Source organism: Sander lucioperca, chromosome 8 (genome assembly GCF_008315115.2).
Source record: "Sander lucioperca isolate FBNREF2018 chromosome 8, SLUC_FBN_1.2, whole genome shotgun sequence".
Classification (NCBI taxonomy): domain Eukaryota; kingdom Metazoa; phylum Chordata; class Actinopteri; order Perciformes; family Percidae; genus Sander; species Sander lucioperca.
In genome coordinates, this window is record NC_050180.1 from 39816219 (window position 1) to 39888307 (window position 72089).

Genomic DNA, 72089 nt, shown 5'->3' on the forward strand with positions numbered 1-72089 from the left:
GTCTGGTGACTCTCAATGTTTCTATTTGAACAAGTTTTCACATTTAAGATATAAAACACTGATTTCAGCACCTTTTGAAATCGACAGCAGCTTCAAGGTTAAAAAAATAATAATCAGCTTGAGAGCGTAGGATGGTGGGTGAATAAAGAAGCAGCACTATCTCTTCTCTGAGAGATAGATTTGCCCTTCAGCGAGGCGTTTAACACATTTGATTCAGGAGCAGACACGTGCTGCTGTAAGTGGTGCTTTTCATTTTCTTTCTCCTCTATCTTGTCATAGGCAGCCAGAGCTTAAGACACAAAAGGTACTTTTGCCACATAGATTCAGAGCCTTTAACCCACACTTTGGTGTTTGTCTGTAATGGTGAGCTGGCTACCGTTCCACAAACAGGCCAACGTTTGGCAGAGGTGATCACTCTCAAGACACAGCCACTTTGATGTCTTGCATCAGTCACTGTGTCTTTAGGGCTTTCCTTGTCTGACCTTTTCGAGATTTACGCCAACAACAAGCATAAGCGTATTCCCCCCTCCGCTCTGACCTTTTGGTTGCCGCCGCCCTTTATTACCTTCCATCATCTGGGACAGGTCTCGTCTCTGCGTCACCTCAGAGCTCCACAGTCCGCAGGTGGCCGCGGGGGGAAACTGCAGCCAACACGCTCTGAGGCAAACACTCGGACTGCTCCGCGGTGCTGCCGCAACAAGACCAGTGGGGCTTCCCGGGGTGTCCTTTATGACCGTGACCGCAACCTTTAAATCCTCCTGCAGTCAGACAGACAGACAGACAGACAGACAGACAGACAGACAGACAGACAGACACGTGATCAAGAACAACTTTGGGGTTTGTAAGTCCTTCCAGGGAAGCAGATTTGTTTTATATCAGACTGTCCTGTTTATACGCAGTCAGAAAGTAGCAGTGGTGGAATATACTAAGTACATTTACTCAAGTACAATTTTGCAGTACTTGTCCTTGAGTATTTCCATTTCATGCCACTTTACACTTCCACTCCACTACATTTTTGAGGCAAATATTGTACTTTTACTCCACTCCACGACTACTACTTATTTGACAGCATTACTTACTAGTTTCCTTGCAGATTCTGCATAATGAGTATTTTTACTTTTGGTATTTTAAGTACATTTCGATGCTGATACTTTTGCACTCTTACTTAAGATTTTAAATGCAGGACATTTACTTGTAACAATATGTTTACTGTAGTATTGCTACTTTGACCTAAGTAAAGGATCTGATTACTTCTTCCACCGCTGGAACACAAGAGCCAGTAAAAAATATCTTTAAATCACACAAGGAAACACACAAAGAAAGTGTATAATCTTAATATGCTTAACTCTCCAAGATGTACACCTCATACTCGCTATATATTAACAAAGCTATATATGACTGCATGTGCAGGACACAGCAAAATAGATGCAGATGTAAACAAGGTGACTCCTACGGTTGAATGATTACACCTGAAGGGAAAAATGTCCTTCACATATTCTTACAATGTTGTATATCATCATCAATCTTTGAAGTGGTGCAACTAATGGCGTTTTTCCATTACATGGTACCTGCTCGACTCGCATCGACTCTACTCGCCTTTTTTGGTTTTCCATTATGAAAAAAAGACTTTTTTCACCTCCGTCGAGGTTCCAAGTGAGCTGAGGCGATACCAAAAGGTGATGTGAAAACCTGCAGACTACTGATTAGTTGGGGAGAACCGTCACTAATCACTGCGTCATCATTGCCAGCGACAGACGGGGGTGTCCTGAACAAACCCGCCACTTTTAAATAGTTTAGCCAGCGGTGTTTTTTTTTTTGCTGCCTCCAGCTTCTTTTGAAACAAAATGTGTCTTCTGGCTGTGGCAACAACAACACACCTTCGACGTTCTGTGTGTGTGTTGCGTTAGCTCACGGAAGTTTTCTGCGGCGTCGCTATGATGACCAGCCACGCTCGCCTCACGCATGAGGCGGTACTTAATCTGCAATGGAAAAAGGACAGGGCACTGCGGTCGAGCCGAGTAGAGCTGGTACTAGCAGTGGGTAGGCGCCATTATATTGCCATTTCACATTCACCCTGCCATTTCTACTCATCCCTCTGTTTGTGGACATGCTGAGTTAAGATGGAGAGAGAAATGATGTTTGTGATAAAGACAGTAGGAGCTTCTTAGTGAGAATATTTGTCTCTCTTTTCTCAAAACACAGCAAGTCTTGTGGCTGCATGATTCCTAAAAAATAGACAAATGTGTATGACAGTTTTCTTTTGAAGAAGTGTAACGGTTTCTTAAGCATTTCTAAAAAAAAGACTGCACATGGAGAGTAAAGATATCAGATATGTGCAATAACATAATCTGTTTCTCCCCAAAACAGAAGCCATCACATTAAAAAAGGCACAGATGATAGCAATAAAGCTTTTCTCTCTCTATGTCCTACCTGAGAACAAAGTGTACCATTTTTGTTGTGATTGATCATTGTGAAAAACTGAATAGAAACTGTCTTTCTGACCAGACGTTTTAGAAGATCTCTTCTGTGTACCTGGCATGGTTCCTGCGCAGCCACAGCGAGCCTCTTTGGCTCCTCCACTGGAGCAGAAAGAGCAGCAGTGAAACATCCCGCTGTGACGCCTCAACTTCCTCTTCACATTCAGAAGAAACGGAGAACCCTGCAGGACGAGAAGGGAAAAAGTCAGTGAGCCATTGTCCGTCTGAGTCGACACTACACAAGCCGACATTAAGGTGCTCATATTATGCTCATTTTCAGGTTCATAGTTGTATTTAGAGGTTGTACCAGAATAGGTTTACATGGTTTAATTTTCAAAAAACATATTTATGTCATACTGCACATTGCTGCAGCTCCTCTTTTCACCCTGTGTGTTGAGCTCTCTGTTTTAGCTACAGAGTAAGGCATCTCACTTCTGTTCCATCTTTGTTGGGAGTCGCACATACGCAGTAGCTAGATAAGGACTACTAGCCAGTCAGAAGCAGAGTATGAGGGAGTGCCATGCTAGCAGCAAGGCGAGCATTATAACGTGTATTGTCACGTTTGACGCACGTTTGTCAGGGAAGTAAAGGCTGGACTACAATAGAGCTGTTTGGAGCAGTTTGTGAACAGTGTTTTCTGTTGGAGATGGTAAGTCCCTTTGGGGTGGACTTTGGGCTTTTTCACGTTGTAAACCTATAACATGCACAAAAAAAGATATATAACACAATAAAAGAAAGGGAAAAAGCCAAAAAGAATAATATGAGCACTTTAAACAAAAAAAAAAACAGAAAAGTGGCCGCTGTCTGATAACTCAAACAGTTATCAAGCATCACAAAAGGCAAATTTCACAGCCTGTTTAATTATTCATTTTTGCCTGAAGAGAATTTTGCCCATGTTGATTTAATTTGTCAGGATGATGTTAACAGCCCTGAGGTGGTACGCTGTGAACTGCTGGCAGCACCACAGCTCAGTCCAACTTCACATTCAGCTATTCTTACATGCCATTCTCAGCTGCCAACACACAATTAACAACAATTGTTTTCAAATATATAATACCAAATAAATGCATTCCCTGCATTATTATATTTTGGTGTGACGTTCTCCTGGAGTCGGCTTTTGTACCTTGACATGTTGCGCTTTGACACAAACCCACACTGAGTAGGTTCCTGGCTCTTTAGGCGTGTATGAAACTCCATAGGATCCATCGCTGTTGTCAACCACAGTCGTCTCCACTGTGCTAATGGAAAAGAAAAGAAAATCATCTTGTCAATAATACTGTAGAATATCACGGAGAAAATGCAACGGATAATCAATTATTTTGGAAATGAATGTAAAGGGTTTGTTGCATTTTATCATCACCTCCTTTTCACAATTCACTGTGTAACGATAACAACCCTCAGAAGAGCATGTAACAAACTTCTTTAACTTGCAAAGTTAGCTTTGTAATGTAAATCATCGCCAATATCTGATTCTGAATCAGCAACTTCTTAGACCGAGGGTGATTTCTGCACCAAGCTTTAGCTAAATTCTTCTCAGACAACCAGAGATCAAAACATAAATTTGTACCTATTGAGAACCTCTTGATCTCTGCACGACAATTCAAGTACATAATGGTGTTGATACGTTAGAGGCCGGCCTCTAATATATATACATACATACATACATACATACATATATACATACACACACATACATATATATATACATATTTATACACATATATATATATATATATATATATACATATTTATACACACATATATATATATATATATACATATTTATACATACATATATATATATATATATATATATATATATATATATATATATATATATATATATATATATATATATATATATACACACACACACACACACAAAAAATATATATATATATATATATATATATATATATATAAATAAATAAAGGTTTACTCCTCGACACAGCAGCTGCAGGTTCAACTCCGACCTGCGGCCCTTTGCTGCATGTCGTTCCCCCTCTCTCTCCCCTTTCATGTCTTCATCTGTCCTGTGGAAATAAAGGCCTAAAAATGCCCTAAAAAATAATCTTAAAAAAAATAAATAAAAAATTGTTAGGTTACATTTTGGAGAGGTCTATAAGGGTGCAGCTCCTCCAACCAAAGTGACAGAAATATCACAGTACACAGGTGGGGAGTGCTCTGTTGACCCGCTCCGAGCAGCTGGGTGGCAGCTGGTGAAACACTTGATCAACCTCGACAGTAGCGTGCTGCTGGATTGTCAATGACACTCCCCTCACTGAGGGAATAAAACCTCACCGTGCGCCATGAAAAAGCTACTTCACCAGTGCAAATATAATAGTGCTGCTACTAAGGATTATTTTCATTGTCGATTGATCTGTTGATTATTTTCTCAATGAATCGATTAGTTGTTTGGTGTAAAAAATGTCAGGAAAATGGTTCAAAAAAATGTCAATGTGTGTTTTCCAAAGCCCAATATGCCGTCCTCAAATGTCTTCTTTTTTTTAACAATGTTTTTATTAATTTGTCATTGCAAGTACAATTTTCAACCTGTCCCAACCCACAACTAAATGTCTCTTCCAGTGGCTGGGTTGGCTTAGTGGGTAGAGCAGGCGCACATATCCTGAAAGGCTTATGCCTTGACGTAGAGGTCCAGGGTTCGAGTCCGACCTGAGACGATTTCCTGCATGTCTTCCCCCCCTTTCTCACCTAGCTGTCCTATCGATTAAAGGTGGAAAAGCCCAAAAAATAATCTTGGAAAAAAAGGAAGAAATGTCTCTTTCAACCTCTACCGTACTACAACACAACTCAAAGATATTTAGTTTACTGTCACAGAGGAGTGACAAAACTAGAAAATATTTACATTTAAAAAGCTGGAAACTGAGAACTTTTACTTTGTTTTCATAAAGAATGACTCAAACGGATTAATCGATTATCAAAATAGTTTACAACTAAGCGATTAATCATTGCAGCTCTAGAATATAAAGCCATCACTACCTTGCTCCAGGACTCTTCTTGTCTGGCTGAAGTAAAGTTGTATCACCTACCTGGCTTGTTCCCTCTTACCTTGTGTCTCAGAAAGGTCCCGGAAAGCTAAAATGTTGACACAGCAGGCCAGAGTCTCTGACACTCACCAGTTTTTCTTCTCCTTGTGAACGATGCTGACCAGGACATGCTCTCCACCTCGTGCCACCTGCTCCCCAGCTGAGTCTCGGCACACCAGGGTGAAGTGGCCCTGCTGCCCCTCCACGCCCCTCTGTAGACCTGTGGCCAAGGGGTTAGAGGTTAGGGTTGTGAATCTTCACTGATGTCACGACTCCATTACGATTATCCTGTCAACGATTCTAATCGATATCACGATGCATCATGATGCGTCACCTCCTCAATATTATTATATATTGCTACACATGGGTTTCATAGATAGATAGATAGATACTTTATTGATCCCCAAGGGGAAATTCAAGGTCCCAGTAGCTTAAAGACATCACACACAACATACACATACATCATAAACAGGATGATAAAATAACAAATCCACATGAATAATATGGACAATAAAAGAAAAGACTAAATAAAAAAATCCACAAAAAAATACAATCCACATGAATGTACTATAAAAGAAAAGATACTAAATAAAAAATCCACATGGATGTACTAATCCACATGAATGTACTAATCCACATGAACAAATCAAATTCAACAATTCCAAGCACTCAGATATATCTGAACTCCCGTTTTTATTGGATCTGCTCTTTAAAAAAGACACTTCCTGAATGAAGTGGAGTCTGAACACAGCAGACAACAGACAAAAGGCAAAAACTAAAAAAAAGCAGTGGCCAGAAAATCAGCAAGCAATATCAGTAGGCAATAATCGATTACGGTCTGTCACTGAATCGATGCAGAATCGTCCAGGTCTGCAATGCGATGCATCGATGCAATGATTTATTTCAACCCCACTTATTAGAGGTTAGAGGCCATAAGGATGAGCTGACAAACACACATATACAGTACATTATGTCAATGCACAATGTCCACTTATAGACAAAAAAACATAACGCACATAAGAAACACACCTACATGACATGGACAAATATTAACACACACAAAAACAATTGATGGGAGAAGCAGGAAGGTCTCTTTCACACAAACACGCACTCAACAACACTCAAATTGGCAAAACTACACACTGGGGGTGGGGGAAAAAAATAATCGAAAATCGTATGTATCATGATTATTTTTGGCGACGGTTTTTTAAATCGATTCCTTTCCCTAGAAACGATATTTTTAATTATATTTATTTTTTTTTACCAATGATTCACCTAAATATTTTCTGTTTATACAGTACCTCCGACAGCGATTCTCATACTATCATATCCGTTTCTAGCCAAAAAGACGGAAAGCAGAAAATGCAGAAAATCCATGTTATGTACATCTTAAAAAATCAGTCAGACTGACTGACATGTGATGTGCATTTTTTTTTTTTTTTTTTTAAGAAAACAATTAGTTTTTAGAAATGCCCCATGGTATATTGCTTCTAGAAGGGTATTATTCAATTTTTGGTTTTGTTAAAGAAGGAAAAGAAAATCGCAACACTCAATACTAATGGCGATACAAATCAAATCGGCACCCATGTACTGTATGTCGTGAAATAAAATAAAATCGGGACAAAAGCATATCGTCCCAGCCCTACTTCTCACACAAACTTTGAAGGTTTACATGTGATCCCACACATGCACATCACTTTAAAATAGGCTCTTCATCGTTCAGACACACCACAAAATGGAGAAACTTAGACCTCTGTCTTTTGTCCCTTAAGACTACAGTGACAACACCTCACCCTCAAAACAACCTCCTACTGAGTGCTTACGTGAGCCACTTTCGCCCCAAACATATGGTGACTGCTGCCAGTGTAAGTGTGACTCCAGGCACTGCTGGGCATCAGTGGTGCTGACCACAGTTTTCCAGAACCTCACATCATTATTTAGTGTTTCATTAACTTGTTCCGCTTTGCTCGGGGGGACACAATCGCTGAAGATATTCATCAGCTGCTGTGGCGTTCTTGTCGCGTTAATGCCAACATCATTTGCGTTCATATACATGATTTATGTTGCTTTGCATTTTCTTGTCAGACTCTGTTAGCCGCGCAATAACTAATGATCCAACACATTATATTCATTTTTTATTATTCAGCATTCTCCAGTAGCTGCAGGGGCATCTGTTTGGAAGCTGTTGAAGCTGCTACTGTTGCTAATGAACTATATAAATATATACATACTGACGGACATACTTATTCTGCAAATTCTGTTCTTCTAATTTATGTGATCTCAATACAATTGAGAATAAGGTTCATTTAGCTTTGTATTGTCCATATTATCATGATTTAAGATTGCAATTATTTAACAAAGTTAAAGTAAAAGAGATGAGGCAGGAGATAGATCTGTTAGTTTGGTTGTTTGAACATAAAACATTTTTATTTGCAGACATTTTTCAATCATGGGCTAAAAGAAAGGCGGCTTGCTATTGATGGTTCTCTGTCTGGAAGTGACATTCTCTGTTTATTTATTTATTTCTTTTTTATTCTGTGGCTGTAGTTTTTTTTTTTTTATGTATGAAAAGTTTAGTTCTAGTTGGAAAATCTATGGGTTACACTATTGTGTTATGGCTGTTGTAATATGTTTTCTTTATTTTTTATTTTGTACAAAGTAGAGTATGTTGTGTGTGGACATTGGACCGGAAGCTGTGGATAAAATATTTTTTGTATTGATGTAATGTAATTCTGTGTGGGATGGGCCACTTAGTGGCATGACATGTAAATAAAATAGCATTCATTCTGTTTCTACTCCGTCTTTTACTACAGCAATAGTTGTATTATTACCATTACTTTTGCTCAGTCTTGTATAAAGTACTTGAAAGCAAGTATTTTACCAGAAAATTACTTTGGTAGAAGTTAAAGTCACCTTTTAGAATATTACTTGAGTAAAAGTCTTCAAGCATCTGATATTTACTGTAAGTATCAAAAGTCATTTTCTGATATTACATGTACTTTATTAGAAGTGAAAGTAAAAAAAAAAACTTTGATTATGAACTTTATGGCCAAAGGTGTGTAACATTATCTTCACCACTGTCGTTAGGGTGTTCGTCGTCTGTTACGTTTGTGGCAGAGCATGCACCAGGTGATTCCATGACTATTAGTTATTATGCTTCCTCCTCTTCTTCGGTCGTTTTGGCCTATGGTTTTTTGTTTTTTTTTTGCAGCTTGGCAACAAACAGGCATTAGGTCACCAACCGGAATAAAGCGTGCATTAACTTGCAATCTAGGAGCAATGACTCACCAAACCTGCGTTTTTCCAGTGTGAGAAATTTCTTTTGATTTTATTTTGTAGTAACGAATAACTAAGATGCTTAGGGGAAATGTAGTGGAGTAGAAGTATACATTTGAATTAGCAATGTAGTGGAGTAAAAGTAAAAGTTTCCGGGAAATATAAATAATGAAGGAAAGTACAGATACAGGAAAATTCTACTTAAGTACAGTAACAAAGTATTTGTACTTGGTTACATTATAACACTGCTCTTGCTGTTACTGAAGCTATTGCTGCTACTATCATGCCATTACTGTAGCTACTACTGCTAGCATTACTGTTATATTAAAATACTAAAAGGTGGCTGACATTATGCATCAATATTTTAACACTTGGGAGTGGGCCTTTCTTTTATTAGTACAGAATGTTACTACTATCTTATTTACTGATTTTTTTAAAAAGGCCCTGCACAGTCATTGTGCACCCACACAGGTGAGCTTAACTACCTAGGCTAATCAGAGCTCTTCACAGGGCTGTGAGTGTACAGGGTGTGTCTGACTGACACTTCCCAGACATTCCTGTTGCTAAGGATGGAGCAAATTACACTTCAATCATTTTAATTGGCACATGGTGCCTGCTCACATATGGTTACCTACTCTACCTGAGTGGTTGTGTTAGATTTGGAATGACTAACTTTCATATATAAAAAGGAGGGTGTTTTCTTCACATTCTAGCTATTGTTCCTCAAACATAAGACTTTGTGCAGTAATTACCACCACTGCCCTCGCTAAAACCTCCGGCTACAACTACAATTATCATTCGGACCAGTGGTCTATTGCTACTATCCATGCTGCTACTAATGGGCATGAATTATCGGTGAATTTATGTGTGTGTGCTTGCTAAGCCGAGTACCCAGCAGCTGCCCCCGCTACAGGCGCAGCTGTTCTGACCCACATTCCACCTGTGCTGTGGACCAAAATCCACCACTTCAAAACCCTCTTATCACACAGAGAGGGGATAATTGCCGGTAAGCCTTTGTGACTTCTGCTTTCTAATAGTCAACACAAAAATCTGGCCTTTATCTGGCCCCTTATGAAAGAGTTACACTGCGTAAAGATGATGTGGCTGATGAAAGTTAACTTGGAAGGGACAAACAACTTAAAGCTGGTTTAGCTGATGTAGTGACACAGTGGATTTATACAGCATCATCCTACATAAAAAAAAAAGAAGAAGAGTAAATACAAAAAGTTGGTGTGGATAAATAGAAAGTTTGCTGCTTGGCAAAGTGCTTTATATGGCCGTACAAACAGTGTAATACATACACGAGCAAACACCCAAACAAACGATTGACATGGACTGACCTCCTGGCAAACATTAAACAACATGCTTTGACACCCAGAGGACGCCGCGTCAAAGTCCTTATTTGCTGAGGTTTTCCATTTCCCACAGAGGTAAACACGACTTAAAGCCTTTTATTGAGGCAAGCTGCTACAAATCCTGGCTGGCTGGCTGGCTGGCTGGCGTGTGTGTATGTGTGTGTGTGTGTGTGTGTGTGTGTGTGTGTGTGTGTGTGTGTGCATGCGTGCATGTGTGCATGCGTGCGCAGAGAGAGGCAGAAAACTGCACTTTAAAATGCAATTATCATTCTATTTTTTATTGTCCTTTTTGTTTTCAATTTAATGTTCAATTGGTTCAATAAAAGAATGTTGGAAATGACCTTTTTGTTCTTTTAATTCAACAAACAATTTGTTGTATTTTAGCAGTATATATATATATATATATATATATATATATCGCACATTTTCCTCATATCATGCAGCCCTGGGTTCAGGGGCGAATCTAGGATCAGACCTTTAGGGGGGCTCAGCCCCTAATGAGAATGTGACACAGATACAGTGCCTTGCAAAAGTGTTGATCAGTGTTGCTTAATCAGTAATTTCACTGGATAACAATGAATATATGTATTCATTATTATAACAGAGGATAAATGCAAAATATTGAACATATGAAAAAACTACGAAAGTCTCTTTATGGACTACCAGAATCAAATGAAATGATAATGAGGTGTAAACAATAAATAAATAAAATATCAAACTTTCCTTGACTGGGTTACAGGTGCATAACATTGGCAAGAGCGACACAGGATATTAAATAAAGTTTAAAGTTAAAGTGCGCATATTATGCTTTTTGGCTTTTTCCCTTTCCTTTATTGTGTTATATATCTTTTTTTGTGCACGTTATAGGTTTACAAAGTGAAAAAGCCCAAAGTCCACCCCAAAGGGACTTACCATCTCCAACAGAAAACACTGCTCACAAACTGCTCCAAACAGCTCTATTGTAGTCCAGCCTTTACTTCAGAGACAAACGTGGTCACTTTGTAACACATGTTATAATGCTCGCCTAGCTGCTAGCATGGCACACCCTCATACTCTGTCTCTGTCTCATACTCTGTGACTGGCTAGTAGTCCTTATCTAGCTACTGCGCATGTGTGACTCCCAACAAAGATGGAACAGAAGTGAGATGTCTCACTCTGTAGCTAAAACAGAGAGCTGAACACACAGGGTGAAAAGAGGAGCTGCAGCAATGTGCAACACAACAAATATATGGTGTTTTTTGAAAATTAAACACATAAACCTTTTCTGGTACAACCTCTAAATACAATTATGAACCTGAAAATGAGCATAATATGAGCACTTTAAAGTTTCTTTGAACCTGTAATTGTTTGCCCTCTGTCACTAAACGACAAGTTCGCAAACTCTAACTTGAAGCACTTAAATTGATTAAAAAAAAAAAAAAAATACTTGTTTTTTATGATTATAATTTTTAGGGGGCTGAGATGAAATTTAGGGGGGGCTTGAGCCCCCCTAAAAAGGGTCTCAAATCGCCACTGCCTGGGTTAACAGAGGATGACTTACACCAATTAAATGTGACAACGTGTGTGTGTGTGTGTGTGTGTGTGTGTGTGTGTGTGTGTGTGTGTTTCTTCCATTATGAATCCCTGGAGGTTGAAATACATGTCTTTTATCTTTAAGAGAAGTCATTCCTGTTGTTAGAACATGTCCTGGAGCCACTTGCAATGCAATTGCAACCTACAAATTGCAATTTGTAGGTTTTTCCTTCCCTTCTCTCTTTTACAGTGTGTGTGTGTGTGTGTGTGTGTGTGTGTGTGTGTGTGCATGTAATGTTTGTGTGTAAACATCCCCTCACTGCACTACCTTCAGGCCTGTTGAGTCAACTCAACATTCCTTCGGTCCCACAGGAATTCTTTGAGTCTTTGAGCCAAAGCACCCAGGAAGGCAACAGTAGTCTTTAACTGCTCCAGAAGAACTCTGTCTTCGCTGACCTCACCCCCTCCACCTCCCCACCAGCCTGCCTACAACTACTCCCACGGGTGGTGTGATGGTCCCTAGGAATAGTTTTGGCAATCTTGCCGGGCTAAATAGCACTTTGGAAAATAAATATCGAACATAATAGGTGCTCTGAATAACTAATGCATTCACAGCTTTTAAAATGAAAACATAACTGAATCGAGACACCTATTGAAAACATGGATACTGTAATGACGAGGGAAAGGGAGCAGTTTAGCAATTCTATGGATAAGAAAAGGTGATATTCTATATTTTTCTTACAGCCAACAAATCTTCAACACAACAATGTGTTAGTCTGTCTATTCAATGCTTTTCAACTTCTCAGTCTGTGGCGTTCAGCTGAAGCCAAATGGTTCCTACCGAAAATGTAGATCTCTAAAACTACAGTTGGAACTAATTTCAGTAATGATTTAATACAGATTTATTGCACTAGTACAGCACCAGTATTTTGTAAGTAGGATCGACTTAAGATAAACTACGGTGGCCATGTTCACGGTAATAAAAAAAACATTCATGTGTTTGTAATAGCTTTTGGACAAGAGCGGAGCTCTAAAGCACAGGGCAAGATCAATTCATTTTTGGTTTTCCTTTTTTGTATGGGATTCACCAACAATAAAAAAAATATTAAATAACAAACCTTTACTTTAAATAGGCAGAAAATGGAAAGAGATTAAAAAGCTGCAACGTTATTCAAGAGCACCTGATCCTTGAAAATACTTCATTTTGCAATTTACTCTGGGATATTAACTTTTGTATTAGCCTAATGAAGATAAAATAGCTTTGTACGTACTTACTGAAAATCTCTGGAATACATGAGTTACATTTTAAGAAAACGCTAGTAGTGTAGTAGTAGTGTTGAAAAAAGTAAAACATTAGAACGAGCTGAAAACCTACAGAGCCACATCATCCTGACATTACTCTTAAAACAGAATATATTTGCATTAGGACTGGTTTACCTTCCCCTTCGACGGTGCACTTGCTGAGGTCCACTGTTTTAGAGTTGATCACCCCGACCACTGGGTAGCCCTCCACATCCCCCGCCGGCTCCCTGGCCATGAAGCTGATGCCGCTGCTGTCGTCAGTGGCGACGGTTGCCGGGTTGGGGTCGTAGCTGTTCTTTGCCAGGCTGGTCAGTCTTCTCAGTGTCACTCCTTTGGCGCTGAGGATCTCAGCGTCTGAGCCGCAGCTCAGCAGTCTCTCTGCAAACTCCACGCCGCCACCGACGTCCAACAGAGCCTGCTGCAGTTGTGCCCTCTGCAGGTGGAGCTGGTTCCTGTTGGACAAAGAGAGTGAATAACAAGCAGCATCTCCCACGCACCCAATGAGAGGTTTTTCTGCACTGTAAACCATGGTGGCCCGTTTGTATCTATTAAAGTGAAATGTGATGGGGCGCCTGGATAGCTCACCTGGTTGAGCGTGCACCCCATGTATAAAGGCTCAGTCCTTGCAGCAGCGGCCGCAGGTTCAATTCCAACCTGTAGCCCTTGGCTGCATGTCATTGCCCCTCTCTCTCTCCCCTTTCACATATTCAGCTGTCCTATGTAATAAAGGCCTAAAATGCCCCAACAAATATTTAAAGAAAAGTAAAATGTGCAGGAGTATCTTTTTCTGTGGCAATACAGTACGCCTAATGTTCCCTGAAATAACAAATTCAGAGCAGGTGGTCTGGTTATTGTCTCACCTTGTACCTCTCACACCAGTTAGTGCTGCCGATTTTTAACATGCTGCCTACACAAGCTTTATTCTCAAAATACAATCCAAAAACAATAATTTCTTGGCTCATAGTGGCCTCATCGCGTTCTTGATAGAGTCCATGACAACTAAGTAAACTCTGTCCACTGATGAAGACCCTGAGATACATTTAAAAAGCTTCAGGAAAAGCTAGTAAGTGAACCGTGAGTTGAGATTATTTTGTCAACTCTCAAAGTGAGATCAACTTTACTGTCCCATGAGGAAAACTCAGTGCTTGTGCTGTTACAAAGAAAAATTCAAACAGGCTTGGATACATTAGACAATATGTTACAGTGTAAGACAACAAAATAGCAAAATCAATGTCAAACATGCTGAAAACTAGTGTCAGCATTCTGGCTTTAAACTGTATGTATAATGACAAATTTTCATTTTGTAGTGATTTGGCACATTTGCCAGAAGGATATAACTTATTTAATAGGTGGAGAGTATCAGATGTGTCTTTGACTTTCTGAGCTGATCCAATAGGTAACCGGAGGTAGTAAATGTGAAGACATAATTGTAATAATATGTTGAACTTTACCACAACTATTCCACAACTTTTGTAACTCTCTATCCGACCGAAGAAGAAATTGTTTCTTTTTCTTTTCTTTCTTTCACAGAGAGGTCGGAGGTCAGGAAGAGGTCCCACTTTGAAATATAATAAAATCCTAGTTTAACTTTCAGTAAGATTCCTTGGAGTGATTTTGAGATGCTTAATACTGGTCCGTGTTTACTCCTAAAAATCCATACCTGCGTTGGACACGGAGCTCCTCCAGGCGGTGCAGCAGAGACAGGCAATGGGCTTCCACAGCGCTGGCGTAGGCTCTTGCAAACACCCTCACCTCGTTCGCTGTTGCATCCACCCGTGCCTGCAAAGCCTCCTGGGATGCTTCCACCTTTAACAGAGTGGAAAGAAATCATTTAATTATGTAAAATTAAGCTGAAGTTGGGATTAAAACTTGCCACAATACTATCACCATAAAACCTAAATTTGTGCAACGTGGAGCTGAAATGTGTCAAGCAAACACACCCCGCAACATACTTGACTTGCATACAATGCTTTAAAGGCATACTACGTAACTTTTCCCTCTTCGCTCCCCCTACAGGTTGTCTCATTGGAACTACAGCTCGCGCGGCTGTAGTTCCAATGAAACAACCTGTAATGGGACTGAAGAGGGAAAAGTTACATAGTACGCCTTTAAGTCTTAATAAAACAGACTCTTTTGCACCTTCTGCAGTGAGTCCTTCAGACGCTCCATGCAAGGTCGCAGGCGCACCGTGACCAGCTCTCGGATGCGGTCTCCATGACGATCGATAACATCATGGGTGGGGCAGCAGTGGTGGTCGCGGTGCAGCGTGGCGGCACACTCAAGGCAGACGGGCAGGTCGCAGGGCTGACAGAAGAGCCGGAGCTCCTGGCCAGGGTGGAGGGAGCAGAGGACGGGGCGGCACAGACGACCACGAGACTTAAGCTCCTCCAGACACTGAACAGGGTGAGATGTTGTTCTCTTCTGCCGCCTGCAGACAGGAAAGAGAACAACATATACAGATACAGATACATAGTACATGTCTGTATGTCATGCATTAAGGTCCAGGTCAACCTCACATCTGGTAATAAAAAATTCAGCTGGAGATGTTACCTGCTACTTGCTGTAGGAGGAGAGAATACAACTTAAACATATAGAAAAAATATAGAATAGGCTGGAATGTCACACATAGGCTACTGTATCAATGTTGACACATAACTGAATAGAACTTACCTTTGAGCTTGACAGCAGACAATAGATTAGAATAGACTTGAGTAAAATAAGAATATAACCTTGTTAGTCAGTCAGTCAGTGTGCCAGTTCAAAATAGAAGAGAACCTACCATTATCCAGCAAAAAACATCTGGCGGTTCGAGCTTCTTAAAACCCTTGTGTTGTCTTCCCTTCAACTTTTTTTTTGTTTTGCTTTTTCCAACGTTTTAAATTGTTACATTTTTCTTCTACATATTTTCAGCGCTTATTTCTATGTCCCATTTTTTCTGATATAAAACAAAAATTTAAAATGGGTCAATGTGACCCGAAGTCAACACAAGGGTTAAATGTGAGGATTTTTGAAGAGTAAATAATGCCATTGGATTTTGGACTGATAGTTGGATAAAACAAGCAATTTAACACTACAAATTGTAAATAAATAGAATAGACTCTACCTGTGCTCCTGGCAGCAGAATATAGAATAGAACAGAACAGAGTGAAATCTATTAGGCTATAGCCTATATATACACTATATATATACACACACACAATATATATATATATATATATATATATATATATATATATATATATATATATATATATATATATATATATATATATATATATATATATATATATATATAAAAGACTACCTGTGCGCCTGGCAGCAGAACTCGCACAGGTTGACGCAGCAGACATCGCAGCGGCTCTTTGCGTCTCCTTCGCCGCACAGGTCGCATCCCAGCGGGCCGTCCGTCACCAGGGTCTCCAGGAATACGTCATCCAGCGCCAGGTGGTCGGTGGTCAGCCCTCCCGGTCCCGACGGAGGGATATCCACCTCGGTGTCACAATCGGGACAGAGCACCGTGACGGTGGGTCGGTCCTCCTCCAGCGCTTCTCCCCTGCTGTTTTCCGGTACGTTGCGGCGGCTTCGCGAAGACACCGAGAACGGCTCCAGCTGGCCGATACAGTCGGAGCAGAAGGTGTGCAGACATGGGAGGATTTTAGGGTCCCGGTACAAGCGTTTACACACGTTACAAACCGCTTTCGGATTCACCAAGACGCCGTTCTGTTCGTGTTCCGAGTTTAACGTTGGCTGCTCCGCGTTTTCTTTCTGTTCAGACTGAGACATTGTCTGTTTTTTGGTGACTTCTGGTGCTACCAATGGCTGTCTATGGGTGCCACCAGTGAAAAGCCTACCACCGTGAAACCCACCGAGCTCCACAAACCCGTCGGGACCGAAAGAAAACCTCTCTGGAACCTTCCTTCTGCATAATATATGAAACTAAACCACCAGCTTTCCACACCGTGATACCAAACATGCTTTGTATGTATTTCACTTAACGGATTAAAATCCCACCGGAAAGTCACACTTTTCTTTTGGGAGGAGTTGGCTGCATTCACCGCTCCCTGGGACATATGACACCTCACTCACGAACAGACCAATAGGGAGCCTCTCTATTAGACTATCAGGGGTGGTCCAAAGACTTTCCAGGACTCTGTACTACCAGTCTGGGGCTCTGACTGTCCCCATCTCCTGGCCGGACAGAACAATGTCTTTAATAGGAACGATTTTCATGTGAACACTCTATAGGTCACTTTATTTTTATTTACAATAAATAGGTACATATTTTTTTTTTTATTATGTCAGAAACAATCTCAAATTGTTATCCTAATGCTGAGTTCCAGTTTTGCTTGATTACACTGTAATGGTAATTAGTGTTACAGTAATGTAGACTGTGTATGTGTGTATGTTTGTGTGTGTGTGTGTGTGTGTGTGTGTGTGTGTGTGTGTGTGTGTGTGTGTGTGTATCTCCTTTAGTTGTTTCTGTATTTTTTCTTTATTTCATATTAATGTTCAATATGTTTGTTTATGTATGCACCAACCAAGTGTTACTTACTTGGCAATAAACCCTTTTCTGATTCTGATTCTGATTTGACATGCCAAACTTTGAAAGAAATCCTCCCATTTCAGAACAATTGAAATTTGTTGTACTTATTAACTCAGTAATACAAAAAAACAGAAGGCTACTAATTGATACGATAAACCCGTTCTATGGGTCACAGTCACATATGCTGAAACAGTTTCATTTCTTTACGGTATTCTAATTTTTCTGCAGTTTCTCCACATGGATGGCGATTCATTTAACTGTATGTTGTAGACAAATAAAAAATAATCTCAAGCTAAAAGCAATTTAGAAATGTTTAGCAGGCCTACACATAATCTAGATGGACTCTTCACTTAAAACATGACACATACATCTGAGAAAAGAAAAAGAAAATGTTGACTGAGAAAATGCACCACGAGAGGCAAATCTGTTACACAGCAACAACACCCACTGTAATACATTGAAACCAAATAACATAACCTTCAGAAATTACTAGCTTTTATGTACGTTGAATCATTACTGTCAAATCGTGTCACTGAATACAACACATGCACACACAAAGAGATTCACACCCAGGTAGAGAGAGAGAGAGAGAGAGAGAGAGAGAGAGAGAGAGAGAGAGAGAGAGAGAGAGAGAGAGAAGTGACATGCTTATTTGTATTTACTACTGCACTACTGTGAACCTCCTACTGACAATTATGCAGGTATTGTTTTCACCTTATGAGTCTGTGTGTGTGTGTGTGTGTGTGTGTGTGTGTGTGTGTGTGTGTGTGTGTGTGTGTGTGTGTTTAATTAGGTCAGATAATAGATGTGGAGGACACTGGTCGTCATGCTCAGGTAAGTTGATACCAGCAGGGATGATGCAGCACTGTAGATGAAGTATGTGTTCCCTGAAACACCAGTATCTGGAAAATATGACAGGAGATTTAAATATAATACAATCTGTTTTGCTTTATTTCTCTATTACTATTATTATTATATAGTATTAGATAGTATTATTATTATTATATATATATATATATATATAAATAAATATTATATCTTATATTATGTCTACGTTTGTTTATTGTTTGGATTTTGACCTCTGACATATTTTTATACTTTTTAAACAGAAATGTCTGCTAGATGTCAGTTAAATCAAGGGAGCATTCCACCAACTGAGTTTTGCACTTCAATAAGGTTGAGGGACATTATAAGAATTATAATTATTACAATATTTTTTAGACTTGTTACATTATACGCAGGCAAACATGCACAAACAGGACCTTAAACATGCACTAAGTAGAGAGATGTCAGAGTGAGGGGGCTGCCCAATAAAGGCACCCCAGCAGTTCAGTATCTTAGCAGCGCCCAGGAGGTAAACTGGCACCTCTCCAGCTACCAGTCCACACTCCGTACTTGGTCCGTACAGGGACTTGAACTGACGACCCTCTGGTTCCCAAGACAAGTCCCTACGGACTGAGCTACTTCTGCCCCCGTTTATTTAAAAAAAAAAAAGGTCAAAAATAAACAGTAAGATAGTGAGATATTCTGCATGAATTACACATATGATGTTTGTCAATTTTAAAGATAATTTTACCACTTAGTTTTGTGTGAAACCACTCAGTGAACTACATATCTCGTCTCACACAATATACGTCACATTGCTTGCTAGGTAACTTATGTTCCACGCACACATGTAATGTAAACTTACCTGATGTGTTTTATCCAGTGACTTTTTATCAGCCCGGGAGAGAAAGAACGAAGAAGACCTGTTGCTCGTTACATCCCATTACGAAACATAGAAATCGTAGCTTCAGCAAGATGTCACTTAGTGACTTTTGGTTGTGTAGTCTTTCCAATTACATATTTTCACAGTCTTATACTTGAACAATTTTACGGCAAGCTACAGCTTTCTAGCCTAGAAATCTAGACGCACCCTAGCGGCAGCAAATTTAATTTGCAGCCAGGGGGGTCTAGGCACTCTCCGTTGGCTTGTGAGCTGGAAAAACCAAACTCTGGTCAGGCCAATCACATCGTGTATAGAGTCGGTGGGCGGGCTTATGGCTGCTGCTGCTGGGAACAGCGGTCTTCTGGAAGACTTGGAGTTAAGCTTTTCTTTGAAAAAAAGAACAAAGAACGGCACTGAAATCATTCTTAAAAAAGGAAGATGTGTTCAGAGATTTGCCGACCGGATACGGTTAAGTTTAATCTATCAACTAGCTTCGCTACCTTCTTTGTTGCTATGCCTGGTTGTAGCCCTATTCTATTGTGTGTAGAGGGAATTTGAAAAACAAACGTTTATCCCGCCCCTAGGATTGAGCTCCGTCAATGGTGAGTTCCCAGACCTAACATCTTGATATGGGTCTGGCTTGTCAGGCTAACGACTTTCTTGACTTGCAATTTTTTTTTTAAATTGACAAACGTGTAATTTGTAGCACAATTCAAACGGAATCAAGAAATTATTTGTCTCTTGCCGTTCACTACCGTACATATTTTATTCTGAAAGGTGCCATGATGGTCCACCAGAAGGGGAGGGACTTTGCTTCTCTATACCCTCCCTGCCAGGTAAATGCCCATGTCTTTCAAACTCCACACTCCACTTTGTAGAAAAGGCTTTGTGTCAACAATTTGAAGACCCAATCTGAGATAAACTAATGACACGTCTCATCATCAGGGTTATTTTCTCAGACTTTAGAAATCTTCTTGAGAGCCACAGAAGACATCATACATGTATAAAATCTGTGGGGTGCATCTTTAAGTGTCTCTAGCATATACTGTACAGATACTCTTGTAAAAAAAAAAATGGCATGAAATACAGTAACAATACAAGATTACCTGTTACAGTTGCCTTAGAGATGCTGGTCACCAGGTAATTTTCTATCGTGCAGGTGTAGGTGTCGCTGACGTTGATTGACTGCAGCGTGCTGACCACACCGAATATCCCTGCAGAGTTTGATGTGAAGCTCGTGCTTCCACGCAGGACGACCCCGCCATAGTTCGACCATGTCACGTTTGGTTTAGGGAACCACCTGGTTGCCTCAGCAGCCAGGGTGCCATTTGTGAATTTAAATGTTGGGGCTGAAAAGGCTGAAAGTAAAAAAATCATAAGTCCATGCTGCAATGTAAATGTTTCCAAACTCAGACAATAGTGACACTGTGGATAGCAACTTTTTCAATCGGTCATAAAACAAGATTGTCAAGTCCCAAAAAATTGTTGATCTTGAAGAACGCCTGAAGGCCGAAACGACATCTAAATAAAAAAGAGAACTGCATATGGAGCCAGAGTGTGCAAGAAAAATAAATAAATTAAGTCCAAGGTGTAACAATATAAGAGAGTAGTGTGGAAAGAACTCAAACGACCACAAATGTTCTCATAAATCCCTCATTTAGCATTTATGAGCAGTACATAAACACTTGGTTAAAATAATGTAGTTGTACCAGATCTCAAGACAGTATACAGTATTTGCCAACAACTATAACTCTGCCTGTGGTCACCCATAAGTGGACACAAACACATAATTAATGACAACAATATATCTTCATAGGATAAGATATCATTGTTATGAAATACTGTGTCATTAGATCTGCTTACGCCTACATTAAAGTGTGTTATAAACCATCAAATCTATATACCGCTTATACATGCTGAATAGGTGGACTTAAAGAAAAGTTTTACCAGTGTTGTAAGAGAGATTCATTTTCAAAAGCAAACAGTGAAACTGGAAAGACTTGTCATCCCACCTGCTGTTCTGAGGTAAATGTTGACGTTCCCTCCACCGCCAGAGGAGCTGATGCTGCAGGTGTACTCCCCCTCGTCACCGAGTGTCACACCCCTCAGCAGCAGAGAGGCATTCCCCGTGGTCAAAGCATCGAGGAAGAGCTGAGTTCTCCCTTTGAACTGAGAGTTCTGGTTGGCAAGATCCGGAGCTCCATTCTGATAGAGGTAAACGGTTCCCGTCAGGCCCTTCTTCTCCCAGGTGACTGACACGTCTGTGAGTCCGGCTGGTTGACTTTTAGTGTTCAGAAAGCAGCTGAGAAGCTGATCCTCGCCGAGGTTGGCAACGGGCAACGTGTTGGTGCTTATCACCTGGGACAAGGTGCCTGTGGGAAGAAGACACAGGCATAGACTCATAATGGACACTATATTCTGATTATTAGCTTTAACATAAGGGTTATGTTATTTTAGTCCCATTTTTGGCGCAAATCTAAGAATTTTTTTTAAGGATTCCTTAACCCTCTGTTTCTTATTACAAAAGACGCACTGGCGAATCGAAGTGATGTTTGACACAACTCCTACTCAAAAAGCGATATTAAAATGTTTTATTTAAGACATTTATTTCCTATTTTATTCATATATCACGCTTCTTTTGTGAACCCGAGACTTTTGTAAACTCATTTCAAGCACCAAAACAATTGAGTGTGGGTATGTTTTCACACGAGATTTGAAAAAAATATGTCTGCTTTAGGGCCAAATTATCTCTATATACATTGCTCTGGAACAATTTTGGGCATCACTATACAGAATGCTGAGTTTGTTCTGAACATTTTGATATGAAACACATGGGGATCAGGTTATATGCAAAAACCCTTAAAAGGAGAATTCAAGAAGACATGTAAAAATGCCCTTATACCTCAGAGGGTTAAAGGATAGGTTCCCTTTTTTCAAATCTGTTTTAAAACAATACTCACTCACGAGCCCATAGAGTTATTGGTCACTCACTGTAACTGTTCCTTCTGTACAGTACCATACTGACTGTGAAGAGATCCCTTCCCAAAGTGATTCTGATGTAAAAGATGGGGCCAAAATCCATAGTCCCAGCTCAACAAAAACTAAAATGAGGATTCAACAGTCGGAGTTGATCAAATCAAGTGTCTATCTTCCAAAGTTACCTTCTTTTTGGGACAATAGTCCCTCTATTTTCATTTCTGTGCCATCTCTGTGGCCCAGCATGAAACCCTATTGAATTAGAACGCCCGAAACTTTGGAAGATACCCATTTGATTTGACCAACTGTGGCTGCTGAAGCTTCATACTGCCTTCAGGTGTTCTTTGGATATTGTGCCCCATCTCTAACAGTGCATTGGCTTCCCATTAGGAAGAGTCTCTTCATGGATAATATGGAAAAGAGGAAAAAATGATTACAATGACCAATAACTCCTTTAATGTACAGTTTGAATTGAGTATTGAACCTTTCCTTCAACATTGTAAGGGGACATTTTTGAACATTTTCACACTGATTAACTACTGCACTTACTACTTAAAGGCATACTGTAACTTTTCCCTCTTCGGTCCCATTACAGGTTGTCTCATTGGAACTACAGCTCACGCGTCCCGCCGCTTCGGTCCCCCTACAGCTTGTCTCTTTGGAACTACAGCCGTGCGAGCTGTAGTTCCAATGAGACAACCTGTAGGGGGACAGAAGAGGGAAAAGTTACATAGTATGCCTTTAAAGGCAGTTACACAATGACCAGACGGCCGACCCTCGGCAGAAAAGGCAGTTGGACTGATCAGTCTCCCCGAGTTGGTCAAAAAAGTGCCTCGGAACACACCAAAGCGACGAGATGTAATACATCTCCATAACAGCAGGCGGCGCTAATCTGTATTGTCGCCCAAAAAATTAAAACAGGCAGCTGATTGGACGAACGCGTCACATGGGTTTGTTTTCTCTGGAAATTCCAAGACTGTATGGCTGCAGCCTGGAGCGTCCCATGTCAAGCCGTCCCGTCTACGGGTAAGTTCATGGCCGTCAGTTTGGTTTGAAATGTGTTGGTGACAGAGACGCAAATTTGGAAGTACATTTCCAGAAGTGCTGGGTACAATGACGCATTCATTTTTTTTTCTCTTTCGAGCAGGTCATGTTTGAAAGACGCTGTCCTGTAGCTAATGAATAAAAACGTGGTTTAATGTACGTAAACAATGATCAATGATTACCAAATGTCTCTCTCATATTGCTCCTCATAACCACTGAAAACTGTCAAAAAATCCAACCCAAAGTGCAATTATTATGGACGTTATCTGACATCTGATGCGTTTCTGCTTCACATTTTCAGCAGGGCAGCGGAGCGGCTGTGGGTTGACTCCCCACGGTTCTCATGGGCTTTATAAGTCATAATGTGAAAAAACTTAACTTGGTTTAATGTACCTAAACAACGATCAATCATCACCACATTTCTGGTTAGATTTTTTGACAGTTTTCAGTGGTTATGAGGAGCAATATGAGAGAGACATTTGGTAATCATTGATCATTGTTTAGGTACAAGCTTTTTCCTCGCCATAGGCGCCAATGAAGAAGTTGATGTTAATGTGAGAACTTAATCGTTGGATTTCGGTTTAGTTCTTTTGACAGGCTTAAGTGTTCATTATAAGATATGGCCATGAGAAATTTGGTGATGATTGATCGTTGTTTAGGTACATTAAACCACGTTAAGCTTTTTCACGTTAAGCAGAATGTCCCGACAGGCAGCGTTGTGAACAGAGATGCTTGCAGCCAGCGCAGCAGCAGAGCGGCTGTGTGTGTGTGTGTGTGTGTGTGTGTGTGTGTGTGTGTGTGTGCCTGTGTGTGCCTGCCCTGTGGGGATAGAGATTGCTCTGGATTTTTTGGCATCTGTCGCTCAAGAATTATATGTGTTATGGACTTTTTTTTTTTAACTAAATTGAGCTTGAGGTTTTCAAAAAAAAGTGGTGGGTACAAAATGACTCATGACGAAATCTGGTAGGTACGCGTCCCCACTGTCCCCACACTGAAATCGACGCCTATGGCACGTTTGTTGCAATCAATTGAAAAACGTTTAAACTGTTAAAGTAACAATTTTAGCCATACATATAGTTTGCTGATTTCTGGATGTATTAAAGTAGTAAAGTACTTTATTCCAGACACCAGCTTTTATTTTGAAAAGTAGAAGCTCGGGGACGGCACCAGGCGGGACAGCATGAGACGGGACGGCATGAGATGGGACGCTCCAGGCTGCAGCCATACCCGCCTCGGAAATTCAGAGACAGAATGTCATGGCAGCTTGTTCAGAATACAATCTTGTCGGCCAAAATGAAGGCCGACATCCCCTCGGACGGACAACGGCACAGAACACACTGAACAGACTCGAGTCACCGACCTCACCAGACTGTCCAACGGCCGATTATTGGCCCGGTGTGTAGCTGCCTTATGTTGAAAATCTGAAACTGTGCCTGTGTGAAAATCTGTGTCCCATGACTGTCATTGATTGTATTCTGATGCAGATCTGGTTCCAGATGCAAATTAAAAAGGTCAGTTTTTTAAAAGGACTGGGTCTACGTGTTTTAACTGTTACTTTAATGTAAAAAAAATTGCCCTACCCATGAATGTATTTACAAAACCCCTTTATTTTAGATGGAAATTAGACTACACACTAAAATGCATATAGAATATCACACATACAATAGCATGTTTTTAACAGGGTTGTCAACCACAAGAAGTAGCTGCTTTTTAGTTTAGACAAACACACCCATGTATCCCCTCAGGCCTAACAGAGCCGTCACTCATAATAACAGGATCTCACAAGGATCTGTTTGTTCTTACCTGAGAGGGACAGGGCTAAGATGAGGATGATGATGGCCGAGAATAAGACGATGAGGGTAATCATGCTACACACAAAGAGACATGCAAACACAGGCAAGTGTAAGAGAAGAGACACACTGCTGGATTTGGCTAAAATCAACCTGCAGATCAACTTCACAGCAACCTAGACAAGAAGCTCCTATACTGCTGTAGAAATCTGTAGACACCCAGTGACGGAAGAAATATGGATATAATTTCTTAAGTAAAAGTAACAATCCTAAAATACCTTCAGAAGTAGATGTTTGCATTGAAATCTTGTAAAAGTACAGAAGTATTATCAGCTAAATATAGGCATACATAAAGCAGCAAAGGTTCTCCAGAAAAATCAACAATATATGAACCTATGGCTGAATATTATATAAAATTATTACTAGATTGCCATATAAAGTTTGGTAGTTCCCAACCTAGGGCAAGTGGCCCGTGCAAAGCATCACAAAATAAAACTATGGGGGATTTTATAAACTTAAATATAAAAAAGTAACCAGTAACTTTCAAATAAAGTTAAAATACGTTCCTCTGAAACATGGAGAAGTATAAAGAAGCATAAGACAGAAATACTCAGGAAAACTAAAAGAAACTCAGAATTGCACTTCAGGACAGTACTTGAGTAAATGTACTTTGTTATTTTCTACCACTGTAGACACCTTAATGTTTTCAGAAATAAATTGCCATCAGTAGAGAACACATTCAAACCTCATAGACACACCTGCCGAAGATGATCTGGCTAAAGGATGCCATGGCTGCTGATGAAACCTCTTGAGAAGAAGAAACGATTTGATCCTGTTGCTTAAGTCAATGATCCCCCATTCCTCCAAAAATAATCCCCACACATACTCTACTGCCACACAGACTTCTTCTACTTCCACAGAATGACTGTCTGCTGTTCTCCCTCACAGCACTTGAAACACAACACCATAAGTAAATATTACCTTTAAGGCGTGTGCTTCAGTCTTTTTGACATCGTCATCACAGTAGCTCATACTTTTTGACAAATGAGGGTGCATGCTACTACTGATTATCAAGATAATTGGCTCCACCTAGCAGCTTGTTTCCCAGAGTGCATCTGGCATGTGTACAGGTATGAAATGGGTTGGGTTATTTATGTGAATATAGCATATAGTATTGTGAAGATAATCAGTATACGTAATGGCAAACGAATGACAAGTACCCTGGATTTCCTCCTAAATTTACTTAAGGTGGAGTAAACTTTAACATGTCATGGTAGAAAAGCACCAGGGACAGCAGAAACAACGAGCATTTGGTACTTAAACTCTGAACTAAGGTAACCAGCTTTTTTTTCCTGTAAATGTTTCACCACATACAGTATATATCAAACAGCACAAGTAGATAAAAACACATATCTAAAATATAAAAATAAAAGGGTAGACTATGATCTCATATTTGTAAGCAAAACTGAAATCATCAAAAGTCATGTGGGCACAAAGACACAAATGTATCAGCTAGAGAGTTTTGATGTTATATTTGAATCCAAGTGCTGAACAGGGTTTATCTGGTTAGACTACAAATATGTATGGAATGTACCAGGAGGGGAACAAGACAAACACCGTCAGCATGAAAAGGGAAGTAACCCCCAATTGATTGACCATTTAAAAATTCTGGCAACCATGTCTGCATGTGACAGATGTTGTAATATATATAAAACACATATGACATACAAAACAACCAGGAGAAATAAGAAGTGCCATTTATTTCTGTTTCCTTATTTCAAACACACAAAGCTAATTTCCCATAAAGACATTGCCTGCCCTATAAAGAAATGGATTGTGACATTTAGTAGCACTTATCACTTTACATCTTCATTAACTGTTTTACGGGCATTCATCAGGAATCAATCACTTTCTGATCTTACCTCTTATGGTTTAAAAACATTCTCACTTTATATTAACCCTATATAAGAGTGCTAGAAGAACACAGATTGATTAACCAATATGACCAACAAGCTAGCAGTTAGCCATTTTGTTCTTAGAGAACTAGAGCTGCAAAGATTAATCGAGTAGTCGAGTCAACTATTAAATTAATCGGCAACTATTTTGATAATCGATTAATCAGTTTGAGTCATTTCTTTTTTATTAAAAAAAAGTAAGATTTCTCTGATTCCAACTTCTTAAATGTGAATATTTTCTAGTTTCTTCTCTCCTCTGTGACAGTAAACTGAATATCTTTGAGTTGTGGACAAAACAAGACATTTGAGGACATCATCTTGGGCTTTGGGAAACACTGATCCACATTTGTCACCATGATTTGACATTTTATAGATCAAACAACTAATTGATTAATCAAGAAAATAATCAACGGATTAATCGACTATGACATTAATCGTTAGTTTCAGCCCCATAGAGAACCACTTAATGTGAAATCGTATTATTTTAACCAGCAGTTTGGTTTATAGCAATATCCGGCTGCTGGTGGGCACCAAGAGTTTAATGTCAAGTTTTACTTTAAAAAGACAGAATTCAAATGAGTGCTGTTAAAGATAATCCACATTGTTCATGGTGACAGCAGTTAACGTTATCTTCTCTAAAAAAAATACTTTGGTCTGCCAACTACAAGACAATGATGACAACAGTAGTTGGCAAACAGCCAATAAGACTGCAGCGAGGCAACATTGACATGCACAAATTTTTATTTCCCACATTTGAGGCCCTTGAAATGGTAGAATGTATAGTCACCAAACGAAACTGGCATAGGAAAATTAACTTCGAAAATGATTATGGTTCAGATCCCTTTTTTTACACATAATAAAGCATGTCTGGGAAAATCTTCCTCAGTTTTTTGAGAAGTGAATGCATACGGTACCATCATTCTGAAAGTGCTGACGGGCTGGCACGGTTTGTCCAGATGTATTTAAATGAAGGGGACATTTAATGCAAAGCATTTTGAAGTTTTTCATCTGGTTGACACCTTTTCACTCAGCTGGAGGAAGAGAGAGCATCACCTCTTTGAACAAGATCTTCTGAGAGTAAGACAAAGAAGATAATTCAACTGGAGCAGTCTTATAACAGAATATCTTAACCCATTCTATTTCTGCCAGCATGCCTTTATCTCAAGCTTTACTTCAAAACATTTTTGATATAATAACTAAGGCTGTGAGTACGCTGCTGCTGATAGTCCTCTTCTACATCCTGCAGTACATATTTAACATGGATTTTGTATGCTCATGCAGCACAGTCCTACATATACATCGACATGGTGTTGTGTACATGCTGTTCCCTCCTATGATCCTCACCTGGGTTGTCAGCATTGTTGAGTCTTTCCATGGAAGGAAGATTTTTTTCAAATGGCAAGGACTTTGTTCCAACCATATCTGCAACTGTATTGTGAAGTTGTTAATCAGCTATGTCACTCTGACTGGTGTATGGATGGCCACTGTTCTGTTTGATGGAGATTGGTACTTTTGCCTAAAGACAAACCAAAATGCCTCTCAGACTGGAATTCCTTGCAAAAAAAAGCTGAGTGACGAGGAGAACATCATTAAAGCCCGTTATAAATCTGACTCACTTGTAAGTAACAACACACAGCACTCAAATATGGTAATAAACTAAAACTATTTGGGAAATGGAATTATTTTATATCTTTATAAAAATGTATTTTTTCAAACTCACAATACATTTGTTCATATATTATGTTTAGACGATGCAGAACACTGTATGCGTTTCCAGCCAAGAACTTCATGTGCTTGATGGCTTTTAAAGAACTTGTAATGTTAAAAGTGTTGAAAAAGGTTAAGCTTAACTGTCTGAAACCACAATGATGTTGTGATTTGTGTTCTATTAAATAGATGTTTTGTTTCTTTTTTCCAGGAATTTGGCTTGTATTTAATCACATTTCTTATTGTCATTTGGAGCATTGTTGAAAGCTTAACAGCCTGTTATAGAAGAAAGAAGAATAATTGGTCCAATTGTGACTGCGAGGGTTGTTGCCCTACTTACTACAAAGTGGTTTATGAAGATCTCCTGGCAGTGCAAGTGAGTGAGTGTTTGCAAGATGAGCTAAAAGAAATCGCAAAAGAAAGAGCTGAAGCAATCTGTCGGCCTCACCTTCAAGCTATTCGGATACATGAGCAGCCCAATACAGGTGAGGGCAACAACAGTGTCAACAATGTTGCAGAAGCCTGGCAAAAGATTTCAGCCTCAGATTTCTGCTTGATAAAACCTGAGAGACAAGAGGAGTCACATGCAGGAGCAGAGACAACGGAGCATGGATCAGGGACAATGAGCTCTGAGCAAGAAGATTCATGAAGAAGAACCCATCATTACTGTAGGTGGATTGATGATATAATTATTAATGATTTTCCTTATTATCAACTGAGCCATGACTTGCAGGTGAAGGACATTGTAGATTTGTCTGTAGCCGACAATCCGAAAACATTTAAACTCAAAACTGATTATGCACCGATGCTAAGCATTTTCTCACAGATCCATCTCAGACTGGTACTACAAAGCAAATCATTCCAGTTCTGAGAATTCTTCCCTCCAGTTATTATGATATGGGCACAGTCCTCTTTCCCGAGATGGCTATGGCCACCACCATCATCAGGCTGAGCTTTCCGCCAGTACCTAACAGGCAAACAAACGAGACAATAATGACATTGTAAATGTTTGACATGAACACAGCCTTTTCATCATGTTATTCATCAGGAAATGCTACCAAGACTTTAACAGTGTGTGCCAGCGTGCTGCTGGGATGTGTACGGAGAATGACCACCCAACTCTGCAGTTCCCCTCTGCGAGTGTTTCAACATGATTAAAGCTATAATGCGTAGTTTCTGTCGCCCCCATTAGGAATTCTAAGTAATGACAAAAAAACTGTCGCCGCACCCCTCCTCCACGCAGTTGCTAGTAGCCAAGGAGGACACGGAGGATTAAAATAACATGATGGACTCTTCAGAATAGGTAATTAACTTCACTCGAGTTTCTGCACGGGAAAGTCGCCGGACACAATATTCTGAACATAGCCATACTGAGAAATCCAGAGAGAGTTGTGTGGAGCTGATAGTCTTAATAGGCTTGATAGGCTTTGTAGCAACTCATTTGTCAATGGCTTGAATGTAACGGACGTTCATTAATATCAAAAAGTTACGCACTAAAGCTTTAGGCTTATTGTTTCTGGCCTCCAACTCCGCTATCATCCACTTCGTTTCCAGCCTTGGCAGGCATAAACCTGTAACACTTTATTATAATAACGTCATTAATATGTGGTTAATTGATAGTTAATTAAACTTAGTAACAAGCAATGAAATGATTTTTTGTTTTACTTTTGTCAGTGGTTAATAATTGTTGTGAACTATCTAATTTATAAACATTATTTGGATGGCTATTTAATGTTGCAACTACTGCTTATAATGAGTCATTGATTTCTTAACCATTTTCAAGATATTACTGTATAATTATCATCTGAAAATTTACAATAGCCATCCAAATAATGTTTATCGACGTTTTTTTCAAATGATTTTGTAAAACTTTACAAATCATTTGTTAATCATTAACAAATACTTGATATAGAAATATCAGAAATGATATAGTTACTGATGAAACATGAAACATTATTAATTATCATCACTTTGTTAACAGTAACATAACTTAACTAAAGTTTGATTAATAATCAATTTACCATTTATTAGTGATGGTTTGCCCAGCAGCAAACAGCAGACAGACAAAGTTAGCGTCTAGCTGGTGAACACAGTGGAGCATTTAGCTCAATTACACTTAAATTCATTTAAACAAACACAATTCCAATGAATGATGCTAATGTTGCTATGTGTCTGCTGGATGTTTAAATTATGGATACATGTACAAAGTATTATGGTTTAAATTGGTAACTGTGTGCTAACATGATTTCCTTACCAGCCTTCTGAGATAAAATGTCAGTGTTGTGTTTTTAGCTTGTGCTGTTGCCTCGAGTGGCCATAAATCAATCAAACAAACAAATAAATGTTCTGTGTTGATATTTCATACCATTTAAGTACATCCTCTCCATGGTATCCATTCTCTAGATGTTTTAATAGTTGTACACAACTAACATAAACTAAATCCTGTTTGTTTTTCTTTAATTTTATTATACAAAGTTTTGTAAATGAGTCTTAAATGTCACTAAACTAGTGACACTGATCTATTGGGATGTCTTGAAACTGCTGTGTATTTTAACAATGTGTCAGTCAGTGTTGAAATGTAACTAAATACATTTACTCAAGTTCTCTATACCTAAACTGTTGAGGTACTTGTACTTCACTTGAGTATAACTTTTTTTTTTAATGCAACTTTCTATTTCTTCACCAAATCTCAGAGGAAAATATTGTACTTTTTACTCCACTACATTTCTTTTAAAGCTTTAGTTACATTGCAGATTTAGCTTATTGATATACAAAATATAAATAAACTTATATCTTATATTATATGATTAAAGCTTAAGCAACAAAGCAAAGTAATTCAAAGTAGCCCCACATTAAACATTAAAGTGATGAACACATTTAGGCATCAATAATTAGAATCCAATATTGTAATATACATTATTCTGCAGAATGAGTACATTTACTTTTGGTACTTTAGGTATATTTTGAGGCTAATCTACCTGTTGTACTTTAACTTAAGTAAGATTTTGAATGCTTGTAACAGAGTATTTCTACACTGTAGTATTGCTACTTTTACTAAAGGGAAAAGACCGGAGTTCTACCGTAGGTGTCAGTCAGGGGGAAAATGCAATATTTACGCCAGCCATTCTGTTTAATGACGTCTCTAAAGCCAGTCCAAATATATTGCATGTGCTATATATTATCTGAAATAGTCAAGATCACTGCCTCCTTACTGGAGATGGCAGATAGAAGCCTGATTAAAGGAACCATTGCACCATCCGCTGGTATTACTGGGTAAAAGATATTTCACAAAGTGGTAGAGTTGTTTGATGACATAATACTGTATATATATATATATATATATATATAAAACAGTATATACATGTGGCTCCATCTAACCAAGGTGAAGCAAATTTCTTCCTTACTTTAAAGACAGCGGAGCTTCATTAATCCATTCCCAGGTTCCCTCCTTGGCTTTGTCAGTCAAACCAATCCAAGCATGCGTTTCTTTTTGGGTGAAGTTAGAGAGGAACGTCTGTTCAATAAATATAACAGAAAGTTTCATATTTATGTTTTAAAATACATGCAAATATATTGAATACCAATATGTTGAATGTGAAGAATGAAAATAAAAAAAATTCATTCATTAAAATGCAAAGTAGACCAATTGTTAGACAGGTTCAGTGCCCCCTATAGTAAGTAATAGGGATGTGCAAAAAAATCGATTCACATTCGAATCGCGATTTAAGCTCTACGGATTCAAAATCAATTCATAGAATTCCAAAAATTGATTCATATTTTTTTATAAAAATAAATTGTATGTCTACTGCAATCACCTGGGAAAAGTAACTACATTTACATACTGTGAATTGTTTTTTTAATTGAGAATTGTTTTTGAATCGAAAATCGATTTTGAATCGAATCTTGAGCCTGAAAATCAATATTGAATCGAATCGTGACATTTTCTGAATCGTGCACCCCTGTTAAGTAAGTTCTAGTAAAGAACGGCTGGTTATTGTGTTTTCCCCCCCCCCTTCTATAGTGCACCCTGAGGTTGACATTTGTAGCTTAGCATGGAATATCTTGACAACTATTAAATGGTTTTCAGTGAAATTCACCACAGATATTCAATGTCCCTAGAGCAGGGATCTTCAACAGGGGGTCCTCAGAGTCAATGCAGGGGGGCCTCCAAATTATTGTTAATTTTTGAAAGTTTCTTCAAGAATTAAAAAGTCTTAACATGAATCCAACATATTATTAGCAAATATAAATCCTCACTGCTTACTGGTCTATATGTAAGATGGTCACTAAGGCCATCCACAGATACAGTTAATCCTAAGGATTCACTGTGCCACATGTGTTTAACATTAAAACATGATTTAGAAAATCATGCCAACAATTGAATATTAAAAATATCGAATAATATAAAAAAAAAAATATATGTATAGGAGGTTTAGGCCACCCTACACATTATTGTAGGCCCAGTTTAATATGCAACTTCATTTTATACAAAACGTAAAAAACGAAGAACCCTGCCCTAAAGGATATATTCTAACGTCTTTGGTGATGATCCTCTTTCTCTAGTGCCATCAGCAGGTCAAAGTTTTCACTTATTTTGTCAAATATCTAAACGTATACAACATGGATTGGCACAACATTTAGTTTAGACATGCACAGTGCCTGGAGGATGTGTCCTGTTGACTTTGTTGATCCACTGATCTTTCCTGTGGTCACCATGAGGTTGACATCCTGCTGTGGATGACTTTGAGCTCTTGTCTTTGTGTCATTGTCAGGTCAACATTTCATTTGGTCAAATACTTTGGTTTATCACCAAATACCTGGAAAACTAACAACATTCCCATTAGCTTTGTGCTCGGTGCTAATCCGCTGTTAGCATGCTGACATACGTCAACGTGTTATAGAGCTGCAAAAATTATACGATGAGTCGATTAGTTGTCAACTAATTGAATAATCGATTAATCGGTTTTGAGTCATCTTTTATGGAAAAAAGGTAAAAATTCTCTGATTCCAGCTTCTTATATGTGAATATTTTCTAGTTTTCTTCACTTCTCTATGACTATAAACAAAATATCATCACCAGAGTTGTGGACAAAACAAGACAATTGATAGATGAATGGACAATGAAAATTATCTTTAGTTTAAGCCCTAATGTGCTAGCATTATCATTGTAAGCATCTTAGCATACTGATGTTGGCTTCGGCTCACAGAGAAAGAAGTGTGGCTACGAAGAGAAAAGTGTCTTTTTTTAGAAAACACACACACACACACACACACACACACACACACACACACACACACACACACACACACACACACACACACACAAACACACTCTCTCTACCTTTTCTTTAGGACTGCCTGCCACACAGTACCTGCTCTCCGAAGCTTTCTATCACCACCAGATGTGCTCCTCTCTCTCTGCAGTCATCGCTGCCTTTCTCCCAGGAACCAGACTCAGCGGAGAGAAGATAACAGGCACAACTGAACATCCTCCATCCTGCAGGACATGATTTATCTGTAAGGAACAATGAATCTTTAAAAATCAGACAAGAGTAAATGCCAAAGATACAGGAGGTTAAAAACACGCATATTTGGTATGCATAAAGGTGGTTTCCAATTTTGACATGCACATATCTAATTATTACTAATAGAGGCAGCTTCATGGCTTAACTTTGCTGCACACTGTACAGTAAATGTAAAAAAAAAAAAAAAAAAAAAATATATATATATATATATCTATATATATATAGATATATATATCACTCTTTCACTTCTCTCTCTTCTCTCTGTGGGATTGTTGAAGGTGTGAAACTGTTGGGGGTGTCATGTCACTCCGTTTCTCTTAATGAAGTTACAGAATACAGAATAGGTTCTAGTCTTTTTATGTTTTATTTTATGCTTGTAGTCTCGAACCTTTAGAAGCACAGGTTGGCAAGTTGTTGTTGTGTTAATTGCAATTAATCAGTGGTGAAAGAAGTATTCAGATCATTTACTTCAGTAAAACTATACCACACTTTGTAAACACTCAACTACAAGTAAAAGTCCTGCATCAAAACTTGAAGTAAAAGTATTTATCAGCAAAATGTACTAAAAGTATCTGCATTAATGTGTATGTTGCATTTTACTTCTGTAGATGTTTAAGGTTGTGCTAATTTTAACTCCTTTATATACTGTTGGGTAGTTTAATCTACAGCAATGCATCATATTCTATAAGATCATCATGTTTGTAGCGTCGCTGTCCTGTGAGAACCATCTCTAAAAAGTTGTAAAACTTTTCATGGTGTCAGAAAAATAGCCCGGTTTTCAGCTTTGTGACGAAGCACTTTTCCAGCTGATCCAAAAGCCTTTTAAAGACTTTATTTAGCTTAAGAAGGAGGAGAAATCTTTCTCAACACATAAAGGAAACATCCTTCAGTTTATCACAAACATTTGACATCAACACATCGGGACATACATGGTTTTCCCTGGACTGGAAGGGGATCTGAAAAGTAACTAAAGCTGTCAGACAATAGTAGTGGAGTAAAAAGTACAGTATTTCAATCTGAGATGTAGTTCTTCCTTTACTCAAGTAAAGTACAAGTTTAAATTTGAACTCAAGTACAGTACTTGAGTAAATGTATATTCCACCTCTGCTTTCCTGGATTGGTGATGTTGCTTTTGTTCAGCAATCATTATGTTTAATGAGAAATTTATATTTATTATCAAGATTACGAATACGAATTCATGAAAACACATTTGAGTCTTGGAAGTATACTTTAATGCAAATACAAAAACAAAAATAACCCTCATGGTCTCATGACCACAGTGTTAAAAAAAAGCTTGTCTGCAAACCTGTGCTTGCAGTTTTAAAATCTTATCCCTCTATTAATAAGCACTTCTGCAAACAGATCTTGATAAACAGAAAGTTAGCATTCCTGCCAGTTAGTATTCAAAATAGGTGGCAAACGTGTTACATTTGGACTAAATAGTAAAAGTAAAAGTAAGACCAGTCAAACTATGAACAGGGTCTATTAGGTTCCATGCATTTGACAACACATCTGAGCTTTGGAGATTCATTTTGCAGAACTGAAATTACAGATTAACACATGCCATGATGAGGTTTTTTTTTCACCATGCTGCTCCTGCAGATGAGAATGTTTGTGCCCCACACTTACTCCTGTTCAGCTCTTTAGTCATTTCAGTGAGGTTGGCATTCAGCTGGTCTCTCTCTTTAGTCAGGGAAGACAGCTTATAATCACTGGCCTGGAGGCGTTGTACAGTGTCATAGTCTAAAATAAATAAGAGACACATTCATGTTTATTACAGGATCTCAGAACCAAATGTCAATTCATTTTAGACAGCATCCAATGAGGTGCATGCATGATAGAGGTTTGGAAGACGACCAGTTTTTTTTTGTAATCATTATAGAATGACTGAAGTGCTTGTTTGTATTTACTACTACACTACTGTGAAACTCCTACTGACAATAACGCTGGTATTGTTTTTACCTTATGAGTCTGTGTGTGTGTGTGTGTGTGTGTGTGTCATCATGGCAAAATGTGGTCCTGGAGACACATACTGTAGTGGGAACTACCTATATCCTACCCTGGTTTTATACCGGCTGTGGAACTACTACAGAAGAGGATTTGAGTACTTTGCCAGGTGTTTATATTTCTGCCAGATTTTGTCTCTGCAAAGAGTGTCAAAACTGCACAAGACTTTACAGGTGTTTAGTTGAGATTAAAATGAAAGCCTAATTCAAAGATGGGTGTGGTCCGTCCAAGCGCGCTGGAAGTAGAGGGATAGGAATTTGGGAATTTCCACCCACCCCTCAATTTACGCCGCTGGCCCATTTTATTAATTATCTGGACCTTCTTCTATTGTATGTTACTTCCTCATTACACAGTAATGCGCCATGTCTGCAAGTCTCTGTTATGTTTCCCTAGTACAAATTTTTTTTGCATCGATGTCATACAGACAAAGTTACTGTATTTACACAAGTGAAATTTTTTCCTAACTCCCTGCCCAATGAACAGGGCTCAGAAATCAAGTTAAAGTTGACACCTAACCCACCTATGTAATATGTAGCAGTCAGCAGCATTATGATTGGAATTAGGGCTGCTCAGTTGTGGAAAAAAATCATAATCATAATAATAATAATAATACATTTCATTTATATAGCGCTTTTCACAAACTCAAAGTCACTTTACAGGGTATAGATAATAAAGAATTGTAAGGAGCAGCAAAAATGAAAGCTTGCTTGATGCCTGTTTTTATCCTAAGCTTCATACACATGTACCTTCTGGGTCAAATTCTCTATTTACAAACTATGAAAATGTTGTGTTTATTATGTACTGAACTTTTTATAAATTAAATTAAAAAAGCTGCTTTTTAATTTCAAACAAACACACAAACAGATGAAAATGAGCTAAAAACCAAATGAGAATACATGAAGGAGACAATGACAGCATAAAGGCAGGGCAACCCAACATAAATTAGAAAAAAACAAACTAAAATAGACATCTTAACAAAATATGAGCAGAATAATGCTCCTAAAATTCATACTCTGATATCTGAATGTGATTTTAGACTCACAGTGAACACCGAGGCCGATGAGCCCAGCCAGCAGGAAAACACTCAGCAGCCCCAGACAGAGAACAACAGCTCCATGAAATCTCCTCTTCTCTGAGCTCCTGGGACCTAAACAGAGAAACCAGGGAATACAACCAATCATACAACAGTAATATTGACAGATGATAATATATACATATGTTCACATTCTTACCCTTCTGATTTGTCGTAGATCTTGGGACAACACGTTTGGCATAATGACCATTGGCATAGATTCCCTCCATTGCTCACAAGGATGTCAACTATTTCTTAGGTCAGCTCTGCAGCACAGACTGCACTGATGAAACTCTTGTTGGTTATAATTTCTCTCCCCCCCCCCCCAGCAAAAAGAGGAAGTCACATGTTTCAGAGGTGATAATAATAACTAACTAATAAAGTTCTACATCTGTGTAATGATCGTCACATGAACACATACAGTACATACTGTGAGTACTAAAGTTATTTTCAACTGGGATTCAGAATTCTTTTTTGCAGACTTCAACAGGAGTGAATCAATGAGCAGGGAACTACCAGGACCCTTAGGAGAGGCCCTAAGAGAAATGAAAATCAAGTGTTACTTGTCATTTGATATTTGATATTCTGAAATTTAATTTAGTATTCAAGTATTTCTAACACAGATTAAACATTTCAAATACCTCTGCATCTTGCTCTGTGTTGAAAAATTCTAGGGGGATCTTACCTTGGTCAGAGAAAACTGCAAGGAGCTTTTCGGTTGGTGGTTGCTATACATGTATATTGTTTAAGCAACTAGCAAGGTCATTTTGGGAAATGCCAATTTGCTCTTAGTTAGACGAGACAACTTAAGACAATTTACAGTTTTTTCTTGATTGCTGAACGACACTGGTCACAATTGAAGCCATATGTGCAAAACTCTAACCGTGGATTTCCACAGGAAGCAGAACGTCTGCGAACTGGCTCCGCTGCGGAACGGCTGCGTGCTCCGCCGTCCGTCAATACCCACCAGGTCCGGATTTGTTGCGTAACGGCTGCGGCCAGCCAACCACGAGATCTAGCGAATTGACGTATGTTCGCGCGATATAACAGGATGTAGCTTCTATAAACAGAACCACAAAACCAACAACAGTTTGTTTCCATCCAGAGGAGTAGAGGGGAAACTACTCTGTGCTGTGTTTTCAAGGTGTAGTGCAGGGAAATATGATCTGCCGTGAGCACGGTGGATTTTACTTTGAAAAGTAACCGGATGTTTTATTTTGTTTCTGTGCTTGACTTCCTGTCCTGCACAATCTGAATTGTGCTGAATTGCTGCGGAACTCTCCGTCGTCCGTCAAAAATAGAAGCTCTGTGTATCTGCTCCAGAGGGCTGCAGACTGACGGAGCTGGGACGGAGTAGGGACGCAGATGTTCTGCAGTCAGTGGAAATACACACATTGACTTTAATGGAAAGCTAATGACTCCATTGACGTTCCGCAGACGTTCTGCAGTCAGTGGAAATACACACACTGACTTTAATGGAAACCTAATGACTCTGTCGACGTTCCGCAGACGTTCCGCATCCAGTGGAAATTGCCGGTAACTACAGTCTGCATTACACGGCACTCTGCTTCACCCTGCCTCCATCTCCACGTCCAGCCAGCCCTTCCTCGGCTCCTCTGCTTCCCTGCTCCAGTGTCTCCTCCTCGGGTCTGCGGCCCGGGTTTCCCCGCGCTCCCCCGAGCTCCCTAGCCATTCTAGTTTCTGCCCCTGAGTCCCTCGCCATCCTAGGTTTTCTCCCTTGAGTCCCTCGCCATCCTAGTTTCTGCCCCTGAGTCCCTCGCCATCCTAGGTTTTCGGCTCCGCTCGCCCCTCTCGAATCTCCGGTTCCTTCCCCTGATAAATTCTCCGGTGCGTTGGGAACGTGCGAGGGGTTCATCGTGCAGTGTACCCTGGTATTCAGGAAGCAGCCAGTAACTTACAGCTCGGACGAAGCCAAGGTGTGTTTCATCGCCGGTTTGCTCCGCGACCGGGCCCTCTCTTGGTTCACCTCGGTGAGCGTGGGTCGGCCCGATCTCCTTTACTCATACTCTGCCTTTGTGGAGGAGATGAGGAGGGTATTCGATCGTCCTGTGCGGGGGGCTGAGGCCAATTCCCGGCTCATGTCTCTCCGTCAGGGGGATCGCAGCGTTGCGGAGTATTCGGTTGATTTTCGCATCTTGGCCACTAGGTCGGGCTGGAACAGTCCGGCTCTCCGTTGCGCGTTCCTGGCGGGGCTCAGTGAGCGGATAAAGGATCTCTTGGCCGCCAGGGACGAGCCGGAGAGCCTCGATAGTCTGATTGACAACGCCGTTGATCTAGACAATCGCCTCCGGGCATGGGAGAGGGAGCGCGCCCCTCGTGGCTCTTCCTCTGCCCGATCTTGCCCTCCGCCATCTCGGGTCTCTGCTCCCTCGCCTCCCCAGCCACGCTCAATTATTCCTCCGGCACTCCCTTCCCCTCTGTCCCCTGAACCCGTGCAGTTAGGTCGTGCCCGCTTGTCCCCAGAGGAACGTGAGCGCCGCCGTTTGGCCGGCGTGTGTATTTACTGCGGTAAACCCGGTCATTACATCTCATCCTGCCCCATTCGCCCAAAAGAGTCGGCTCGCCAGTAGCAGTGGGAGCTGTGGCGGGCCGAAATTCTCCCAACCCTCGCCTCCTATTGGAGATCTCCCTGTCGTGGCAAGAGATAACACTTCCTCTGGGGGCATTGATTGACTCCGGCGCGGACGAAAACTTTTTGGACCTAGATATTGCTAAACAGCTCGCCATTACGTTCATCCCCCTGGACATGCCATCAGTCTCAACAACCAGTCACTCACCACCGTCACTCACCGCACTCCTCCGGTAATCATCATGAATCTCTCCCCTTTCACCTCATCTCCTCTCCTGCGTCCCCCGTGGTTCTTGGTCTTCCCTGACTCATCTCTCACAACCCCAATGTGGACTGGGCACGGGGGAAGATCAGAAATTGGAGCAATCATTGTCACGCGTCATGTCTGTTGTCTGCGCCTGCCCCCGGTAAGTCCATTCAATCTCTCACTCCCCCTGTTCCCCCTGATTTGATACTCGTTCCCCCCGAATACCATGACCTTGCTCAGGTGTTTAGTAAGGAGCAGGCTTTGTCTTTACCCCCCCACCGCCCTTACGACTGCTCCATAGCCCTCCTCCTGGACGCACCCCTCCCGTCCAGCTGGCTGTTTTGCCAATTTTTACCGTCGCTTTATCCATAACTACAGTTCCCTGGCCACCCTTCTTACCCGCCTCACCTCCCCTTTGATTCCCTTTATCTGGTCTCTGGAAGCCGCTGCAGCCTTCTCCCTCCTCAAAACCCGGTTCACCTCCGCCCCCATCCTCAATAACCCTGACCCCTCTCTCCAGTTCGTGGTAGAGGTGGACGCCTCGGATGTGGGCGTTGGGGCCACCCTGTCACAGCGTTCTCCCTCTGACCACAAACTCCATCCCTGTGCCTTCTTCTCCTGTCGCTTGACCCCCACTGAGCAGAACTACAGCGTGGGAGACCGGGAGCTGTTGGCCGTAAAATTGGCCCTGGAGGAGTGGAGGCACTGGCTGGAGGGCGCCGAGCACTCCTTCCTGGTCTGAACCGACCACAAAAACCTCTCCTACATACAGACTGCCCAGAGACTCAACTCCCGCCAGGCACAGTGGGCCCTGTTTTTCAACCGGTTTAATTTCATACCGCCCAGGATCCTGCAACGTCAAACCTGATGCTCTGTCCCGTCTCCACTCCTTTGAGGACCCGGTTGACCAGCCTGACCCCAGCCTGACCCCATCCTTCCCCGTTCCTGCCTCGTCGCCTCCCTGGTCTGGGATACGATCATTCTCACCGTTGTTGACCGGTTCTCCAAATCTGTCCATTTCATTCCTCTGCCCAAACTACCCTCATCCATGGAAACTGCTCGCCTGTTGGTCCACCACGTTTTCTGCCTCCACGGTATCCCCCTGGACATTGTCTCCAACCGGGGACCCCAGTTCACATCGCAGGTCTGGAAATCCTTCTGCCAAGCTCTCGGCGCCACTGTCAGCCTGTCATCTGGTTACCACCCTCAGACCAACGGGCAGACCGAGCGGGCGAATCAGGACCTGGGGGCGGCTCTTAGGTGTGTGGCGTACCGTAACCCCTCGTCATGGAGTTCTCACCTCCCGTGGGTCGAGTATGCCCATAACTCCCTCATCAGCGCTGCCACTGGGATGTCGTCCTTCATGTGTGCCATGGGGTTCCAGCCTCCACTGTTCCCTGCCCTGGAGGAATAGGTGGCAGTCCCATCTGTCCAGATCCATCTGCAGCGGTGTCGACAAGTTTGGAGGGAGGCCAGGGCTGCTCTCCAGCGCTTCCCGGATTAAGCGTCTGGCAGACTGCCACCGGACTCCTGCTCCTGTCTACCGGCCTGGCCAGAAGGTGTGGCTCTCCTCCCGGGACCTCCTCTCCAGACCTCCTCCAAGAAGCTCACCCCCCCGGTTTGTGGGACCGTACACCATCGAGGCCGTCCTGAATCCCGTCGCCGTCAAACTCAGGCTCCCGCCTCACTTCAAGATACATCCTGTCTACCACGTCTCCCAGCTCAAACCGGTCTCCACCAGCCCTCTCTCCGCCCCAGTGGCAGCGCCTCCCCCTCCCCGGATCATTGATGGCCATCCGGCCTATACGGTACGCCGCCTCCTGGACGTGCGGCGTAGGGGTCGGGGCTACCGGTACCTTGTGGACTGGGCCGGCTATGGTCCAGAGGAACAATCCTGGATTCCTGCCAGTCAGATCCTCGACGACACACTCATAGAGGACTTCTACAGGGCCCACCCGGACAAGCCTGGCGGTCCGCCTGGAGGCGTCCGTTGAGGAGGGGGTACTGTGATGGTTGGGGTCGGCTGGCTGTGAGTTTTTGTTTATTTTCTCTAGCTGTTGGTTTTCTTTCTGTCAGCTCTGTCTCTCTCCCTGTGTCTCTTTTGCTTTCCCTCTTCCCCTCCTGTCTACTGCCTGCCAGCTGACAAGACACACCTGCTGCCAATCCACCATCACCGCTCTCTCGCCACGCACACCTGCCAGCCATCTACAATCAAGCCCAGTACTTCAACCCCAGCTCAACAGACCATCCCCGCGCTCCCCCGAGCTCCCTAACCATTCTAGTTTCTGCCCCTGAGTCCCTCGCCATCCTAGGTTTTCTCCCTTGAGTCCCTCGCCATCCTAGTTTCTGCCCCTTGAGTCCCTCGCCATCCTAGGTTTTCCCCCTTCGAGTCCCTCGCCATCCTAGTTTCTGCCCCGGAGTCCCTCACCATCCTAGGTTTTCCCCCTTGAGTCCCTCGCCATCCTAGTTTCTGCTCCTGAGTTCTTCGCCAGACTTGGTTCAAGTTTTTGTTCAATAAATTTGTTAACATTTGAGCCTTGCATTTGAGTCTGCTCTGTTCATCATAACACAAACACCAATACAGAAAATACAAACTTTTCATCTTTACAGTTTGTACAATTTAAGTGACTTTACACTAATCAATATTTTCTATATGAAAAGAGTGAAATTATCATCTTTCCTTTTTTATTTGTTCTTAGGCCCCTTCTGTTCAATCTGTATATGCATCCTCTTTGTCATACTCTGCAACACCATAAGATCTCTTATCATAGCTACGCGGACGATACATAGATTTATCTTGCACTCTCACCAAATGACTATGCTATGTCTTTGTCTGGAGAAAGTAAAAAAGTGGATGCAACAAAATTTCCTCCAACTAAATGAAGATAGTTGGAAATAAAAAAAAAAGAAGACTGGCACTCAGTACGGTAACCAAGTTATCTTTCTGGCATCTCAAAAACATAGCGAGAAACTGTCTCCAAACATGATCTAGAAAAGATCATTCTCGCTTTTATTTCTTGTAGGGTAGACTACTACAATGCGCTTCTTACTAATGCTCCTAAGAAGACCATAAAACAGTTGAAACTCATCCAAAATGCTGCTGCGAGAATACTCACAAACACCAAGAGAGCACATTACCCCAATCTCAAATGCCTGCACTGGCTTCCGGTTAAATTCAGAATCGATTTCAAGGCCCTACTTATTGCCTTTAACACTTTCAATGGTCTAGGCCAGTGGTTCTCAAACTTTTTTGGTCATTCCCCACTTTGGACAAGGGGGAATTTTCAAGCCCCACCTGCCCCCATCGCCCCAACACAATGCTAATGAAATACGCAACAAGCTTAAAATGTTCCAATTTATTTAAGTAACAAGTAGTATCAGTAGCCTATAGTAACATGTTGTATCTAAATACAAACTAACTATCTAGGCTACATCAAATAACAGCAAGTTCAAAAATAAAGAAAATAAAAGTGCAGCTGTGTCAAAATTTGTATCAAGTTCAAAAATAGAAAAGAAATAAATGTGCCACTTTGCAATCCGTTAAAAAAAGAAAAGAAGAGAAATCCGAATCTCTGCCCTGAGCTCAAAGACGCGCGACAGCACTTTTCCCCGGGAGAGCCACCTTGCTTCACTGTGAAACAGCACAGATGTGTGATCAGCTCCCATTTCCTCACGAAGTGCGGAGAACAGTCGCACTTTCAGGGGTCGGGTTTTGATAAAATTTACCACGCTCACAACTTCTGTCAAAACCTCATTTAGTTCAGGGCTGAGCTGCCTTGACGCGAGCGCTTCCCTGTGAATGACAGTGCGTCCAGTGCGCATCTGGCGCAACCCTCTTTATTAGTGCCTGCAGCCCGTTTCCTGACCCTGCCATGGTCTGTGCGCCATCAGAGCAAAAGCCCACACAGTTTTCCCATTTAAGGCCGTGTTCTTTGAGGTAGGCTAACTGTCCATGATCTTAAACAGCTCATCAGCTGTGGCTCTATTTTTTATGTAGGCCTATTTGCAAAACAGCAAATCCTCGCACAGTGACTCGCCATTCACAAAGCGGACGTACGAGATGAACAAGCTGTCAGTAGCTTCGTCCACTTGTAATGCAAAACGACTGTCTTTTAATTTTTCTATGAGTTGTTCCTCAAGATCACTTGAAATGTTGCATATGTCTCGCAACTGTGTCGTTGGACAGGGGGGCAGCTTTTAATTTTGCTGCGCTTGTCTCGTCAAGCATAACTGACACCATGTCTAGAGCAGCGGGGAGAATGAGCTGCTCTGCAATTGTGTTTGTGTGTTTTTTGCATTGTGCAATTCTGTATGCCACTCTATATGAAGCCATCTGTTCTTTACTGTTTACTGATGCAGCTTTTACCATGCCAGTCTCCTGTTGACGGTATTCTGCCAGATTTCTTTGAAAGAAATCAAGTGGCTTATTGACGTGACCGGGGTGTGTGGTCTTGATAAAGGGGTGGGGGTGGGGAGGGGAATTTCTGTTACACTTGGTGTCGCCCCCGGGGGTGATCGGTCTAATAAGCGGCAACACACATCTCTAAGGACGGTTTGCTCTCACACGCGCTGCATTTATAGTCACACACACACACACACACACACACACACACACGCACACGCACACACACACACACACACACACACACACACACACACACACACACACACACACACACACACACGCAGTCACTCTCTAGTCTAGTGCGCGGTCTTGCTCGAGATTTCGGGAGATTGGTTCTCATTTGCGGGCGTCAAGGAGCCGCTATCAATATGCGGGAGACTCCCGGAACTTCCGGGACAGTTGGGATGTCTGGATAAAAATATAAAAGGCATAAAAAGGAAAATATCCTCCCGTTTGGCGCGCCCCACCTGTCACGTCTCTATTCCCCACCAGTGGGGCGCGCCCCACACTTTGAGAAGCGCTGGTCTAGGCCCTAAATATATTGCCGACATGTTTATTGACTATGAGCCTGGTAAGTCTCTCAGATAAGCAGGTACTGTTCAGTTGGTGGTGGTGGTGGAGTTCTTTCCAAGAGTAGTGAAACGGCCTTCAGCCATTATGTTGCCCACTGCTGGAATCAGCTTCCGCTGGATCTAAGGAAAGCACCAACTATAACCATTTTTAAATCTAAGTTAAAGACTTCTCCAGAGCTTTTAATTAGTCTCGTTTGATGGTATTTTTTATTACTTTATTATTTGTTCTTAAACTATGTTATGCCTTTATAAAATGTCTTTTCATGTATCTCAATTGTATATTTTTGTTGTTGTTTCTGCCTGTAAAGCACTTTGAATGACGTCTGTGTATGAGAAAGTGCTCTATAAATAAATTTGCCTTGCCTTACATGAACTGCTGCTGTGCAGACTGTAGTTAGAGTTTTGCACGTTACTCCAGTTGTGCCCTCGTCTAGCAATCGAAAAAAACTGTAAGACTGTATGAATGACTGTAATGTCATTAAAGTGAATTTTGAGAAAGGACTTGTAATAATTAGGTGCATTGGTGACTGATTAACCCAAATTAGTGAATGTAAAAGTGAATGTCTTTATCCAGCAAGTCCTCTAAATTAAAAGGCCAAATGTGGGAGAAATAGTTGGACGAAACAGCTTAAGTCAACTTTATTTCAGGATCAAACTTCATCATAGTACATATTCAGTGTAATGTGCAGGTTTGTTACATTGTAAATGGTTGGGGTTAGGGTTGCTGTAGTCTGGATTGACGACGGTTCATTGACCGGATAGTTCCGGAGCGGCCAGAAGTTCCGCCGGATGTCCCTCACCTTCTACTTTCTTTGAGTTTACACTCTGAACTCCGATCGCTTCGAGGAACAGCAACCGGATTCTCCGAGCTACCAAGCTAACGTTACATGCTGAAAATGGTTTTTAAGAAAATTTGGATCGTGCAACGTGTCAGGCCTGCTTGGTTATTTGTGGAAATGATTGTAAAGAAAGAATAGGTTTATGGCAATTACTCTTAAACTGGGATGTTTTGGGACGGACCTATTGGCGGGGATTCGCTATGGTCAAAATACACACAGCGATACAATAGTAAAAGCAAATTATGTTGAACCATGTATGTGTACTGTATTGCGTTAACAGTGTATGTGTGGAGGGGCCAGACCTTCCTCCGCAGCGCTGTGGAGATAGGTCTGGCAATGCGAGACTAGGGTTGCTGTGGCCTGTGATGAAGACATGAGATCTGTATTTTTACAGGTGGAAACATTACCAGAATATTGTATTCAAGTAAAGTAATTAGGTCAGTTAAAACGCACTCTGAGTAAATGTTACTGCTTTATTAAAGGAAGTAAAACAAACATGCAAACTTTTTGTATGATTAATATCACTCTTACTATAGAGCAGGAGTGCCCAACCAGTCGATTGCGTTCTACTGGTAGAACGCAGACTGATCCCAAGTCGACCGCGAGGGGTGTAAGAAAAAATGAAAAAAAAACCTTTTTGGGGTGTGTGTGTGTGTGTTATATTTTTTATTAAATGTACACTACAGCCTATCATGAGTCCTTGTCTGCGCACCCTATCAGTCTCTTAAACACGTCCACAAAAAAGTATTAAAAAAAAGAGAAAAAGAAAAAAGTAGGTCACGTTTAATGCACGGTCGCGCGTGACATGCATGACAGGAAGTTGACAGCTGTCAACAGTAGCTAGCTAGAAGCTAGCGAACAGAGCGGTTACACACTCCGAAACGTTAACATGGCTGAGGGGAAACGAGCCAAGACCTACCATTTTCAGTCCACCAGTGGCTTTTAGATTTATCTTTCCTCACTGATCTCACTGGCGAGCTCAATGAATTGAATTTAGAGCTGCAGGGTAAGGGTAAAGATGTAGTCAACATGATGAGTTCAGTGAACACGTTTAAAAGCAAGCTACAGCTGATGTCAAGCAGGCTGCAGAGTGGTAACCTGCGCAACTTCCCTCACATGCATGCAGAACTACAACGTCAAGGTAAAGGTGTGACACAGCTTGACAGCGCACGTTATGAGGAGCATGTGCAGAGCATCTCATCAGAGTTTGAGAGGCGTTTTACTGACTTTGCATCCATTGAGCCTGTAGCCAGCTATATGTGTTATCCATTTGGTGCAAGTATTGATGTTGGTGACATTGCCGCCAAAGTCAAATCACTTTTCGACTTGGAAAGCTCCGCTCTTGAGGATGAGATTCTGACATTGCAAAATGACATTGAGATCAAAGCCAGATCAACATCTGCTCAACCTGGAGAGCATGTAGTGTTCTGGAAACTACTAGTGGAGGAGAAGTATCCCAATCTCAGAAGATGTGCCTTGAACCTGACAGCTCTTTTTGGATCAACTTATTTGTGCGAGTCTGCTTTCTCGCACATGAAAATCATCAAGTCCAAGTACAGATCAACAGTGACTGATGACCACCTTGCAGCCTGCCTACGCCTTGCAACCAGCTCCTACACTCCTGACTACGAGAAGCTAGCCTCCTCCTCCCAGTGCCAGGTCTCCCATTAAGGTAGAAAGTGATTTCCTTTTTTCAAACTCAGAGATCTACCTGTTTTGTATCTGGTTTATGTTTCTGTTTTGTTCATATTAAGGTAAGTTATATGACTATTGCTCATCATGCAGATTGGCGTGTGTGTGTGTGTGTGTGTGAGAGAGAGAGAGGAGCAGAGAGAGCGGGTTTGTGCTACAGCGCACTATGCAAACTGGCAACTGTGTGAGAGGAATTTGTGTGTGTGCGTGTTTGAGAGAGGGAGGGTTTGTGTTGTGATGTCTAGTAGTTGTGTGACAACAAGAAAAAGTGTTGTGAGGTTAGTTACTGCAGGCTGGAAACAATGTGTGTGGGTTTGCGATGTTGACACTGGACTGGTAGATCTCGGGGGGTTGGTTACTTGGGTCAAAAAAGGTTGGGCACCCCTGCTATAGAGCCTCATGCACACCAGTCTTTGTCTCCGATTTTAAAGGATTATTTATTGATTGCAAACAACAGTCCCCATGTATGCCCGGGTGAGACACACTAGATTGAAGAGGAATTGGTTACATTGCAGCTTATATTATATATATATATATATACTGTAGATTCATCAGGCATTTTATACATACATATTAGTCCCAGTATTTTGTGTTCACTGATACCCTGTTATGGACACACAAGCACACATGCACATCATCTCATCATGACGGAGATCATAGCTTACACTGTAAAAAGCATTATCAAATAGATGATCTCAAAACATACCATGGTTAAGCTTTTTTCTCACAGATCCAGTACATAACATGTTCACATGACCGGTCATTTCACTCAGTGGTGTAAGGTCCAATATGTGCACAGTCCTCTTCGCCCCACTGTGGCTCTCCTCGGCAATTATCAGGCTGCTCTCTCCTCCAGTTCCTAACAAATTAATTAGAGAGAATTATGATACTGCAAATCTCTGACATGAACACAGTTCCTCTGTGTCACATAATGCTCTCCAGGTTGATGACTGGGGCATTAAGTGTCAGCAGTAAAAATTCAGCTTCGAGGGAATTATATAAGTTAATGTCTATATTAAATCAAAGTGAAGCCTTACTTCAGAGTCAGTGGAGTTCCATCTACCCATTTCCAGGTCCCCTCCTCATCTCTGTCAGTCAAACCAATCCAATACCAAGTATCTTTTTTGATGAATTTAGAGAGAAACGTCTGTAAAGGAAATCCACAATATGTGCACAGTTTACAAGTATTTATCTCCACACAAAACTTAACTTTAACCTAATCATCATTATTAAATATTATAAGTAAAATAAGTAAATCCTGTATACTATCATGGACTGTACCTGCTCTTCAGAGCTTTCTATCACCACCAGATCTGCTCCTCTGTCTCTGCAGTCTTGTCTGCCTTTCTCCCAGGAACCAGACTCAGCAGAGAGGAGATAACAGGAAGAACTGAACATCCTCCATTCAGCAGGGCATGTTTTCTCTGTAAGATACAAACAAGATACATTACAGATCAACAAGACTCATGTCAATGTGTTATGTAGTTCTGTAGATGTCAACTTTTTTAATGATGGTGCTCATTTGGTTAATTTAACCTCATCAGATGGTTTGAGACCTGACTGGTTTTGGACCAAATTGATTATATAGATTATCTATCTATATGCCTATTATCTACTAATGATCATCTTATACATTGTGACTCTTGTGCAACCAAGCACAGACAAGAGAGAATTGTCACTTAGGAGAATATAATGTAACAATGTAGCGACATGCAGGGAAAGAGGACACAATTTTGCCAGGGTCTATAATCATGTATTGTTTTCATAAATTTAGGTTTGGTTCATAAAATGTCTAATTTTGGACTGAAGTTGGCTACTAAATCATAAAGAAGATACTAAGAACATCTCATCACACTGCAGGGTGATTGAGTAAAAATGTTACTCTTCAGACACGGAGGACAGCTTGTTATCACTGGCCTGGAGACACTCAGTCAGGTTGGCAGCTGATCCACGTAATGAGACATGGTCAGAAATAATAAAGAGACATTTCTCAGAAACACAAAACACCTTCTGCATTCATGTCATGTCTAATTTATTTCACAAAACTTGATATCCTTTTTTTCCCCCCATGATGGTGAAAGATAATCATACTAACCAACCTATGACATGTCAAAGGGCGTGAGCCTATTTTCCTCAAATCGAGCAGCCCTACCAAAATCACAGATCTCATCACAATACAAGGTGACTGAGTAAAAATGTTACAGCAAGTAAATCTAAATACCAGACACAAGCACTCACTCTGTTGAAGCCTGTCCAGCTCTTTAGCCATTTCAGTGAGCCTGGAGTTCAGCCGGTCTCTCTCTTCAGTCAGGGAGGACAGCTTGTTATCACTGGCCTGGAGACACTCAGTCAGGTTGGCTTTGATAGTGGAGAGCTCTGCAGCTGATCCACCTAATGACACATGGTCAGAAATAATCAAGAGACATTTCTCAGAAACACAAAACACCTTCTGCATTCATATCATGTCTTATGTATTTCATGAGACTACATTTCCTTAATTTGCTATTCCTCTGACATATCAAAGGGCATAGTGAAGTCTGCAGCAGACTTTAGTAAGTCTTTTTTTCTACTGCAGTTTTATCACTAACACATGTCACTGCTGCTGTTATAGTTTTTTTCGATTGCTAAACGACACTGGTCACATCTGAAACCACATGTACAAAACTCTTACCACAGTCTGCATTGCCAACAGTCAACTGAGCTCAACAGTTCACATCAGCTGCAAAACTCATGCCAAACAACCCAACTCTTCACACACACATCTAAAAACAGGCTCAGTGCACTGAAACATTTTGAACAATCCTCATCGAGACAACACACACTGTCACTCAGAACACACAGAGAGTAAAAACACTAGCATCAAACGCAAATACAGAAATGAGAAACTTGAATAACTTCACACAAATCAATACTTTTTTTAAAGAGAAAAAAAATCCTTCACATGATTTCTTTTCATAACAAAACCTGTTTTTAGGTAAACAAGAAGAAATGAAAATAAGCAGTTTCCTTCAATAGATATATATTTTTATTTTGTCTGTGAATTGAATGTGATATTTTTATTGCTTCCACCTTAATTACTTTCTTAATGTGCACAGTTTTAAAGCTAGTGTTTTTTTTGTTTGTTTGTTTTTTCACATTTTTTACAGCTGTATATGTAACCTCAGACATCTTACCTGGACATATTGGTATCTTTGCTCTTTTACCTGTTCACTGTTTCTCTCGAACGGTACACTGTATAACTGTTCCATTCTGTTTTGCATGTGTGGTTTGACAGCGTGTGTTAGCATTTGAACAAAGAGCTGTACATTCAGTGTTGTGCAGGTTGTGGTTAAAGCCATGGGATAAGTGTGTAGACTTTTGAAAACTGTGTTCAAGCAATGAAAAACAAACTAGAGTTTGGTTCACAAGAACTGCTGCTGTGAAGACTGTGGTTAAAGGGGAACTATACCGTTTTTTTTAGCTTAATTTACCTTAACTGAACAGCCTTGGAGTCATTGGAATGGTTATATGACTTTTTTTGAGTTGAATGGTCTCGCTTCCCCCTAGTGCCTGTGAGCGGAAAAAACACCCTTGTAACTTAACTTTATAAAATATGAAGTAGTGGGTCCCTACTCCGTCTCTCTCTCAGATAAGGGATCCTTGGCTTAAAAAACGTTGAAGACCCCTGATCTAGGGAAAACGTACATTTTTCAGAGTAGAATGAGTTTGACCTAACTTTAACATCTGAATGTGATTTAGACTTACAGTGGACACCGAGGCAGATGATCCCAGCCAGCAGGAAAACATTCAGCAGCCCCAGACAGAGAACAACAGCTCCATCAAATCTCCTCTCTGAGCTCCTGGGACCTAAACACAGAGAAGACCAGGGAATACAACCAATCATACAACAGTAATTCGATGATAATATACAGATCAGTGTGTCAGTCTCTCTGTCTGACTGAACATTCTTACCTGTCTGATTTGTTGAAGGTCTTGGGTCAACAGACTTGTCACATTCAACATTGGCATAGATGTCATCCATCACTCATAAGGTGTCAGACTATTTCCTGAAGGTTCAGCGCTGCAGCACAGACTGCAACACATGTAAGGGATCTAAGTATTTATATATTGTTGGTTTCAATTTGACATATGTCTCACACTCTGAGGAAGTCACAAGTTTCAGAGGTGGTAAAGGTAAAAGTTTCTATGACAATCCTCTCCCCCTCTCATTATCTGACACACACATCCATATATCTATGTATCTATGTATCTATGTATCTATCTATCTATTAGGGCTGTCAATCGATTAAAAAATGTAATCGAATTAATTACGTACTCTGTGATTAATTAATCTAAATTAATCGCATACATAATTTTTGCCCGGTGCCTTAACGATGCCTGAAATGATAAGTGCTGAAAGTTTAAAAAAGAAAGAAAAAAAAGGGTACTAAACAACAGTCGGCTGTTGTAGTGCAGGGAATTAGTGGACCCAAATGCAGAGAGCAGGCTGACGTTTTGTTACTTGAAGGTTTATTAACAAAAAACAAAGTTAATGCAAAAGAGTCCAGAACAAAAGCAGGCAAAAAACCCACAGTACACAATCACAATAAGACAAAACATAGGACCAAAATACAAAGCAAAATACAAAGCAAAATACCGAAACCATAACATCGGCGACATTAAATAATGGCTTGTTTATTTCTCGGCCATATGGTCAAAATTAAATGATTTAATAATAATGTAATAACTATAACAATAACTTATTTCACTAGTAAATTGCTGTTGAATGACAAAAAACAACCACCAAATGTGAAAAGGACATTTAACAATAACTTTAAATGCACCATGAAGCTGTACAGTGGCGCAACTACCCAGTGTCAGAGGGGTATGCAGCGACAATTTTGGCACCCTCCCCCCCAACTCCCCCCCCCAAAAAAAAAAAAAAAAAAAAATTTAAAAAAGTGCCGGACATCATCATGTATGGGCTTTAAATAATAAAGGTTTATTTTAAAGCACGGTTGAAAATGTGACAATTGGCAACCTAATCATCACCCCTGGTTGATGTGATTTGAGTGGTGAGTGGCTTTCCATCTCTGTCTGCACTATTTCTACCCCCAAAAAGGACACAGTGAATAGATTGGTCAACAGAACTTCAAACCATACTGGACATTTAGTTTTGTGTGGTCTAACTAATAGAGCTCCTACCTGATGTCATCACTGGTCTCATTTCTACTTGATGCCATCGCCGACCTCATGTCTGTCTCATTCTCTCCTTGCCTGTGTTCTTGTCCACTAAGACATATTGTCAAACAAACATTATGTAATAGATTTTTCATTAGTTTTTCCATATCAATAATATTAAGAAATTAATCTGTTGGTATCAAGTGGCTCCCCCTACACTTCCACCTAATGTTAGACCTACCTGTTGCCTTCCCCTGTCTTTCCTGATCCACCATCCTCACACCTGAATGAAATGAACTCACTGTTAAATATAGCAGCCTAAATTCAATTCTTAAATCAGCCTAGTGATAGCATCAGATAAGACAATTATGCAGTAAGGTTGTGCTGCTATTGAAATTACATTCAAATTTTGTAATTTGTATTTTAAATATTTATATTTTTTTTTCATATTTATTTATTTTTCTTCTTGTCATTTATTGTGCATGCTACCTTATATTTACCAGTTGTTATTTTACCTTAATAAAATTGAGATATGTCATGCATGGGCTTGGTACCATAGGGTTTAACCAAAATCTAAATGTAGCTATCAGCAACATTGGTTTGCATTAAGTTAGCAAACACTAGCCAGTCTGTTAACATGAATATTTGCAAGCCTCCAAGTTTGGAAGCAAATCTATGCATGATTCCATGGTAAACCAGAGTTATAGCATTAGTTATGTTTTCCAGATTCTTGTCATTTATTGTACATGCTACCTTATATTTATCAGTTTTCAGCTCAGCAACCTCGGTTTTGCATATTGTAAGCTAGCCGTAAACCCCCATTTGGCTGCTACATTCCCAGTGTTAGCAAACGCTAGCTAATCTGTTAACATTAATATTTGCAAGCCTCCAAGCACAGATGTCACACTTTAAATCCTACCTGTTGCCTTTCACCATCCACTTATTTAACTGCTGTCGCATCCCTTAACATGTCATCTCCTTTTACCTCTTTCTTTTTCTATTTTTAGCCCCAACAGCTGTTTTGCTTTGCTCTTTTTCCATAGATGCTCGTACCTGCTCACTCAGCGCTCACAGCGCCCCCCCTCCCTCTATGTCAACATTCTATGATGGTTCTTCTATGAACCATTGTATGATTCTTATGAGACAGGGCGCCTACTCCAGCCTGTTAGTCCTCTAAAATGTTATATAATAACACTGAGAAAATGCAGAAATGATTTAGAAACGCACAACAGCAGCTACATATTGAAAATACCAAAAAAAAAGATATATATATATATATATATATATATATATATATATATATATATATATATATATTTTTTTAACCATCGCTTTGGCGCCTCCCATGGTGCTGCGCCCCTATGCGCCGCATATAGTGCATACCCACTTTTTGCGCCACTGAAGCTGTAGGTTACCAATTTCATTGAACTGTCTGTGTTGTTGTTTTCTGACAACGGCAGCTGCAGACTGTTACATCCCGGTGTTGGAATCCTCTACAGTGAAATACAGTCACACTTTACACCGTTTAGCGTTAGCTGTCAGCATTTTCCGTGTTTAATCCAGCTAGCTCCAGACTAACGGTAGACTAACGTTAGCTGCTGTCGAGTATAGTGTTAACTAGCTAGCGGTAGACTAACGTTAGCTGCTGTCGAGTATAGTGTTAACTAGCGTCATGTGCAGCTGTGTTTCTGTTGCCTGTAACATCCGTTTTCAGACTATCAGAGAGCAGCGCAGACATATCAGTGGCGCCGAAATGAGGAGCCGAAATCCGCGTTGCTATTCCAGGGCTCTCAAGTTTTGAAGACAGGCAAGAGTGACATTCTACCCCACCAATGAAGCACCCGAATGAAGCTCATGTGACGGCATCCACCAGGCTGTATCAGGCTGTAAACATGTTTCGTTCTGCTGTAAAGTTGGGCATTTTAACATGGGGGCCTATGGGGATTTACTAGTCTTTGGAGCCAGCCTCAAGTGGCCACTCGATGAATTGCACTTTTTGGCACGTGTGCGTTGGCTTTATTTTCCAGCACCAGAGGTTGCTGCTGTTCTTCTTCCTGAGGTCTCCTCCATTTTTTTCCCCATAAACATTTTTTAATTCTTAATTGAGTGTCTAAAGCCAGCGTGTGTCATGTATGCTGTACAGATTGTAAAGCCCCTTGAGGCAAATTTGTGATTTGTGTAATTGGCCTTACATTAAAGTGTGGCAAACATTAAAATTATTGTCCCTAGTAATGGTGAGATAAATAGCAATTATATACTCAAACACAATAATTGTCATTCTCTGTTTTTAAAAGATTATTTATTGCTCGTCATGCATTTAATATGCAAATTCGATACTTTTACACAGACGAACAGGAGTAGTCTAAAGGTGCTTTCCGACCGGAAAGTACACTTCTAAGCAGTTCTAAGACCTACTCTCCCCCCAAATCTTTTTTTCCGTTTGCATTCCCACTGGCCAAGTGGCCATAGGGACTGGTAGGAGGGGTAAGGGAGTGACGCAAGCATGGCAACGGTCTTTATAGCATCGTCACTAGACCTTAGCGCCACATACAACAACAACAAAGCAGCATGGAGGAGGCCGTCGGAATGTTCCTGTTGTCATCAGTTCCATCAGTCCACTTTTCCGAGTTCCGCATTCCGTCCATTCTCGTAGTAATTCACGTAATCGTTTTGCTCAACACAGACGGGGCTTTGTTATACTCAGAACAGCCCCCGCCTCAGCCTGCTGCGCTGTGGACGTGTGTGTGTGTGTGTGTGTGTGTGACGGCCGGCGAGCCGCAGGACATACTTGTGGAGTTTAACTCCGAAAAGACAGTTAACCACAGGTTCCCGTTAATCTTATGATGGACATGTGTTGTGATATGTAAACAAACGGCGAAATAAAAGCCTCTTATTTACGAGAGCGGTCTGAGAGACCTCCAGCTTACAGTGAGAAAAAAATTGTCAATTCGGCATCAATTTTTGCAAGACTGCCTATATTCGAAATCTAAACATTTAATTTCTTGCCTAAAACATTGTCAGAAGTGAATTTAATGATGAATAAGATGGTGAAAATTGTTGGTTGTTGCTCTGTCTGCAAGTTCCGAGTTGGCAGTGGAATATTTAGTGCACGTGCCAGGTACGGCTATTGATGAATTTTTACAAGAACTTAACTACCTAAGTTCTGCATCAGACCCACTATCTAGAGGTTTTGTGAGTGATATTTTTGAGCGTCACAATCTCCAAGTTGATCATTCTGTGGTTACCGAAATTACGACAGCAGTTTGCTCATCTAACCCAGTTCATAGAGCTATTGAAAAAGGTGGATCTCTTAGCACTTCATATCAACGTAAACAATATTACAAGTACAAATTTTCTGTTGTTGAACCAGTTACTTACATTCTTGATCATAAAAAGAAACACACCTTTCAGTATGTCCCATTGTTAAAATCCTTGCTGCAGAATATTAAATTGCAAAGTAATTCTTGATAAGATCATTAAAAATCATAGAGGACATCAGGCCATTGAACTTGACCCCTCTTAGGGACTGTTCGTTATTTAATTAAGGGGCCACCGGAGGAGTTTTGTGGCCTCTAACCTAAAAAAACATGACCCTCCCCTCATCAGTAATAATTTTCCTATGACCCTTCAAAATGATTTGAAAAAGAGGAATGACCCTCACCTTGTGTGCAAGTTTGCACTTAGCAAAGAAGTACAGATACCATTTGATTTTTACAGCCATGACATACATGAGTTAACCTCTGCATTCTCATCTTACACATCCCACTCCTCTGTTATGGTGTGGTGGCCATTTCAGTAGATTTACTCACTAACATAGTTGTGGAAACACAATAAGCATGGCAACTAAATGCACACTTCATGCATTACTGCATTATCCACAAAAAGGTAAATGATACGGTGTATCCAGCAAGGCCGATACGAGCGTCACATTCACCAGCCAGCTCCAAACAGGTGAACGAGGTCTCTCCACTTCGCCGTTTAAACAAAGTGGAATAAACGTATAAAAGTCCAAATCTATACAAAACCCGCAATCAATTAGTAAGCTGACATCACATGTATATACATGGCATTTAGGAAACCTTTATTGCAAGGTTGGCACGGCAAGATGTCCAGACTAGTGCAACAGTAACTTTCGTTTTTTGCGTCCTGCTGCTCCCATTGTGAGCCAGGTAATATTTTTTTTACTAAAGCAGTATATGAACTCTGATGTATTACCTACCACCATTTAATTGTTTTGTGTTATTTAAGATATTTATAAAATATCTGGTCATGCCAGATGTAATTATTCCACTCATTTTTTAAACAATGCAATTACCTGTTTGAGCCACCAGGGGGCAGTGCTCCTCCTGCCCCTCCAGCAAACTCCACGTATGCGGTCAGACCATCTGGTAGGGGGCCGAGACTGAGAGCTACATGGATAAATATGCACCAAACAAGCCACTTTGAAATTTTGCTCTTTTCATGAATAAAAAAGTTGGGTGACCCCCCCACCCAGACTAAAAAATGTTGGATGACCCTCCCCTCAGCATAAAATAAAAAGACATGACCCTCCCCTATTTTCCTCCGGTGGTTCATCCATAAATACCGAACGGTCCCTTAGGAATTCAAGTCTCCTGAAGATGGTTGGCATTTTAAGGAAAACAGCTTTTTGAATGCTGAGGAATTACGAATATCACTGCGTCTGTATGTGGACGATTTTGAGACCTGCAATCTCTTAGGTACCTCTCGGAAAAAACAAGCTTTGTGGTGTTTATTGGACACTGGGTAACTTGCCACCTGGCTCTTACTCATCTTTATCATCTATTTATCTTGCAATATTTTGCAAAAGTGTTGATGTAAAAATATATGGTTATGACAAAGTGTTGGAGCCTCTATTGCAGGATCTTAAAACTCTAGAAGACCATGGAGTGTATGCCCCTTTATTAGGTAGCTCTCTTAAAGGTACAGTTCAGAGTGTTGTTGCTGATAACTTGGGGGCGCACAGTATTGCAGGCTTCTCTGAAAGTTTTTCAGGTGAGTTCTTCTGCTGGTTTTGCACAGCAAAATGTTTTAATATTAGGACTGACTGTGTTGCATCTGGTGCTTTCAGCCTTAGAACCAAAGAGGTGCATACAGACCATGTAAAAGCAGCACTTGAGAGTCATTCCCTTTGTTTGTTTTGAGTCATGTTGTCTCTGGTTTTCCTCCTGATGTTGCACACGATGTTTTTGAGGGTATTGTGCCAGTTGGGCTGGCTTGCTGTTTGGCATTAATGATATCAAAGAAGGTATTTACATTAGATTACCTGAATAAAGCTATTTTGTCTTTCCCATAAATGGTCAGACAAAACAAACAAGCCTCACGTTGTGCCATAGAGTTCTTGAGTCGGAAAACTATGGGGAGCAATGCCCATGAAATTGGAGTTTGCTGAGGTTTCTCCCATTTTTTGGATCTCTCTAGTGCCAGAAAATGAGCCAGCATGGCTTATTGATGGACTTAAAGATATTGTTGAGTTAGTTGTTGCTCCTGAGTATGGGGTGCCGTTTGTAAAGCGGCTCACGCTGAACATAACCGCAACATTTTGTCACAGTTAGCTTCAAACAATGTTTAAAAAACTGGGATGAATTTTTGACGGTCACTTTTTAGCACATTTACAACAATATTGTCAACTTAGAGATATTTTAAATAGTTAAATCTAAATATACACCTAAATGTTAAATGTTAAATCTAAATGCTAAATCTAAATCTAAATGTTAAGACTTTTAGCACAGCAGGGAATATTGTAGATGAGGAAGGAGCAACTGTCTGCCAAAAATGCAGAGATCTTATATTTCTGAGAAAAATCTGCCATTGATGCTAACAAGTAGCTTTAGAGACATTGAATCATGATGCGAAGACCTCATGACAGTGCAGCTGTGGTTCTGTTAAGCTGCAGTTCTTGAATCCCAATAGATATGAAGTCTCTTTAAATGGATCTAGATTAGATAGACTGTTCATATTATACAGAATGTTTTTGTGTAGCTTCACTTGTATTCAGCCCTGATGTGGAGCTAAAAGAACATTTATTTACCTTAGTATTAGTCTGAAATTGTTAAAACTACAAAGAATTTGTTTTGCTGAAGAAATGTCTGCAGTGATTGAAAGGACATTTTTTTGATTTTGAGCTAGACAAAAGCCAAACATTACTGATACATTCTCTAAACATGTGTGACTATACGTCATGGCTTCTATTTTCAGTTCATTACAGCAGGAGGACAGCCTCAAATACTTTACACCTCATGCCTTTTATCTTGACATCCCAGATATGTGAATTTTTTTTCTTCTTTGCTCTGCACTTTACGTTTAAGTACACTTTAGTTTGTATAAATTAACAATGACATTTTTTTGTAATTTATTCTGAAATAAGGCTTTATATGTTAAGCTCTAAGCTGTTTAAGTGTGTTGGAATGTTGAACGTTTCCTGTCAATAAAAGTAAACAGTTGAGCAATTCACATAGCCTTATACGGCTGTCGGTTTATATTAATACTTTAATTGTTGTTAGAATAGTAAAAGGATATATGAGCTATATATGACATGATAATAGAAGTCAATAGACACAGTGCTCGTGATCGGTATCGGTCGATGCTGCTACCAGCGATCAGTGATCGTCCCCAAAGAATCCTGATCGTGCACCGTACCACTAATACAGCTCAGTTGTCACGCCACTAGTGACCTCAAGTATAAACATGTAGCAGTCAGCTTTCTGACAGCTGTCAACATGAAATGAATATATAACTTTAGTATAGAATTTATATCAGCGTTGTTGTAATGGAGTTGATTAGATTGCACAGGTGTACCTATGAACACGCAGCGCTGTATATTACAGGTGATTACTCACAGTAGTACAGTATATAGTAGTATATCTCAGTACTATTCATAGCGGCCACACCCACGAGTAGGAATACAGTAGTACTATTACAGCTGTCTATCTACAGCCCATCATCAGAGAAGTAGTGTAGCAGCGTTTTCATGAATATCATACAGGTGGTTAGTTATAGGTAGTGTACCCGGTACAGATTAGGTATTTGACACCTGAGTAATGTCACATGCGATTATAGTGCAGGTAGTATTAGATAGTGGTGCTGTATTGTGATGTGTATGGACACGCATCGTCATAGGTAGTTTACGTTATGTGGTACAGAGAGAGTGACGTGTGTGTGTTTTTCGTGAGAGGTTGACACAGTCACTCCAGGATAGCCTCTCCAGGTACCTGGTAAGTAGGCCTGCTTTGGTGAGATTAGGGTGGGATTACATGAGTTAGGGCTTTTACATATACGGATGTATATCCATGTGCACACTAAGTACAGCCCTTACCTTACACTGACCTACACAACAAGTTTACTAGTGGTAACTAGATAGATGTTAGTGCTAGCTAGAGATACTCTAGTTCTGTGATATACTGAAACTTAATCTCAGTCTGAGAACTGTGGTATCGCTCCTCACCCTGCAGGTATCCCGGTAGGCACGAAGCGCTACACTCTGGACATCGACGCTCACTTCCTGAAGAACACGCAAAATGAATGTCCAGATTTCATTCTTTTTTCAGTATGGTGTGCTGCCAAATTTCTGCATGCACAATGTTCGACACAGACAGCGCCACCGAGGCCCTTCTGCCAGTGGGACCTAAAGCCTCAAGTTAAGCTTAACTCACCTGAGAGATCATAAATCTTAAGTGCACGCAGCGCCTCTCTGATATCTTCCGGTTCGTGCCGGTTCGTGCCTTCTGCTATACAAGCCACCAGTCCGGGGTATGGTGGGCTAAGCACGCATAGACCCACTGGGTTCTCGTAGTGTTGACGTTTTGGTGATCTGTTTACGAACTCACGCACCCAGCTACAAAACCTCAAAACTCAAAAATAATTATATAACAGTCTATACTCGAGTGCAACACGAAAACACATTAATTGTATGCCATGTCTCCGTTGAAAATACATTGGTGAGCACATGTCACATGCAAGTGATGTGCTTCTTACCCACAGTGCCTAGTGGCTTGCGTTCCGATTTGATGTGATACATAGTCAAATTTGGCATAGACAATGTGTGAATATGTGGACTGAAAAGAGAAGCCAGAGTCTGTGTTGTACCTGTGATTCATCTCCGCAGAGCCGTCGCCATTCCCACAAGAAGTCGCCTCACCCTGGGGTTTTCCTGATTATCTCCTGTCGCGACGAAGGACAAAGTCTTCTGCTTAGCTTTCTATCAGAGCGTATGTCTTTGCTGACTCTTCTACTTAGTCCTACTCGGCAGTCTCATTCGTCTTTCCACAACTGGCCTGCTGTCTCCCTTGGGAAGTTGTGGAACGAGTCACTTCAGCTCGTCTGGCTCTGTGGAAGTGTGGTGTCGCTTGTCAGGTTTATTTTGCTCCTTTTTACCTGCTCTGACAGACCCCTCCAACATCCAGATCTTGACACAGCTTGCCATGCTACTCATCTGAAATTATCAGACTCATGTTTCCATCCATGACCTCACTCACACTTCCAGCGCTCGCTGCTACTTGTGCTATTTCACACCACGCCAGTTCTGGACATGGTCTTTTGTGACACGTGACTAATGAATTTTCATGCATTTAATGACGGAATGTACAACTCAAGAGTGGGGTAGACATGCAAAGGCTAACTCTTGATATGACTTGCTGAACGCGTAGTGCCGTAATAATCTATCGCCCGGTGTCGGAGTGACAGCACACACCTTGCACTTCCACGCCATTGATTCATTTTGCCACGAAATTCCGCATGCTCAGACTCACTCCTTAAAACACTAACAGAATTACTGTGCCTGCATGTGCACATGTGTGATTACACAGACAGGTCACGACGTGTTCATATTTGGAGTAAGTTGTCCTGTGGGCATAGATATAAACAATCAATAATGCACTCACTCCCACAGTAATGATCCACAATTGATACCACTCTTCAAGTGTTAATTACTTACTATAGTGTGCTCTCTGTGAGTCTGGTGACAATGTGGTCTGCCAGGCGCACAAAGACAGACCAGCAAGATATGTATTGTCTAGAGCCTTTTGCTTGATTACTCAAGGACAGAAGCACAAAATAATTTGTGCAAAGACTGCTGTTTATAGCTACTATTACATCACTTTGGCAAAAAACGTCAAGTCCTGCAGTGGTCCCATTCACTTCACTGCTGACTGCCTAAAATAACTGATCTAGACCAGCCTGACCCCGCCACAGTGAGCACTTTATTCCCACGCTTGCAATACAAGTGTTTATCGATAGTGTCAAAATACAGGTGGGTCTGCCTCTCTATGCTTTGATATCTATGAAATCACACACAGAGGGTGTCTGCTTCCACCGCTGCCGACACATTTTAAATGAGTGTGTCTGACACACAGAACCAGTTTGTTCCACTTCAGAGGTGGCTACCTTGAGTCTAGGCCAAATATTAGCAAGATATGTGTCTGCCAGCGTTTCTATGCGATGATTAGCTCCAATAACGAGAATGGGCAAAAATAGGTTACAGCCTAAATCACAGTTGATCACCTTGATTTGCTGTCACTGCACTGCTCTTTCCACTTCAACTGATTGAAAAGAAGTTTGTAACAGTTTAATGAAAACTTAGCAGAGTTAACATTCTCGGTAACTCTTATGCCCATAACCTATACTGTGTGTGAGTAAAAGTTACAGCTAACGTTAGCCACTAGCTCCTTTGAGCGTGCGTGGAGGATAACATCACCTGTACTTACCGAGCAGGCGCTTAACACCACAACACGCACACACTCTCAAAAACAGAGACTGTACCCTGCTGAAAGGAGTTATTGACTACTACGTACACTTATGCCTTGCCCTGACTTACAGTACACAGGATATTGATCTGTCACTAGCAGGCGGACTGACGGTAACCGCAGCTTTCGCGCAGCAAATTATCATATGCCTCTTTTTGCTTATGTCATGCTTAAGGACCGGAGCACAAGGCAACTAGACAACTTTGATGATAAAGCCAAATATATACACTGTTATCTTAATAGTAAAACACGTTTTTAAAGTGCTCATATCTGCTCATTTTCAGTTCATAATTGTATTTTGAGGTTGTATCAGATAGGTTACATGGTTTCATTTTCAAAAAACACCATATTTTAGTTGTACTGCACATTGCTGCAGCTCCTCTTTTCACCCTGTGTTGAGGTCTCTGTTTTAGTCTACAGAGTGAGACCTCCTCACTGCTGTAACATCTTTGTTGACAGTCGCACATGCTCAGTAGCTAGGTAGATCCATGATCAGTACTAGGTAGCTCACATGCTACAGGTAAGATCACATGCTCAGTAGCTAGGTAGATCACATGCTCAGTAGCTAGGTAGATCACATGATCAGTAAGCTAGGTAGGACTACATGAGCTAGCTAGCTGTTTCTTCCACTTAGTAGTACAAGCGGAGTAGCCGGGAGACTTCTTCTAAACACGAGGGCACCTTCCAACTTGTGTGGAATACTGCAGAAAGGGACATGGAAGTAGTTCTATACAATTTTATTTTGTAGATTAGGGTGATTTGTGCGTGTTGTAGCAGTGTTTTTCCATTGAGACGAGCTAGCATGCTAGCGCTAGCCTTTACTAGCCTGCCAGTCTTTACAGCTCCCGAAGAACTGTTTTTCAGCTGATTTGTTTTAAATGTTATTGCTCTGTACCCACTCTTTGGAGAATCCATGGTGAGATGGGTCCTCATATACAGCTGGCTTTCTTTCTCGGTCGGCCTGTGTAGAAGTCCCGCAGAGAGTGGGATGTTCAGTACACCCTGACCGGCTGAATCTATCATCACCTCCTTGGTCTCAGTTGTCAAGTCTAGGTTAAGTCCAACTACGGTGGTGTCGTCTACAAGTTTGATGATGGTATTGGACACAGGGTGCGTAGCCATAATTTAGAAGTGAGGGGGACAGATTGTTCAGGAGGAGGACTTTTAATGAAAGACCCTTAACCATTTGTCTCTCTAAATCACGGATTCCAACTAGCCTACATTTAATTTATGATGATGGAGACACCCACATTTTCAATAACCGTTACGGTGTTTACTGCCACATCTCGCCCAATGGGAGACCTGTTAACATTTAACTAGTGTAGGGGGTCTGGGGCAGGCCTTCCCAGAGAGCAGTATAGCAGTATAGCCTAATTGGTGGCCTCAGCACATTTGTGTGCCACTATCCATCAATCCACTGATCTTAATATTGCATATTTAATGAATTTTCCTCCCTATATTTTGTAGAGATTTTTATTATACATTATTTTATTATTGCATATATCTCTGAGTCTATCAGTCATCGTAGCACCTGAGTAAGGTGTGCACACACCTCTTTATGGTGCGTTCATCACTCCGACCTGTTATGACATGGTCTCTTTCTTTGTGCCAGTCGCTACAGCTTTGTCTCATCGAAATCCTGAGTCACTGTAGTGGTCAAAACTGCTTGCTTCCTTGCATTCTGCTCTTTGACTGCGGTTAAACTTGTTGGAAGTATTTAGCCAACACCCTGTAGCTTTACACTCCTCAAACATTCCAAGATTGGGTCAGCCAGACTCTCACAAATGTCTCTCAAGACATGCGTCATGTGTTTGTGAGATGAGTTCTGTCCTGTTGTCGCTCATATACACCTGGCCTGAGCTTTGGCTCTCCTCGTTCTCCCTGATCTGCAAGGGTCACTGAATAACCTTTTCATGTTAGTTTGTATACGCTAACTATGCATGACACTGAAGTGTTCCATCACAGTCTCTTACCACATCCACACAGACAATAATGCAGAAGCTGGAGCGCTTTGTGACATCGCTCAGACTTGAGATTGTGTGCCAGAGAAGAACTTATTTCTAGTAGATGCAGTAGCAATCTTGTACTCGTCTCCAACATACCTCTTTAATAGAAGACCCTTACCGCAATGAGACATGTTCAGGAGCCGATGTGTGTGGCAGCTACATGTCTCAGTGCACTTTACAATTAAAGTACACAGATGCAGAGAGCAACAACATTCGAACGACATACAGCAGTAATAAGACACCCAATCCATACACCGACGCATCATGAGAGAAGACTGAACAGTTGTTTGGGAAGACAGAGATGGTGTGTCGGGTGTCTATATGTATGATTAGAGGTGGGTATCATCCACTGTGGGTAGGTGTGGTGTGTGGTGTGTGTTTTGTTTACTCTCGTTGATATTAGCTTGTGTAACTTGTAGTGGAAGGCCGTTCCAAGGTTGGGGCATGTAGGGACAGGCTCTTTACAAACTGATTGTTTTTGGTTTACTAGGGACTGACTGTGAGACCAGCATCAAGAGAGCTGAGATTGAGCAGCCGGACCTGCTGATGTACTGGTGTCTAATAGCTTAGATAAATAAGGTGATTAGGTGTTCATCTGTTTTTGACATGTTTTTCTGCCTACGTGCAGTTCTGAACATCATTTCAGAACGATTTATGGTATAACTCCAACAACTGGGTTGCAGGTTACTACAATAACACAAAGATGAACACACTTGTTACAAGATGGCTGTTGTTTAAATAAAACTTATTTTACTTTGAATATCTGTATTTGTTATGTTGGACACTGGACTGTCAATCATGACTTAGACCACTCCCTTTCCAAGGTATACAAGGGCCTGTGACTCTCTTTTCCCTGCAACCAAACCAGGCAGAACAAGAGTATTGATGTGAGTATAATGGAGGTTTCAACCTGTACTGTTATCATTACTAATCAATGTTTGATATATTTGGTTCATACTAGATTGTAGAATATTAAGTTTAGATTGTGGATCCATTAGTAAATCAAGATGAGTTTAACCTAATTTTTATTATTGAATGTTTATAGTATTTAGATCTGACATTTTCTTTCAGTGACAGTCATCAGCTTGTTCTTCTCCTCTGTGTCAGCCAATCACCACCTCAGCAAAGGTATTTATATTTCAATTACTATCACAATTTCATCTATTTTTACTTTAATAATAACGAATCCTGTGTTTATCGAACCTGTCGAACCTCAGGTTGAGAGGAACAATGCGGATTCCGTCCTGGTCGTGGAACAACGGACCAGATCTTTACTCTCGCAAGGATCCTGGAGGGAGCCTGGGAGTATGCCCAACCGTCTACATGTGCTTTGTGGATCTGGAGAAGGCATATGACCGGGTCCCCCGGAGACACTGTGGGAGGTGCTGCGGGAGTATGGGGTGAGGGGTCCCTTCTCAGGGCCATCCAATCTCTGTACGACCAAAGCGAGAGCTGTGTCCGGGTTCTCGGCAGTAGTCGGACTCGTTTCAGGTGAGAGTTGGCCTCCGCCAGGCTGCGCTTTGTCACCAATCCTGTTTGTAGTATTTATGGACAGGATATCGAGGCGTATTCGGGGTGGAGAGGGTTTGCAGTTTGGTGAGCTGGGATCTGCTCCTCATCGCTGCTTTTGCATGATGCTGTTGGCCTGATATGGCATCGTCGGCCTGTGACCTTCAGCACTCACTGGATCGGTTCGCAGCCGCGTGAGCGGCTGTGAGATGATCAGCACCTCGAGTCTGATGCCATGGTCCAGCAGGAACCGTGAGTGCTTCTCCGGATCGAATGATGTCTTACCCAAGTGATGGAAGATTCAGTACCTTGGATCTGTTCGCGAGTGAGGGACATGAGCGGGAGATTGTCGGAGAGTCGGCGCAGCGGGTGCGGTATTACCTCATTTATCGCACCGTTGTGACGAAAAGAGCTGAGCCGAAAGCAAAGCGCTCAATCTACCGAGTGCAGTGTTCGTTCCCTACCCTCACCTATGTCCATGAGCTGTTTTGCTTTCAGGACCGAAGGAACGAGATCCAGGAGTACAGCGCCGCGCAATGGTTTCTCAGAGGGTGCTGTCGTCTCCCTTAGAGATAGGGTGAGACTCTCAGTCATCCGGAGGAGCTCGGAGTAGAGCCGCTGCTCCTTCGCGTCGAAGGAGCCGTTTAGGGTGGTTCAGGGCATCTGTAGTATGCCCCCTGGGCGCCCCTAGGAGTTTTCCGCAGTCCGCTGGAGGAGGCCTCGGGGAGCACCAGCACTACGGGTGGATGGATTATCATCGCCCAACCTGGCCTGGGACTCGCCTCGCGGATCCCGCAGTCGTGCCTGTGTATGGGCGTCGGATGGCAGTTTGGGTCCCCTGCTGGAGCTGCTACCCCCGCGACCCGTTACCGGATAAGCGAAGAAGATGGATGGTGTTTATCGAGAGGACATTATCTATTTTGATAAAACTTGGTGTATTTAATCATAGACATTTTAAATATTAGATAATCTATCAAATATTAAACCATATCTTATTATATAATGCACGTATAACTAGAAGAATACTTTAATTTGATGAATGGCTCATTCATGATCAGTTGCAGTCATTCATTGTCTGCCATTATTTCCTTGTATTCAGTTTTTTTTTACTTTGTTAAACATCTTCCACAGATGACATCAATCCTTCCGTTTTAGTTTGTTGCTCTGTTTGTCCAGCGGACTGTTGACTGCATATGTAAGTATACACTTAAGAAATAAATCACTAAAATAACAGAAAAAGATCTGGCAGCTCATTACTCAGATTTTGTCCCGTAATTAAAAACGGAAATTTGGTGTTTAGCTACATTAAAAATAATGTTCTGTTATTTTAATAAACAGTTTACAATCTTGTTGTCGGCCCTGTTCAGCAGATGTTATTGCACATACAGATACAAATGCTCATATAATTATGCTTATTACTCACGGTTTTATCAACCGGCTGGTTGTGCTGTTTGCAGCACATTAAAGTCACTGCACAATTGTTAACTGTTAATTCTGCTACTGATAAGTCTCAGTTTTCCATTTTTATCAATAATAGTTGCACTCCTAAATGTGCATTGAAAATTGTGAGCTGATAAAAACCTGTGCAACAGGGACCATATTCGTCTAAAACATCTAAAGCTAAATTTAGCTCTTAACTGCCTGCGTAAGTTATAATAATGGTATGGTATTTATTATAATGGTATATAATGTTTGTGATCACAGTGTTGTGAAGAAATTAAAACCTCCTGCCCAGGTCAGAACAGTATCTCTGACTCGTTGGGTTGCTCTGATTGTAGTCTTGCATTGCCAGCTCTATCTCCACAGCGCTGCGGAGGAACAATCCCATAAATGAACAGTTGTCGATATAGACTAGTCTGATTGTTTTTGGCTTGTTTGTTCATACAGGGTGAAGCTTCCTGTCCTCCTGGTTGGAGAAGTTTGACTCTCGCTGTTTCACTTTCTACAATCCAGACAAAGACCTGGTCCGATGCAGAGGTACAGCAGTTCTTTCTATCATAACACATGTATGCTAATACCAGTGTACTCTAATACTTTACTGCAGTAAAACTACTAATACCACATCATTAGAAAAAAAATCAAAACACTCTGAGACATGAACACCCCGTTTAATACCGATGATTCTTACATACTATTTTCAATGCAGGACTTTTACTTAGTATTTTTACAGTGTGGTATTAGTACTTTTACTGCAGTAAAGGATCTGAATACTTTTTCCCACACCACTGATTAAAAGTATGAAAATGTGTCTTATGACTGTAAAAACTGCCCTGAGATCTGTTAATAATGTGATTATGTTTGTTTTTCTTGAAGTTTTAAACTGATATAAAATAAATAAAAATAAAGTTTTCTTTATTATGAGTATGAGAGAAAAAGAAACAAAAGAAGTAAAAGTACCTAAAACCACTGTGTAGAAATACTAAATACTAAATAAAAAGTATCAGCATCAAAATATACTTTAACAAAAGTAAGTACATATTATAAAGAATGCTCCATTTCATAATTAGATTATTAGTCTTATATTAGTATTATTATTTGATTCTTTATTTTGATCTTCCGTATGTTTTTTTTTGTCGTGTCTAACTTCTGCACACGTTCAGCCACAAGAACCATTCAAATATCAAAATGTTCAACTTTTAGAGACTGGAAGACTCTAGACTGCAGACTGCAAGAGAGGGGTTTAACTTGAAAAGGGGCATAACTAAAGTTGTCCTAATCCAGAGTACTGTAATGTGAACAGTCTATGCATAGAATGATAAACTCGAGCAGCAGTTGCTGGTTGTATTCAGCTGCTACAGAGCTCCGGGATGCCGGCTACCAGCGGCAGTTGTTTAGCCGCCAAAAGGTGACTGTGAGCCGGCTACAGGCACCGCCAGATGAGTGTGAGAAAGTGAGTGTAATGCAGCGATGTTAATTTTAGGCACAAGACGACTTGTTAAGTTTAGGAAAAAGTTTGCATTGTGTAAGAATTCCTCCCATCTAGCGGTGAAATTGTATATGACAACCAACTGAATATACTTTCTAGCCCTTCTCATTCTGAGCGCGTTTCAACTGCTACGGTGGCTGAACCCAAAATTAACTCTTAGTATCTCCATCGTTTACATGCAGCTGTTCTAGCCACTCCAATATTAACTTTGGTCTTGTTGCTTTGCCTGTCACGTTGTCGTTTTAATTCGCTTTTTGCCTCCCGCTGGCATTCATCGTGGTGCCACTGAGTGTAAAAGTGCGAAGGCGGAGGTATGTCCATCATTGGCTAAGGTATTTTAAAGATGGAGGCGCTACATGGCGGCCGTCATTCAAGCGACTCGCCTGTATGTATTCTGATGATTCTGAATGGCAGATTCTACGCTTACAAGAATACTTTGATTAGTTGGTGGAGTAATTACACATGAATGAGAACATATTTGGGAGAGAACAAAGGGTTTTTTGCTAAGAATCAACTCAAAAAATTACATAATGTAACTTTAATTTTAGGAAAAAGATCAGATTTGTATTAAAACACTCCCGGAGAAAGAACAGCGTTTCCTGGGTGAAAGTATTTTGTTTTCACCACAAAGTGAACTCCTCTCTCCAGCTTGAAAGCTCTGTGTTTTATGTTTACACCACGTTGTGCTATTTCATTTTGAGGTTATTTTTCATTGGATATTGAAGGTAATAAATAAGTGTTTTGGCATGCACATGGCACTTATTCATGGTTTTAGAGAGGAATTTAATACTTGCAAATTTGTTTTGTTGTGCATGATCAAACCCCCCACCCGACATATAGTGGCAACTCTCAGACAGCTTGAGAGGTGATTTAACTGTCAAAAGGGTGAAAACCAATCCAAAGCATCAGAATAATATCATCTAACTTTATTGAACGGCTGTTACTGGAATGGCAAAAGAAGACATTGTGCACATGAAAATCATGCAAGGACTAAATTAATATTATTCAACATATGGCCAGCTTGTTTGCAGAAAATATTCACATCTAACTCCCATGTAATCATGACATTTTCACAGTTAACTGTAATTTAATCAGACATGTTTTCCCAGTAACTGTAACAGATTACATGTACCTTTATTAACTCTGTTACATGTACTAGTTCCTCCCCAACACAGTTTTAAAGCCAACAGACAGACGGTGATGTGTAGCTCAGGGTCTCCAGCAGAGGGCAGACATGTTGTTTTATAGATCCAGCTGCTGAACCTCTGGATCTGATGATGTTTCTGCCTCTCAGTCAAGGGGTGGAGGTTTGGTTTCAACATTGATGGGGGGACACATTATAACTGGGGGGTCTGGGGGTCGTCGCTCATAAATATTGTCTGTCAAAGACTTCATTTCCTGCATTCTGGTGATTTTGATGCAACAATTTATGGTGCAAATGTCTTTATTTATATAAAGAAATGATTATCTCCTTTATTGTCAAACTTTCTTTAATTCAAAACATCACACGTGTTTCAGGATCTGTTATTTTAGGAATCATCTCCATCTCAACAACAATCTGTTAGAGAATGAGACCTTGTTAAGCCAGAAGCTCCAAGTTTAAATCTACATAAATCTGTCTTATTTTTCACGGATTCATGTTCTTTAACCCCCGATGCTAGCAAAGTAGACACCGTACAGTGTTGAGCCCTCAATGATTATTTTTCACATCTTTTGGGAGTGGGTTTTTCATATTTGTGCATATTTAAATGAGTTTTCCTCTCTATATTTTGAAAACATTTTTAAAATATATTATTTTTTATTGCCTACATCTATATGAGTCTATCAATCAACTGACCCATACTGAGTAACATGCACACACGCCTACTTATGGTGCGTTCAAATCAACTCAGACGTGTTGTACGTGTGTGTTTTAAGCTCAAATTGCTCTGTTCATGGATCAGTTTGTATGGGAGTATTGTACTAAAAGCTGAACTAAAGTCAACAGACAGCATTCTTACATATGTGTTCTGATGTTCCAGGTGTGTTAGCGCTGAGTGGAGAGCTGATGTAACTGCATCATCTGTTCATCTGTTGGTCTGATATGGAAACTGATGTTTATCAAGATCAGCAGGGATGGCAGCCTTTATGTGGGGAAGGATCAGTCTTTCAAAACACCTGGCAATGATGGGGGTAAGAGAAAGTGGTCTAACAACATAAACACATTGTGAAAGACACATTTTTAGTTATTTGACAGAAAATATCAGCAGAAAACTGCACTTTAAAATGTAACTATCATTCTTGTTTTAGTGGTGCCTTATATAATCAATTCAATGTTCATTTTTTTTCATTAAAAGTAAGTTGGAAATGATTTCCTTTCCTTTTTTAAATTTAACAAGCATTTTGTTGTATTTTAGCAGTGGGTAGGGTAACTAAATGTACGTTTCAGTGACAAACGGGACAAGAACAGGACATGAACCCTGGTCTGCTGGGTCCTGTGTTATTTGACCCATCCCCCCAAAACCCTCAAAGAGCTTCTTTTATCATTGTCTATGTGTGTAGAATCCACCTTACTTCCCTTCAGTTGGCAAACCACTCGAACCAGTCATGTGTTCAGCAGGGATGCATGTGAGTTTTATCTGTTTAAACATGCCAACAAGGATATAATATTCCTGTTGGTGTGTTTAAACATGTCAAACAAAACTCACATTGAGGACAAGTTGGTTTTGTAAAAGCACAGACTGTGACTGTGTTGTATCAAAGTTTTCTTGTCTTTGGTTCCTTGTTCCCCTGTATGTGTTTACATACTGACTCTGGTTATGGTGAATACTCTTAAGGAAAAACTCAGGAGCAGCACAACTCATTACACAAGGTTTTTGGGAGACTTTGATGATTTACACAGGAGCATTTAAACATGAAAGGAAAGGAGCATAAACACTCAATTGAGGAGGATTTAGGATCACACAGTACAGTGTTGGTGCCATCCCAACTCTCTGAAGCTCCTGTCTTCCTGAAGGTGTATTTAAACATCCAACTGGATGGCGTTAAGTTTAGTTAAACCTTCAAAGTAAACAAAGATATTGCCGTGCCCAGATATCTCATTACATACA

At 40.8% G+C, this 72089-nt stretch overlaps 5 protein-coding genes across 6 annotated transcripts in view; 1 reads left to right on the top strand and 4 right to left on the bottom strand.

Annotated features, from left to right (window-relative positions):
- trim45 (tripartite motif containing 45) overlaps positions 1–17038 on the bottom strand; it is a 17824-nt gene extending 786 nt beyond the window's left edge. Inside the window, exons 1-8 of the mRNA XM_031310702.2 lie at positions 16274–17038; positions 15109–15397; positions 14630–14775; positions 13105–13421; positions 5615–5744; positions 3601–3715; positions 2533–2659; positions 1–758 (exon numbers count right to left, since the gene is read on the bottom strand). The exon at positions 1–758 is cut by the window's left edge and continues 786 nt beyond it. Of these exons, the coding sequence (XP_031166562.1) occupies positions 604–758; positions 2533–2659; positions 3601–3715; positions 5615–5744; positions 13105–13421; positions 14630–14775; positions 15109–15397; positions 16274–16752 (1758 nt within the window). The 5' untranslated portion in view covers positions 16753–17038 and the 3' untranslated portion in view covers positions 1–603. The remainder of the gene's footprint in view (positions 759–2532; positions 2660–3600; positions 3716–5614; positions 5745–13104; positions 13422–14629; positions 14776–15108; positions 15398–16273) is intronic.
- Positions 17039–17595: 557 nt separating this feature from the next.
- On the bottom strand, positions 17596–25958 carry vtcn1 (V-set domain containing T cell activation inhibitor 1). Its single transcript, XM_031310836.2, has 5 exons — positions 25789–25958; positions 25044–25108; positions 21233–21592; positions 20327–20578; positions 17596–18414 (listed from the first exon to the last, which is right to left on the bottom strand). Exons 1-5 carry the CDS (start codon positions 25818–25820, stop codon positions 18302–18304), a joined length of 822 nt encoding a protein of 273 aa, XP_031166696.1. The 5' UTR covers positions 25821–25958; the 3' UTR covers positions 17596–18301.
- A 2701-nt stretch (positions 25959–28659) lies between these two features.
- On the bottom strand, positions 28660–51729 carry LOC116057667 (CD209 antigen-like protein E). Of its 2 annotated transcripts, none has more exons than XM_031310348.2 (6): positions 51593–51729; positions 51386–51487; positions 35847–35960; positions 34065–34207; positions 32097–32206; positions 28660–29659 (listed from the first exon to the last, which is right to left on the bottom strand). In XM_031310348.2, exons 1-6 carry the CDS (start codon positions 51660–51662, stop codon positions 29488–29490), a joined length of 711 nt encoding a protein of 236 aa, XP_031166208.1. In that variant the 5' UTR covers positions 51663–51729; the 3' UTR covers positions 28660–29487. The 2 variants fall into 2 exon arrangements, with proteins under 2 accessions (XP_031166208.1, XP_031166132.1); XM_031310272.1 differs by lacking the exons at positions 51386–51487; positions 51593–51729 and adding exons at positions 37267–37371; positions 37457–37570.
- LOC118495572 (CD209 antigen-like protein A) lies at positions 48192–50519 on the bottom strand. The gene is made up of 4 exons (XM_036004127.1): positions 49880–50519; positions 48923–49065; positions 48679–48788; positions 48192–48500 (listed from the first exon to the last, which is right to left on the bottom strand). The coding sequence occupies exons 1-4, from the start codon at positions 50094–50096 to the stop codon at positions 48407–48409; spliced, it is 564 nt and encodes a 187-aa protein (XP_035860020.1). The 5' UTR covers positions 50097–50519; the 3' UTR covers positions 48192–48406.
- A 13949-nt stretch (positions 51730–65678) lies between the features above and the next one.
- LOC116046602 (galactose-specific lectin nattectin-like) overlaps positions 65679–72089 on the top strand; it is a 253084-nt gene continuing 246673 nt past the window's right edge. The window contains exon 1 of the mRNA XM_036004128.1: positions 65679–65693. The gene's annotated coding sequence lies outside the window, so the exon portion shown is untranslated. The remainder of the gene's footprint in view (positions 65694–72089) is intronic.

Excerpts from the sequence above, each read along its gene's own strand:
- vtcn1 (XM_031310836.2), bottom strand. The coding sequence starts at position 25,820 with ATGGCATCCTTTAGCCAGATCATCTTCGGCAG. Across the intron at positions 25,109-25,788 it reads AGCCAGATCATCTTCGGCAG|CATGATTACCCTCATCGTCT; the intron begins GTGTGTCTATGA and ends CTTTGTGTGTAG. Across the intron at positions 21,593-25,043 it reads CTTAGCCCTGTCCCTCTCAG|GCACCTTGTCCCAGGTGATA; the intron begins GTAAGAACAAAC and ends TTCTTCCCACAG.
- LOC116057667 (XM_031310272.1), bottom strand. The coding sequence starts at position 37,526 with ATGGAGGGAATCTATGCCAATGGTCATTATGCCAAACGTGTTGTCCCA. Across the intron at positions 34,208-35,846 it reads GACTAAAGAGCTGAACAGGA|ATAAATCATGTCCTGCAGGA; the intron begins GTAAGTGTGGGG and ends TGTTCCTTACAG. Across the intron at positions 29,660-32,096 it reads GAAGCTCCGCTGTCTTTAAA|GTACTGGCGGAAAGCTCAGC; the intron begins GTAAGGAAGAAA and ends TTTGCCTGTTAG.
- LOC118495572 (XM_036004127.1), bottom strand. The coding sequence starts at position 50,096 with ATGCAGAAGGTGTTTTGTGTTTCTGAGAAATGTCTCTTGATTATTTCT. Across the intron at positions 48,789-48,922 it reads TAGAAAGCTCTGAAGAGCAG|ACGTTTCTCTCTAAATTCAT; the intron begins GTACAGTCCATG and ends TTTCCTTTACAG. Across the intron at positions 48,501-48,678 it reads GGAACTCCACTGACTCTGAA|GAACTGGAGGAGAGAGCAGC; the intron begins GTAAGGCTTCAC and ends TTAATTTGTTAG.